The sequence below is a fragment of the Podarcis liolepis genome (assembly GCF_965112155.1).
Source record: "Podarcis liolepis genome assembly, chromosome: 9".
In the NCBI taxonomy this organism is placed as follows: Eukaryota; Metazoa; Chordata; class Lepidosauria; order Squamata; family Lacertidae; genus Podarcis; species Podarcis liolepis.
The window spans coordinates 36,324,582-36,388,750 of NC_139564.1; the positions used below are offsets into that span (position 1 = coordinate 36,324,582).

Consider the following 64,169-nt stretch of genomic DNA (forward strand, 5'->3'; position numbering starts at 1 on the left):
ATGCTGGTTTGAATGCAACTGAAGGAAGACTCATAACAAATCCAAGCAAATCTGGCTCAGAACTTATCCTATCCTGTGGTGATGAGGCTGCAGTGAGACATATCTCGGCCACATACGTATCTCAGTCAGGCACCATTTTCAGTCCGGGGGCCACATTCTATTCTGGGCAACCTTCCAAGGGCCACATTACAGTGGGCAGGGCAGAGCAACAAGTGTGGATGTTGCCTTTGAGCAGTAGGCTAGTCTCTACACACACCTCTCTACCCTCCATCCAGGAGAGCAAGAAGCATCACCAAAGTTCAAGGACATATTTCAGGCACGCAAAGCCACTCATGGTGGGTCCAATACAGAGCCAATGGAGGGTGTGGCCTAGTGGGGAGGGAGACTGGGGGGGGGGTCTGACATGGGGAGAGTTCCATGTGCTAGACAGAGAAGCCTGGAGGGTCAGATCTGGCCCCTGGGCCTCAGCTTCCCTATCTCCATGCTTACCATGTTTGAAACCACAGCGGGGAGAGTGCTGTTGCATTCAGGTCCTACTTGTGGACTTGTTGGACACTTTGAGGAGAAGATGCTGGACCAGATGAGCCACTGGCCTAATCCAGCAAGCTCTTCTTCTCTTCTTAGTACCCAGTCAGTTATCTGCTATTACAGGCATAGATATGGATTGGTGCTTAGATCAGGTGCCTTTCAGCCGAATATTGAACAACGTACTGCTCAGATTCCTTCCTGCTTCATGATTCTGATACAAACAGCCATGAATGTATAGCATTCCCTTTAGCATTGCAGTAATTTTATTTGTTTTAGGGCTTTTAGTTTCAGGATGTCAGTGCACTACATGCATTGGCTTAGTGACCCATGGTCACCCATCCAAAGACAGGCACTTCTCTTACACTCTGGAAGTGTTGGGCTTATACTTCTTTCATCCTACTCAGAGATTATCATTATGCAGGGGAAATGTGTTATATGTGAAGAATCCCTTAGATATGCTTCACTTCAACAGACTTAAATGATTTCAACATTTCTCAGACTCCAGCTGCTAGTGATCAGAGCTAAGCCTCCATCTTTTCTAACCACCCTGGTGGAAAGAGACACAGCCACAAGCTGCATTGGATTTTGATGTTTCTCTGACAAAATATAGCACACCAGTGAAGCCACACAAAATGCAAACATCCCCCTTGTGATTTTATTCAACATATACTTGCAACATCTATTATAAAAATGATTCCATTTTACTCTGCAAATACCTATTTCATGTCTAAATATTGACACTGCTGACCCAGAAATATAGACCACGGTAGTGCATAGGTTCCATTCTGTGACCCTTTAGAGCAGGAGTGGGGAACCTGTGACTCTCCAAATGTTTCTAGACTCCCTCTCCTATCAGCCTCAGCCAGAATGATTCAGTGGTGAGAGATGATGAGAGTCACAATCACTGCTTTGGTTTCTCATCCCTGCTTTATAATAATAATAATAATAATAATAATTTATTATTTGTACCCCGCCCATCTGGCTGGGTTTCCCCAGCCACTCTGGGCGGCTTCCACAGAAACCAAAAAACACTAAAATATCATACATTAAAAGCTTCCCTGAATAGGGCCGCCTTAAGATGTCTTCTGAATGTCAGGTAGTTGTCCATCACCTTGACATCCGATGGGAGGGCATTCCACAGGGCGGGCGCCACCACCGAAAAGGCCCTCTGCCTGGTTCCCTGTAGCTTCGCTTCTCGCAATGAGGGAACCGCCAGAAGGCCCTCGGCGCTGGACCTCAGTGTCCGGGCAGAACGATGGGGGTGGAGACGCTCCTTCAGGTATACAGGGCCGAAGCCGTTTAGGGCTTTAAAGGTCAACACCAGCACTTTGAATTGTGCTCGGAAACGTACTGGGAGCCAATGTAGGTCTTTCAAGACCGGTGTTATGTGGTCTCGGCGGCCGCCCCCAGTCACCAGTCTAGCTGCCGCATTCTGGATTAGCTGTAGTTTCCGAGTCACCTTCAAAGGTAGCCCCACGTAGAGCGCATTGCAGTAGTCCAAGCGGGAGATAACTAGAGCATGCACCACTCTGGCCAGACAGTCAGCGGGCAGGTAGGGTCTCAGCCTGCGCACCAGGTGGAGTTGGTAGACAGCTGCCCTGGATACAGAATTGACCTGCGCCTCCATGGACAGCTGTGAGTCCAAAATGACTCCCAGGCTACGCACCTGGTCCTTCAGGGGCACAGTTACCCTATTCAGGACCAGGGAGTCCTCCACACCAGCCCGCCCCCTGTCCCCCAAAAACAGTACTTCTGTCTTGTCAGGATTCAACTTCAATCCATTAGCCGCCATCCATCCTCCAACCGCCTCCAGGCACTCACACAGGACCTTCACCGCCTTCACTGGTTCTGATTTGAAAGAAAGGTAGAGCTGGGTATCATCTGCATATTGATGAACACCCAGTCCAAACCCCCTGATGATCTCTCCCAGCGGCTTCATATAGATGTTAAAAAGCATGGGGGAGAGCAAATTCGTTTTCCTTTTTTCCTTTGATCACTTGCAAAGTCCCACCTAGAGAGTCACTATACTATATACTGCCCATTGTATATATGAGTCAAATAAAGTTGCTGTAAAGCAGGGGTGCTCAAACTTTTTTCAAAGAGGGCCAGATTTGATGAAGTGAACATGTGTGAGGGTCAACCAAAGTTGCTGAGCTTCTTTTTTTAAGGGTTGATGTTGCTGAGCTTTTTGGGGGTGGGTTTACACCAGGACTTTTACTGACAGGGGGGTGAGATTAAATCGGCGGTGGGCCAAATTAGGACCCCAGGACAGCCAAATTAGGCCCCCAGGACATGCCTGCTCTAAAGCATCATGAACTGAAGCCCAAGCCCCTATCATTGGCACCATCACCAGTGGAAGAAGCTACCCGTTGTTAATATTGGAGACAATTAACACACAGTAACCTCTGGCATGACACGGGTGGCACTGTGGGATAAACCACAGAGCCTAGGACTTGCCAATCAGAAGGTTGGCGGTTCAAATCCCCACGATGGAGTCAGCTCCCGTTGTTCGGTCCCTGCTTCTGCCAACCTAGCAGTTTGAAAGCACATCAAAGTGCAAGTAGATAAATAGGTACCGCTCCGGCAGGAAGGTAAACGGTGTTTCCGTGCACTGCTCTGGTTCGCCAGAAGCGGCTTAGTCATGCTGGCCACATGACCCGGAAGCTGTACGCCGGCTCCCTCGGCCAATAAAGCGATATGAGCGCCGCAACCCCAGAGTCATCCGCGACTAGACCTAATGGTCAGGGGTCCTTTTACCTAACCTCTGGCACGGCTGGCATGGGAGGAGCACTGTGCTTACATAGCACCAAGCAGAAGTCCTCCCCATAGCTGTCTCTTACCAGGCTCTACCTATGTAGTCAATGGAAGCTGGTCCACTAGGGCAAATGATATGCTGCCCCACAAAACTCAGTCTGCCCTCAGCCAGTCCCCACCTGCTTTCTTACATCCAGTCCAGGGGGCAGTACTGGCTGCTTCCTCCTTGTAGAACCTAGCAGAGAGGAGGAGGGGGACAAAATTAAAAGCTATTGGCTCTGCCTGTTGTTGGCTCTGGCTCCATCTACTTACTGCTGGTCTACCTACCTTCTACTAATCCCAATGGGCACCAACCACCATGATATGAAGACCTATTTTTGTTTTTAATTTTTGGTTAAATTTTAAACTATGAGAGAGATGGAGTAAGAGCGTAATGCCCACATACCATTTTAGTCTCACGGAGCTTTACATAGAAATAACATAACTTGATGATGGAAAAATCAGCAGTCCCCCCCCCCCAAAAAAAAGTTCAACAATTAGTGTGTCTTGCTTAGTGTGACTGACGCCATTCATATCATACTGTGTAAATGAAGCATGTTGTGTTTCATTATGAAAAGCAGACAATATTGAGACAAGAATGATCTATGCTTTGTGTACAATTCAGTCATGCTAAATAACCATATCTGTTTCTTAGGAACTGTTCTTGATGCATTTAGTATGGAAAATATTGATTCCTTCTCCACATGGTTTCATGAAAAAATTGTGGCAATTAAAGTTATTAGAGCCGAAATCAGCTTATTTAAATACATACACAGGAGGATTTTGAATGTTAAGTGTTCTTATGAATGTGTGTTTTAGGGGCATAGTAAACATAGAAAAGGGATGCGGGTGGCGCTGTGGGTTAAACCACAGAGCCTAGGACTTGCCAATCAGAAGGTCTGTGGTTTGAATCCCTATGATGGGGTGAGCTCCCGTTGTTCGGTCCCTGCTCCTGCCAACCTAGCAGTTCGAAAGCACGTGCAAGTAGATAAATAGGTACCGCTCCAGCGGGAAGGTAAACGGCATTTCCGTGCGCTGGCCACATGACCCGGAAGCTGCACGCCAGCTGCTTTGGCCAATAAAGCGAGATGAGCGCCGCAACCCCAGAGTTGTCCGTGACTGGACCTAATGGTCAGGGGTCCCTTTACCCCTTTACCTTTAAACATAGAAAGCTTCCTTATCCAGAGACAGATCATTGATCCATCTTGCTTAGTATTGTTGGCACTAACCAGCAGCAGCTCTCCAAGTTTTCAGACCAAAGTCTTCCCTGCCCTTACTTATAAATCCATTGGCGATTAAACCTGAGGCTTTCCACATGCAAAGTATACACTCAGCCACTGAGCAATGGCCCTTCCATAGTTCTAACGCACCACCACATCCTTTCAGCAAAATAAGGTACCAGGGTGCGTTACAGCATTAAAACACAATATTTAAAACAATTTACAACCATAAAAATAAGGAGGGTTCTATAAAATATACACAGTAAGTGTCAACAGGCAGGGTAAAGAGGTGCTCCTAGAGACCGAGACAGCAGCAAGTGGCTTGGTGGGTGAGGTAGAGGCAGCAGCAGACATTGATCTGCCATCTCTCCTGTTCTGCAGCTAAAGAAAAGGGGCTAATGAGTAGACCAGTCCTGAGCCTCCATTTGAAATCTGGATTGCAGGTCCCGTGAGGAAAAACCTGTTATGGGATCATTTTAATCTGATGCAGTTTTTAGTTGGGTGTTGTTGTTTTTAAAAAAAGTTTATCATTTGCTAGTGTTATCAGCATTGAACCATTGCAATGAGGCACACAGGAAGAAAGTAGCATCCCAAGGCTCAGGTTTGGTGTGGTTCTGTAATGCTGCTGACTTCAGCATGAGCATTTTCATTTTCTAATGGTACTAAAGGCATTTTCACCTAGGAAATAATAGCTTCCCTCTTTCAGCAATATGGTTTTTCAGAAAGGTAAACGCAGCCTTGCGAAAGTACAATATAAGCCAGGGGAGTTGTTCACAGGCTGTCTGAAAAGCATCAACACATTATCTAGAGAAACTCCGCGTCCTCCTAGTGTCTAAAATGGAAACATCTTTATGCTCTACTGACTTCTTTAATGCCATGGCTCCTGGAGAGTAGATCCATCAAGATGGCTTGCAGAGAGAGGCTGGAGAGCGGTGTGTGTGTGTGTGTGTGTGTGTGTGTGTGTGTGTGTGTGTGTTGGCAAAATCAGGCGATTGCTAATATGTTACCAGAATTGCTGGATGTGGATTTTTTTATTTCATTGCTCCTTCAACACTTCCACATATTACAGCAGCAGAACCCATATTTATGTCTGCCCTTGTTGCCAAATGTAAGAAGGAAGTAGTGCACAATGCATTTTGGATTTCTGCTCTACTTTTGATATTTATCAGCAGTTCTGAAAAAATAAGAAGGTATGTGTTTGTTTGTTTGTTTGTTTGCTTGTTTGTTTAAAATACTGCCCTTCGTCAAGATTGATTTTCAGGGGAATTTATGAGATCCAAAACAAGACATATACCCCAAACCACAAATAAACAATGGCACCAGCCAATCAAAGAGCGGACAATAAGCGCAATAGTATATTTTACAAGCCTGAGCAAATAGCCATGGATTTTGTGTTTTGCCCAATGCTTAAAAGAAAGCAACATTAGAACTGATTGCTTTCCCATGTTACTATTTTTATTCAGTCATAGTCAGCAGGGGAGGTGGAGCCTACCTGACTTCCCATTACTAGCACTGCTCTAGCTTAGTGGGAGGCAGGAGAGCAAGGTGGCACTGAGGTCAGCGCAGTGCAAATGTACCAGCAGAGCCAATCTGATGCTTCCAATGGTGCATTTTCACCATGGCATCCTCACCACCACTTTGCCCTGTCCCTCTTGGCAAGCCGCAGTGCCACTGGTGACAAGAGACCAAGTAAGTACTGCTTCCCACTACAGTTAGTATCCCCCACCCCCCGCAACTGCCCTTTGTCTGAAGGGAGTCCCACCTCTTGTCGATGGGACCACAAATAGGGCCTTCCTTGTAGTTCTCAGAACTCAGGTCAGCAGATACCTGGGAGGTACTTCCTCAAGTACTTGGGTCCCAAGTCATTTAGGGCTTTATACATTGAAGAACACACTGAATTAGGCCAAGTAGCAAATAGGCAGCCAATGCAGCTCTTTAAGAAGTGGTAAAATGTGATCCCATTATTTCTTTCTTCCATTTCTTATTTCATCTCATTTCTAAATTGCCCTTCCTTCCAGGGGATCCCAGAACAACGTACATTCAAAAGTTAAAAAGGCATCACACAAATAAAAATAGCAATAAACAAATAGAACTGTAAAATATCCATAAAAATCAATGCCATTAAGACTGACAAATACAGCAGTGAGATATTGAAATAAGCTCACTTTGTAAAAACCCAAGAGAACAAAAATGTCAAATTATGTCTGAACATGGGGAGTGGACAGATGGATCTCCAAGGGCAGGGCATTCAGACGTTCGGGTGCTACAACAGAGAAGAAACTACTTTGCATCCCCATACCATGAATCCTCATGGGAACCTTGAGCCGATTCCTACCCACCCAGTGATCTTAAGGTTCGAATACTGGAGGAGGTTCACTTATAGATAATTGGGCCCCAATTCATTTAGGCCTCATAGTCCAGTCTCAGCACCTTGAATTGGACCTAGTAGTGCATGGGCAGCCAATACAGTGCTTTTGCAATCGATATTTCTTATTCCCACCTCGCTGTCCCAATAAATATCTAGGTGGCTAAGTTCTGCACTAGCTGCAGTCTTGCCTCAAGTGCATTACAGCTTTCCAAACATGAGGTCACCGGAGCATGGATAGCTGATGATAGACAAAATTGGTCCAGGAACAGCTGCAGCTGATGGGCCATCTGTAGCTGGGAATGGGCACTTCTTGCTTGGCCTCCAATGACAGCATCATTTAATGGAGTAACCTCAAGTTACACACCTGCTCCTTCAGAAGGAGTGCTACCACATTCGGAATAGGCTGCCCAGGCATGATAACTGCCTGTTCACAGTGACTCCATCTTATTATGATTTGGTCATTGTTTTATTAGCCTTCATGCAACCTGTTGCCATCTCCAGGCACCAGTCTAGCACATATACAGCATCTCCTGATCCAGATGGAATGGCGAGATAGAACTGGGTGTCATCAGCATGCTAGTGACAGCACTACATTACAAATCCTCAGATGACTCTTCCTAGTGGTTTCATAGAGGTATTAAATAGCATGGGAAACAGGATAGAACCTAGTGAGACCAGAGCACAAATGCCATGGGGCCAAACAGAAGTCTCCCAGTGCTATTCTCTGGTACTGAACCTATAGATAGGAGTGGAGTCACAACAACACAGTTGCCGCCAACCAACAGATACAATGGTCTATGACAGGCTTCCTCAACCTCAGACCTCCAAATGTTTTTGGCCTACAACTCCCATGATCCCTAAGCTAGCAGGACCAGTGGTCAAGGATGCTGGGAATTGTAGTCTCAAAACATCTGGAGGGCGGAGGTTGAGGAAGCCTGGTCTATGACTTCAAAAGCAGCCAAGAGTTCACAAAGAATCAATAGGGTAAGACTCATTCTCTGTCTCTCGCAATAAAGGTAGCCCGTCAGAGTGATCAATGCTGTTTCTATGCTGAAAATAGGCCTGAAGCCAGACTGAAACAGGTCTAGATAGTCCACTTCACCCAACTGCATCCGCAGTTGCTCTGCCACTATCCTTTCCATCACTGCTCAAAAGTCTGATGGTTGCATTAGGCACAAGCTGCAGCTTTCACTGGAATAATCTAAGCAGGGGATTATCATAATGTGGAGTACTGTGGCCAGATTATCTCTGTCCAGGAATATCCATCATTGGTGAACCATCTGTAGCTGGCCTCATGTGACAGTACTGGAGCCAGGATCACTCCCAGGCTGTGATATTTAATTGAAATTGTGTTCTCAAGCCTCAAAGTTGTGCAACTTCTCATGTACATTTTTAGTTTATTGCTGCAATGCAGCTTTTCACTTGCATGGTTATTTGGGGGTATGTTGCTTTAAAAAAACAACAACCCATCATTCTGGGCAGAACAACAGAGGGAAGTAGTAGGGATTCCAAACTGCACATGTGAAGGTACCCTTATTCATAGGCAGTATTTGCTATGCTGCTGCTCCTTCAGCAGAAGAAAATGTGGAGTGTGGATACTGAAAGTTTAATGTGAGCTTGTTTGCCAAAGGATCTTGTAAAATAATTAATCTGGGAATAGAGCAGTGTTTGAGCATGTGCCAAATCAAGCAATCATCCAGCACACTAAGCAAGATAGTGTCTCGTATCCAAAAAAACAAGGATGAGTGGAGTTCAGCTCACGCAACAGGGCTTTGCTGCACTCTTCTTCCTGCTTCATTCCCTTACGTATGCTAAAACCCTCCTCAGAGTCGGGGACTCTCTGGAACTGTGTGCAATGTGGTGCAGAGTCTATAGCTGGAGGGGAAGCAGCAGTAGTTAGAGAACCCCTTTGGCATGAGTGCAAGCATCTTCTGCTTCTGCTACAGGAATTTTGGACCTAAGCCATGGACAACTGCATTAGGAAAATAATTGAAACCATCCATCTTTTCACCACACAACAAGAGCAAGGCAGGAAAGGGAAGTGAATGATCATGCAAAAGCACATTAATATAATCTACATCAGCAGAATGCAAAACAGAGGTCTAGCAGATTTACATAGTGTTATGGGTTTGGCATCAGATTAATGTGAACAGGCCTATCACTATGGGTTTGCATTAAGGCAATAATATCTGGCCAGAGTCTTTGGGGTGGGCAAAGGAATACTGACACCCTGGAATATTCAGGTGATGTTTCTTAATGGGCGCCATGTCCAGGCCTGGATTTACTTTACTTTTGTTAGGAGATTGCTGGTGCCTTCTCAATAGATTGGAAATAGCTAGAAGGTCTTGGACTGCTGAATGGAAGAATGCATACCTTTCTTCCACAAATACAGTTAAGAGTAATGTAAGCTAGGTCTCTGTGTACAGAAACAAAGAGAGGGCTGGGTCAAAAGGTATTTGGGGATTTCTGGTTATATGCGGTACAATTTGCTGTTTGTAAAATGTTAAACTCTGCTTCCACGCATGCTCAGCTTGCATATTCATAAATAAAACTCAAAAAGTCTCTAGCCATTTCTCCCTCCAGAGGTCATCAAACACTGGTTAAATGCTGCACTCCTGAAGGCTAAGTTAAACACAAGGCATAATGCTTAGCAAATCCTACTAGAGTAAGAAGCACAGAATTGGTCTCCCCAGGGTGAAATGCCCTGTAGTTCAGAAAGAAGCTACACTCCTAACCATGCCACAAATGATGGAGGATGGAGACAGAGCTACAGCTGAGGCTCGGCTTTGGCAGGGGCAGACTTTGGTTATCTTAGCCCAGTGATTCCATCAACCAATGCATAGCTTAATAACGTGGCACCCTGAGCAAGGGCAAATTTTGTTGCCCCAAAACGGATCTTCGCAATCACGGATCTTCTCAATTTTGCACCTCCTTGGCTTGGCACCCTGTGAGAGTGGGGACTGCCCATACCTCCCTAAATCCGGTGCTGGCTTTGGGTAGCAGTAAGAAGGCAGGAACTGGGGATAAGGGCCAGAGAGAAATCATGGTCAGATGGCAAAGCAGGAGGTAGGATCTGAGAACAAACCAGAGCTCAGGTTGACCTTGTTGCTCAAGCAAAGCACCACTGAGACAGGAGCCCTCTTACACTTCTTCCTGCACATGAAGAGCCAATGCTCAGCCTGGGTAGTTAAAACTAGTCTGGACTTGGAAGATTTTTCCCTACGAGGCTGCAGTTATGTAATTCACCATATGAGGCCACGGTCAGCAATTCCTGGCAGAGAGAAGCTAAAGTTATTTGCAATAACTGGAGAAAAACAGAGCATGATGCCCCTTTCCTCCTCTATTTTTGACTGCTACATAACTGAAACACCTGTATATATTTCCTCCGCACTTCCAGGTGCATTATTCAGCTTCGTTTCAGATCGGTGCCAGCAACTAAATTTTTGAAACAAAGCTTTAATGATCAGCCATAGAAGGACTTTCTGCTTTTCTAACAAGTATCTCTGCATGAACAGAGGCAGCATTGCGGCCCTTAGGCTGCCTTGTAAAGGGATCTGGAAGACTGTGAATTCTGAAGTGGACCCATAACCAGATACAGGTTATGATCCACCTGGATCAAACCAGGTTTGTCCGCTTTGGAATCTAGGTTTGGCAGATTCCATCTCCCATCCCTAGGCTCCATTTAAATTTAAAACATGCATTCATAACCCAGATGATGGAGGCCCAAACTATGAAAGACAGCAGCAAGCAGAGTTAAGATACTAATAAAATAATATGGAATAAATCCATAAGTGAAGCACACAGTATAAATGAATTTGCAACAGCTTCGGAGACAGAATTTTCTGTGTTTGATAGCAACTGAGATGCACTGAAAGAAGCGGGTACTTTGGTTCATGTTTATTTTATTTACAATAAACCATAAACCTACCTATTCAAAGCAAAATAAATGTTGCGACCTCCATTTAAAAACCCAGTCAGAAGGTTTTTGCGGTATAGCAATTCATTCTTGGTTGCAACTTAATTTTCGGCAATATCCATAAATATGCTATAGTATTATTTTCTAATTAATGCATCCCTTCCCTGCCAGGTTTATTCCAAATGTTCACTGTATTGATGTAGATTTCTTATCCCTTACCTACTTTGTAGTTAACTGTGACCTAAATGTTGGCAATATAGTAAGGAATTACTGATTATTTGATTTAGTAATGTGGGAGTTCCAAAGCCTTTCAGTTCTTGTAAAGTGTGACATGAGTTGCATTGCAATTGAGAGTAGTTTATTATGCTGAATCTTATAGTTTTCTTTCTCTGAGCCAACATTCCATCTTTAATGTTCCCCCTGCGCAATAGAACTCTCATTTAGGGGCTCCTAGCACTCAGTGTTTAAAGTGCATGGCCAGGTGTCCTCTGTATCACATAAATTACTCCTGTGGCACTCCTGTTACATTTCTGATTTGTCATTGTTCATGCTGTGGCTTTGCAGCAAGCCCAGAAATTGTTATCATATTTTGTAGCAGTGACTGATTGATATAAAGTGCTTGTTAGGCACTAGATACAAAATGGGTACCAAAATCTAACAGAAAAGGCATGAAAATGACACAGTAATAGAAGTGATGGCACTCTGAACCAGAACTCATGGTTAAGCTCTCTCCACACAAACCATGAGCTGCAGCCAAGAGCAAACCTTGCTAATGGGTAAGGGTGGAAGAGAAAATTGATTCGGGTTATTTAAAGTCAAATCCATCAAATGCACACTTTCTACAACAATATAGGAACCAAAACACAGCAAACCTTTGATATTCTCACTTATCTGAATTTTGTAATGAAGCTCTCCAACCAGTTTACAAAATGCATATATTAGGGGGAAATGTATGTTAAAATGAATATATTAGTGAAAATAACATACATGTCGTTATGCTTACTGTATATTAGTAAATAAAAGCCCAGTGACGACAAGGAGACCAGTAGCGGTTTTATAGGGATCACAGAAAATTGGGGGGGGGGGAGGAGAGAAACTGCAATATCACAATTTTTTCTCAGTAGAAAGAAAGCATTTATTTCAAGGGATCTTCCAAGTAAAACATATTAAAGCCAGCCAAAAAATGAGTTATTACATAAAGACAACACAAGTGAGTGAAATTATGTGGACATGAGAAAAGTGCTGAAACGAACTTACCTCAGTATCTTCCTCCATTCAGCATCAGGCTAGGTGCAAAAAGGAAAATCTCTGTTTCCTCCTCTGGGAGGCTCCACTCCTGAACAGGTTTACTCTGTTAAAAAGAGGATGAAAGCTGGGGCTCCTTGTTGGCTCAGGGTTCAATACATGTGTTTGCCCCCCCAAGTCAGCCCTTGTGCCAGGTAGGAGGCTATAATAATAATATTTTCAGCAGCTCTTAAGGGCAAGATGTCAGTTTATTTTAGACATTTGGGAAAGCAGCGGCTCTGTCACCCACTGGTGTTACCTTATTTCAGGCACCCCAAAACTTGGCCCTTGAGATGTTTTGGGACTACAATTCCTATCATCCCTTACCACTGGTCCTGTTAGCTAGGGATGATGGGAGTTGTAGTCCCAAAACATCTCAAGGGCCAAGTTTAGGAATGCCTGCCTTATTCTTCTCTCTCTCTCTCTCTCTCTCTCTCTCTCTCTATATATATATATATATACACATAAAAGGCTTATGGCAAGCTTCCTCAACCTCGGCCCTCCAGATCTTGTGAGACTACAATTCACATTATCCCTGACCACTGGTCCTGCTAGCTAGGGATCATGGGAGTTGTAGGCCAAAAACATCTGGAGGGCTGAAGTTGTGGAAGCCTGGCTTATGGGTTATGGGAAAGGAAATTAAAGAAAGCTTTCATAAAGACAATTCTGCCACAGCAGCCTTGTTACTGTTGGAAATATGAAAGAAAAGAAAAATACCATGAAAGTAATATCTCCAGAATTGTACTGTTATGGCTAATTGAGCTGACAAGGCCCCCAAGTTTGTTTCAGTTGCTACACGTCCCTACAGAGAGTCAACCTGTTTGCCAGCTGCTCTAGTTGAAGAGATGTTTATCCATTGCTTGAGGTGAATTCTTTTACATTCGGAGGAGTTTATCTGTTGGCTCTCAAGGACAGTTATAAATAAGTTATGAAGTAGATAAAAATAATAATGAACTCTTCTGCTTTTTCTAATAACTTGCCCAAATGGTTAGTCATCAGAAAATAGCTTCATGGGGCCAGAGGTCCCTTGTAGTAGGAATCATTCTGAAGACAATACTTGTTCTCAGAAGGATGCCCTTAGATTTTTATCTTTTTGTTGGCAATGAATAAAACTTTACAAATTGCGTTGAAGAGTTATTTGTACCACAGAGTTAAAATGGCATGGTAGTCATTCCCTCTTTGCAGAATTGGGAGGGGACTAGAGATTTCCAACCAAGAATATTCACTACCGCCAACCAGCTCCAAGTTACAGCTGACAGGATTTGAGGATATGGCCAATGCCCAGGGGCTCCTGCAAGTAATTTTATTCAGTTTTCATCCTGATTTAGCTGTGGGGTGTTTATATATTTTCCCAGTACTGTAATCATTTGTTCATTTCACATTTTCAATGACATTTCTCCATCAAATTCCTAACTGCAAAAGCCCTTGTTTTTTATTTATTTACTGTTTAAAGTGGATTTGTGTACATAGTTCTCTCTTCACACGTTTTATCTTCACAACAAAATTCTAAGGTAGGTTAGCTTGAGAAATTGTGATAACTGGTCCCAGGACAACCAGTGAGCTTTTGGGTTAAGTGGAAATGTAAACCTGGAAATCACTGGTCATAATCTGACACACTATTGGCTTCCAAAATTTCCTTAACATGCTATTTGAACTTCAGTGAATCCTGAATAGCACCTCACAAATATTAGCTTGTTGTGAGGGTTCCTTGCCTTTGCCTGCAAGCCTATTGTTGTGGGCTGCCAATTAAAGGATTTGGCGGTGTTTGTTTCTGTGTGGGAAATTACCTTCAGAGAGGGATACAGAGCAGCAATTAAGGTCTTCCCAAGGCTGCCCTGAGTCAGCTGGCCTTCCGAATTACCATCTGGTAGCCAATATAATCTGCTGGCATCTGCATTTAAAGTAGAAACATGTGTTCATTGAGCTTCACAAATAGGTGTGCGATTAATTCAACAATCCTATCGTTCGGAGTCTTGGAGCCTGCTGCCACTCTTCTGAGCCCTAAGGAGACACTTCTGCTTCTAGATTCTGGTGGCTGATAGACTCAAAGAGAGCCCGAAGGAGAGATGCCCCATAGCTGGAACCCTTATTACTCCAAAGAAGTCCACAGCTGCAGAAGAAGGCAGCCTGGATAGCTCAGTTGGTTAGAGCACGGTGCTGATAATGCCAAGGTTGCAGGTTTGATCCCCGTATGTGACAGCTGCATATTCCTACATTGCAGGGGGTTGGACTAGATCAGAGCTTTCCAAACTGTGTGTCGCAACATGTTAGTGTGTTGTGCATAGGTGTGTCACGCTCCCCATGCTGCTCCTGGAGCTGGAAACGGGTTAGTTTAACTTCTGGTCTGCTAGTGAAACTGAATTACCGTGTTGCAAAATGATGCTTGTCTAAAAAGTGTGTCACCAACATGAAAAGTTTGGAAAGCTCTAGACTAGATGATCCTCAGGGTCCCTTCCAACTCTACAATTCTATAAACTAAGGCACTAGCTCTTTAAGTAGCCAGGAGACAGGAAAGGCATATGACACTTTCTGACCTCTTGCTGTAGAGATGGGGAACCTGTGACCCTCCAGATGTTGTTGGACTCCAAATCCGATCATAGCCAGGATGGCCAATACTTGTAGTTCAACAACATCTCAGGACTCTAGCCACATATTGTTAATGGTTGGAGATATGAACAGTACTTGTTTCCATTTGTGAAAGGAGGACAAACAGTCCTCCTTGCTGTTAAAGCTTGCTGGGTAGTCAATCTGTGTGGATTAGCTGTCTGTCACTGGGCAGAGTGGGAGCCTCTTCCCTCCCCCATTTCTTCCCACCCTGTGTTTATCGCTTGACAAGCTGAGCATGCTGCAAGTGCTTTCGATGAATTTCCTAATTACTCATGGGGCGTGAAGCATTGCTGTATCTTTTCTGAGTTTAATTAATGACTTAACAGATGAGTAGCTGGTTCCAATTCCTCTTCCTGTTCCCGAGGACTGATGATCTCAGACTGATGTCGGTTGCTTCCAGCTTGTCATTGCCTGTGTCAGATACAGATTGGTTGAACTTCAAGGGCAGCTGAACTGTCCCTACTCTCTATCAGACCACTTCTGACTATCCATGGGACAGCACCAGGGAGATTTGCATTGGCTCCAGCTCTGCTTCCATGTTCAATTCAAAGTGCTTCTTTTGACTTTAAGGGACTAAGTGACTTTAAGGGACTACAGTAAGTACCTTGAGATCTTCAGCAGAGGACCTGCAGCAGAGGTTACCCCAGCATCTAAGGTGCCCAGGGGAAAGCCTTTTCTGTTATGGCATCTGAAATGGTGCCTGCCTTGATACCATTGCAGTGCCAGGCAATGGCCTTTTCATTTTTCTAGGCCTTTTAACACAATCAACTTTCACTCTGTTGATTTTCCACTGATACAGAGCTGCCTTTAGAATGGTGTTTCACTTTGTTTTTTAATATAATTTACTTCAGGTCTTTACTGCACTTCTGTTCTTTATAATGAAAGCTATCCTTGGAATTATTTGATGGGAGAAGAAATTTCTATTAAAAATAGAAGGAATAAATTTGGGGAATACTTTTCAGTTTGGTTGTCTCTCTGTTTCTTGTTCCTTCCTATGCTTCTGCCCATATCTCAAGCTGCCACCAATATTACTCTCTTTCCTTGAGAGTACAGTCATGGGTCCATCCAGCTTGGTATTGTTCAAGATGACCAGAAGCAGCTGTCCAGGACTTCAGATAGGGGTCATTCCCAGCCCTACCTGGAAATGCCAGGGATTAAACCTGGGGCTTTCTGCATGGAAAGCATATAATCTACCACTGAGCTTTGGCCCTTCCCTATTGTCACATAGCAGTGTCATGCTTGTGCAAGGCACCTATGGTTGTGAAAGCTCTGTGGCAGACAATAATGCAATGATGGCAGCTCTACCCACCAGAGGGCACAGAGATGAAGGTGCTCTTAATGTACTGATTGCTATGGAGGTCAGAAGAACCAGGCATAAATACAGATGTAGCAACATCTGATTCCCTGTGATACTGTCATAACAAGTGCTGGGCCAGACGTTACTCCCGTTTTAAAAATTAGTAGTAGTAGTAGTAGTAGTAGTAGTATCATTTATATCCCACCCTACTGTCAAGGTAGGTTCTGCACATGGTTCTCCCCCTCCTCAGTTAAGCCCCACAACAACCATGTGAGGTAGGATAGGCTGAGAAGTAGTGACTCGTCCATGGTCACCCACTGAACTTTATGGCTGAGTGGGGATTTGAATCTTGTTCCCTCAGGTCCTAGCCCGACACTCTTAACCACCACACTACATTGCCTCCTGTGTATTATTTTTTTTAAAAAAACAAAACAAAACACCACAATTCCCTACTGATTTATGAGAAAATAACCTTCCTTCAAAATTTATGAAAGGGGAGAGAAAATTATGGTAAGAATCTCATTGGTAAGCTGCAGGCTTTATGTTGTGCATCTGCACATTCATAGTGTACAAAAGGGTGTTTGGGAGTGTCCTTTCTTTCATTCTGCAAATCATTTTGTCAGTGGTTTCCACTCTGCAGCCTTCTTGGGTGCCGGCTTTTCTTGAAAATCCAATGACATCCTCAGGTAGGCTTTTCTAAATGCACAGAAAGGTGGGGAGGCTGCCTGTTGTATACCTGACAGGTATTTTTTTTTAAAGAAGTCTTTTTACTAATACTAAGAAGTATTGTTTGAAATATATTGCTTAAAATATATGCTATGGCAAATAAACTATTTTTAAAAGGGGGGACAAAAAAACTAATACTAAGAAATCTTTTTATTATTAAAGAAACTTGCACAGACAAAAATATTTTAAGGTAAACAGAAGTACTTCCCTTAAAATAAAAACTGGGGCTGGCCACCCCAGTCTCAGGTGCTCAGTATTAGCTTCCCCAGTTTTCTGTGCTTCGAATAAAATGTAGGTGACAACCTCACAAAGTAACTGCTCTCAAGGTTTTTTTTCCCAGATCAGAAGTTTATACATGGCTGGGCAGGGGGCTGCAGTGCAGAGCACTGGAGAAACATTTACTGGAAAGACAAACCACACATGCCACCCTCGGCTACCTTCCAATTCAGCCTTGCACGAACTGAAATTATAAAGAAATTCTAAAATGCTTTGAGAAAGAGGTATACACATAGGCGAAGAACACTTTCAAGAAATTGGAGAATAGGTTTCTGTGCAGCACTTGTCATAACTCTCCCCAAACTGATATTGTTCAATAAAAACTATGACTCTTTCAACTCTGCCTCTGGTCTTACGAAGATTACTGGGTAAGGATCTTTCCTGCCACCCACTCACATATTACTCAGTTCAGGTGTCTTCATGGTGGTGCACACAATGGAAGGCTGGGGTGAATCCCCCCCCCAAACCCCAACACGGTTCCATGTTTGGCGTATCCAACACCCACCACCCAGGACCATCCAGGAGGGAAGTTCTAACAGCCATCCCAGTTATTGCTAGTGTGATAACTAAGCAGTTTCGCTGCTGTGATGCAGAGGGTGGAAGATTGATGAAAAGGTTTGCTGGCAAAATAACCACCAGACACTGGCAATCAATCACATCAGCACAGGGGAAAGGGGGCTTGCATGAGACGAAGGGGGCTGTGAAAAATCCAAAATCTCCTGGGGCATAAACACATCAGGCAATTTCCTGAACGAAGCCCTTGGTCCATGTACTAGTTACTCTGATTGCCCCGCCTCAGGTGTGTTTTTGGCTCCATTCTCCTTGGAAACCATAGCTTCTTTCTGTGCCAAGCCTGGGCAGTCCCACTGAGCTATGGCTTTATCTACAGCTAGGGCCAGCCCTACCATTAGACAGGGTGAGGCAGCCACACAGCCAGCTTATCCTGGGAGTCCTGAAAGGGCAGCAAATTGCTATATTGTTTAATTTATTCCTATGGTACTTTTCCTGCCAGGGAGGGGAGAGGCACTTGTAGGGTTTTAGATTTTATTTTATTAAATGATTTAGTACCTACCTTTCAGAGCACAATTGCCCTCCAGAGGCATTGCACAACATTCCATAAAAATATTATTGCGATAATAATACATAGCATAATTGTTTCTGCCTCGAGTGGTGCCAGCCATAACTTGACCAGCAATAGAGCACTATGCACCTTGACATTAGGCAGCAGGAGGGAGGGGGCAGGGCATTTGCTGCTTTAATTCAAGCCAATCCTGTACACACACTCTTCAGTGCTGGTTTATATGACCATGAGCGCTGCCTATTATTTAAATGGCAATCAATCAGCTCTGCAAGTTCCTACAGCAAAAGTCTACTTCTGGTTTGGTTTTGTTGTTTTTAATTATCAAGGGATCTGAACTCGGGTTGGAGGGAACCCAACCCATTCTGGGTGTAAATTTCTTCCCACATTCCTAAATAATGGCCTATGGAAGCCAGTGCTGGACAAAGCACTAGAACATCACTGTGTGTTCAAGTGTGGATGCCATAAAGAGCTCAATTATGATTGGCGGAGCAGTTATAAGAGTCTCTATGGGTTGGCTGTCATTTAAACTTCCGTTGTGTCTTCCCAATCCCTTCCTCTGTTATGGATTCTTCTCTTCTCTTCGTTTCTTGTTTGGAAAGTTTTATTGAGACTTTTCATAATACATTACAATTAAAAAAACACTAATCTAAACAAACTAATCTGTCTGGCTACTATCAGTCACCATGCAATTATCTTCTGTCAGCCGGAACTAGCAGAAAGGTCTTCAGATCCGTCATGCCTCTCCCTAGCTGTTACGGTGCTCTTGATGTTGCCCCCGTGCGATCATAATACCAAGTAAACAGCTTGGGACCAGGTTTCCTGAAAGATCCACTTCTTCCACAAGTAGTGTCCCATTTCTTGAGGTCTTTTTGGAAGCCTCCCTGCAGGTTCTCCACCCGATAAAGTATGGCAGGTGGTCCCTAAGGAGAGGACCTTTTCCGTGGTGGTGCCCCATGTATAGAGTGCCCTTACCAGAGAGACTCACCAGGCACCTATGTTACAGACATTTAGTTACCAAAAGATATTTTTTTTATTAACTCAGGCCTTTAAACATACAAAAGGCATAGATTTTGTGAACTTTTAACAATATTGCATTAGTTACTATACCCCTTGCTGGTTTTATATTCATTTTTATGCTTTTTGTGTTTCAAGTTATATTGATTTTATTCTGCTTGTGCTTTTAGGTGCTTTTAGGTGCTGTCTGTATTGTAGGTAGCTGCGGGGGGGGGGGGTAATATTTTTAGGATTGTGACTTTATAGCAATGGAACCAATAGCATAAACATAAGCACTGGCATAACACAGCTGTCTTAGAAAATAAAGTTACTGGGCATTAAAACAAAACGTATCCTTAAGGTAAAGACCTTCCTGTTACTGTAAAATGGGGAAGCTGGGTCATATGAGAACAATTCTCAAGTAACATACACATTTAGATCAACACCCCCTAGTAATTCAGAGCTCCAGCTGTCAGGTTAGATGTAGAGTGAACAATAAATGCATGTCCATTGAAGCAGACATGCTAAAAACTTTCAGATATGCAGTCTATTGCAATGAATGTAGTTTTCAGAGTGAGTGAACCAATGTAAATATTCATAATTTGTATAGCTTTGGCACCTAGAAACTTCAATACAAAGCCAAGGTCATAAACACACAAACATAATGCAAGCTTGGCACCAGCCTAAAGTACTTCATAGGCTACAATTATCCCATAACATGAGATGTACAATAATTTTTATTTCTATATCCTAATAATTTCTTGTAGCCAGGCCCCAAGTCATGAGCTCTTAGGGGTAATTGGGGGAGGGTACAATAAAACTGGACAGCAGGCAAAAAGGAAGCCTGGAAAACAACCCTCTCCAGGTGTTCTGCACCTTTAGGTGTGGGAGAAGGTATCCTTAAAAAGATGAAGCCCAAAGCTGAATTCAATTCAGAATGCTCTAGGCTCAAATAAATACTTTTGTGCACCTGGAAGACTCCTCTCCTCTCCTCTCCTTTCCTTCTTTTGCTAAATGCCAAATTATCTAATACTAAACCTCCAATTTTGGCAATTAGTTCTTCAGCAAAGATGCTGTATCTTCAAATTATCCCACTTACCTGTCACATCGAGCATTTTGTACAGAGCGTTTCATCTTCCTAACTAGCTCATATTTTGTCATTCTCGTGTTTTTTTTCCCCTTAGTCATCACACTTACTGTTTTCACATTGTCCTGTTAGAACAAACTTTCAGCTAGCTCTGAGCTCCATCAATCTGTATCTACCTGTAGGTTTATTGAAGTTCAGAGCTGGAGAACTATATAGTATGGCAAGAGCAAAATTAATTGAATTCTGAACAGCCACCTGCCCTGCCCGTTGCTTGCTTGCTTTCTGGGTGTCCTGTGCCTACCATCATTATACACAATGTCAGTTCCTTTTTTAAAATCAGCAAGGTCAATAAGCTGTCCAGCAGCAGGTCACTGACAGAATTTCCAAAGAAGCAGGGAAGATGACTGGACAAGGTATCACACCAAACAAGGAACAGAATGACATGTTGCGACAGCTAGGTGCCAATAGAACACTTTTATTTAGTATCAGTCCCTGCTACCCCAGCATTTCCTGGTACATTAGCAATGCCCTAACCTAAACTCAATGAGAAAAGGCCACATGAGGTTCCTTGTACTGAAGTTCAGCAGGTGGCTGACCCAGGGTCAATCTCTCACAACAGGGTAGACATAACAAAAAGCAGGGAAACTCAAGACAGACACCTATTAAGATCAGTTGTACCCAGTTAGATCCTTGTACACACACACACATTCCTGATCATCCTCTGGGCTGCAAGATACACCTTCTCCCCTTGGGTAAATTCCTCCTGAATTGTCTCCTCAGACAATTTCACAAAGCATTATCTGCAAAACCTTTGGCTTAATATATCTAAATGAAGTGTGTACTGTAATTCTTCCCCTAAGAATCTCTAGGGTATTCTTAATCAGCTGAATTTCACATGGTATAACTATATAATGTGATCCAATTTAGCAAGGAACCAAAGATTAATGATTCAGACAAATAAAACCATTTATCTGTGTTTGGGGAAATTAATGATTTAAGGCAACAAAACACTGCTGCGAGAAATATTTTCTCTGTATTCATTATATATACTGCCAGAGTTATAATAGGTAACGCTAACAATCATAAATGGTCACAACTTCACAAATGGAGTCCCCTAAAATAGCCATAAATTGTGATTATTCCAGGAATAATAGTCCTCTGATCTCTTAAAGCACAGAGCCCTCAGTTGCAATCTTTCCAATCACTCTAACCTTCTACCATTTGTTCTAGTTGCTCTCACCTAAAAGCTTTTATAGAAATAAAGAAGTATTACATGGACTCCTGTGGCCTATTGCTGTCCAAGGGCACTTCTGTCACTCTTTTTAGGTGGAATTCACATACCAGCAGATTCAGGTTGTGCAATTGAAATTCATTTGGAACTCTTGTACAACATACCCACTGTATACTCAGAGGGTTTTCCGTATCTCATGAATTTATTCTGATATTTAAGGGCTTCTCCAGATGACCTTATTGAGCAGTCATTCTGATTTGCTTGCCCAAAATGTATACAGAGGTGAGACTATGTCCAGCTTTTATTAAGTATTTGTTCTGATATACAACAAGGATTTGTCCTGGGTGGAATCTACCCACATATAAAAAACACTGTGAAAATGCTTTTTAGAAAAACATTTTGAAAAATATATTGAATTTGCCATAGCTCACCATCGCCATCTAGTGTCACATTCGTATACTGCACTTTACAACACACTAAAATATTTTGTTTGCAGCTGTATAGCTGAGTCCCTGGTTTCCTTGTGCGGTGTTTATGCATTCTCTTTTAAATCCTTTGTTCATTCCACGCTTTTCAATGCCTTTCACCATCACTTTCCAAACCGTAAAAAGGCAAGTTTCTTTTTTTAAAGTGGATTTGTTGCATAGGGTGACAAGAGAGCTGTAAACCACTTTAATTGTGCAGCTCTATATTTCACAGTATGTGCTTGAATTCTTCCTTCAGAGAGTCTGGAGACACCCTAAAAGATTCTCTACATTTGATTCCTGGTTCTGTCATAGGTTTGCTGTTTAGTTTTGCTCATCTGTAAAGAGACCAGCAACACCTCCATCTCAAGTGGCACATGTGGGCAACCTGCTACCCTCAGAGGCCCTCAGTGTGGCCTATACATTTGCCGCTGAAATATTCTGCCTTTTTGCCAGATTTACACCCCTTCAAGTCTCTGTGCCATAATCCCCATGCAAACTGTGGTCCTTCCAGCCTCTCAAACTGATAGGCTGAGTGAAATGTGATTGTGATGGGGAGGGTGGCAGGCAGGCAGGACCAGCCCTGTATGTTATTTTCCACATGCAAGTCATGCTCCCTCTAGCCTGCAAGGAGGGTTGGGGGGGGCTGTTATGTGACTGTAATTTGTGTCTCTGGCTATGTCCACCAGCACACAAAGGCTCTCAGGTGCAAAAAAGGTTGCTTTCCCATCATAGAAGCCCACGAGAATTATTTCATTCAATACATTGTGTAATCAGATACCATGGCATTCGGAGACACAAACATTCCTTTTATAATGGAATTCACAGCAAGTGTTTTTGCAGTAAAACAATAACATGAAATAGACCCTCAACCAATCATTTCCCTATTTTATCCTGACCCTCTCATGCAGCTCTGAAAAGAAGTCACATTTTCAAAAAATCACATCAGTATGTTTGAATATTTGATTAACAGGAGGAAGACTACATGCAATATCCCACACATCTTATACTAGGTAGCTTTTGTGAATGCCCCATGCAGCTGCTGCAAGATCAAGAAACAATGGCAATTATTTCTTTGAATTGGTCTGAAACACTCTTCTGTGCCCGCTAAGCTCATCTATATTATTGCACTGCTATTTAATACCATACATTTCCTGAATCTACAACAATCTGTCACTTAAAAAACAAACCCTACAATGTAATTTCTCTCTCCTTATTTTAGGGGATTTCATATTTCTTTCTCTCCCCTCCCCCTTATTATTTTTCCATGTTTTAGCAGCTGCATCACAGTGATGATAATTGTTAGTTCCTCTTTCTGGCTTTCTTATTCAAATTCATTTCAAACTGGTTGTTTCATCCTTTCTAGACAAATCCCAAGTTTCCTTAACTGCTCTGTTCACAGAGAGGGTAAAACATGAAGTGTGTAGATGAATTGAACAGCGTTGGGTCTGGATGTCACTGCATGTCTGACTCAGCTGTGTTAGAGTGCTGCTGAATAAATGATAAGTTCCTGCATTCATATTTATTACTTGAACAATATTGATTGCTTCCTTTTTGTTTGTGAAGGAATGCATTTTGATTCATAATGCATTACTCTTTTGTCCTAGAGCAGTGGTGGAGGATCTGGCCCTAAGGAGGCCCAAGAGACCTACCCATCTGGCCTGCAAGGCCATTTCAAACAAACCATAGCCACCTGCCCTGCACCTGACATCATCTATGGAATTGTGTGGGGCAGGTAAAGATGTGGCTCCCTGCCCAAAGCGGAGTTTGCAGGCCCACCCTGCCACACTGGTGGAGCCCTGTACCTTTTCAGGCACCTCCAACCAGCTGATCAGTGGCACAGCAGATCATCTGTGCCTTTACTCACACTGTTTGATTTCAAACCATTGCAGGCAAAGAAAATCTGGTCGCCTGAGGCCATTGTGTATCAAGGTGATTGACAGGTTGGCATGCAGTGGGCACATATGAATCCAGCCTGCCAGCCAGATCCATTCCCACACCGCTGCTCTAAAGCTTGGCCTTTGTAATCACAGTTCACATAAAACTGACAGGAATCATACCAAAGTTCTTTACTACAGTTAATTCTCCCTTGTGCTGCCCTCCATCACCACCACAACTTCTCTGGCCTGATCATGAACTTATGGATCCTACAAATGTAAACACAAGAGGCCGAGATGACTGCCAGGATCCGAGATTTGGGAGAAGAAGCAATGGAGGAGGAATGGAAAAAATTTAAGGACTATTTGCAAAAATTTTATAAGTTATATGAACTATAGGACTTCGCATGATCTGGAAGGTTAGCCCCAGAAATGAGAGTGGAATTTATATGAAATTAGATAATATAAATGAAAGAACCAAGGTTTAAATGTTTAAGAAGGATGATATATGTGTTTATAGAGTAAATGGATAATAAGTAATTTAAACTAAAAATGTAATTGAAAAGCACAAAAGAAACACATGAAACAAGGTTATAATTTGCTGACAAATTTATTAACAAGATTGCATTGTGCGGGAGATGTGGGGAAGTCCGCTGGAGGATAGAAACAAGCTTTGGAAATAATCAATTTTTCTTTCTTTTTCTTTTCTTTCTTGTTTTTCTTGCTTTTTTGTGCTGTGTATTTCTATCTGGAAAAAATGTAATAAAATATTTAAAAAAAACAAACAAATGTAAACACAAGAGTTGGTCTCAGATCAGCAGTAACTCACAAGGTGCCAGTGAAGTGAACTCTTTATTCAAAGAAACAAAACAATTCGGACATGGTGAGCACAGCAACTCTTCCCAGTAAGTCTGGCTGCAATGAGGCAGGTGCAAGGTCCTTGCCTTCCTACAGCTCTGTAAGTCTCCTCCTCACCTGGGTCCTTCCCAAGCAACCTGAGACTTCTTTGCCCTATTTGTCTTTGCTTTGCCCTCTTCATACCTCTGTGGGTTTTAGGAGACCAGCAGGGAGAGGAGGTGGTCACAGCAGGAGGGGGAGACTCCACTTCTGATTCTAGACTGCTCTCCACCACAGCCTCTTTCTGCTCACTAAACCCTGATACCTCTCCATTATCCAGCACCTCTTCCTCCCAGTCTACTCCCTCTTCTCCCCCTGACCACTTATTGTCATCCCACCTCCAATCCCCTGGCTCTGAGCCTTCTTCCCCTGGGAGCTCTCCAGCTGGTGCCTCCTACCACTCCTCTGCATCAAGCCAGTCCATGACACATACACATGAAAGCTAGAACAGTATAGTGGGCTGTAAGTTCAGGTTCTTGTTCTGCTGTGGACAAATCTTTGGGCATATTGATGTCTTTCAGATTAATTTCCCCATCTGTAAAATGAGGGCAATAGTGGCACACCACTTGATGGGCTTTTTAATGTCACTACAATAAGAAAATGATGTTGCACATTAAAAGAGTTGAGCAACTTGTTTAAAATAATGTGCATTGGTCTTTTTCTGATAATGGCTATTTCTAGCGGGTCACTATTCCTAGAGTGCTCAGTGAATGGTATACCAAATAAATCAATTCTATTGATTTGAATGAAATATTAATGTGATGATGGCATGCTTCAGTAACACAAGAACTTGTGTTCCAATTTGACATTCTTTTCCTGCGTCCTCTGCAACTGACTCTCCAGTAAATAGCAGGCTGCCTGGCTCTGTGTTTATTTAAAAGTGGTATTGGGTATCTTCAAAACTGAATGGAAAAGACTACACAGAAAGCTCCATGTGCGCATGGATGTCCTGCAAGCACACTGATAATGATGGAAGGTCAACAACAGGGTGGGAACCTGTGGCTTTCCATGTGTTTTTGGACTCCATCTCCTCCAGCCAACATAGCCAATGGTCAAAGCTGGCGGAAGTTGCTGTCCAGCAACAGGTGTGAAGCTATGCGTTCCCCAACCCTGATCTACAATGTGATTGGTAATACCTCCAGTTGTGGAGGTATTACCTCCGGTTGCGGACAGGATCCATTCCAGAGCTCTGGTCGTATCCCGAGGTTTCTGCAACCGGAGAGACCGCTTCTGTGCATGCGCACAGCACAGTAGAGCGCTTCTGTGCATGCGTGCGCGGCGAAACACTTCTGGGTTAGCCACTTTCGCAACCCGAAGTTTACGTTACCCAAGGGTAACGTAAGCCGAGGTGCTACTGTATTGTTTTAGAAAGGATCCCATTGCTTGCTTTGGCCATGTGGTTTGTTGAAAACTGGGTTGCTTTATTCTAAATAGCTTTATTCTAAATGAGAGTATGATCTAAACCAAAGTGCATAGTTCATCTTGACATATAATTCAGATTCAATAAGCTCTGCTAGCTCAGTATATTTGCCTGGTGACAAATTATTTGAAATGTTCAGCATTTGTTTTATACAGGATCATCACACTATTCACAGGAATTTATCTTCAGTCTATTTCAGCTGATACAGAGAATGAAATACAAAATATTGTGTTCATCTCTGATTAAAAGAAACCAGACACTAGTGCTGCTCATGAATACACCCAACTGTTCCAAATGCACCTCCTTTAGCAATTTAGCATACAAGATGCAACTATATCGTGTATTTCTTCTTTGAATCAAGCAAATATCTCCCCCTGCCCTCAGTTATCACTGTTTTAGTACTATTCATGTGAGAATTCTGTGCATTCTTATCTGCAAATGTACTTTCAGAGACCACATCTCAAGGCAGACAAAAACCTTAACCTGCAGCAAGTGTAGATGTTTCTGCTGCATATCACACATTTGACAAGGATTTAGCTCTCCTGCTACAGTGAGAAAATTGCATCTCTCCTCTAACTCAGAGATAGACCCCTTAGTAGACTACTTTAGGAAATTGCTGTTCAAATACTATCTTCAACACCCATCCTTAGGCTGTGATCTCTAAGCACTCTTGCTTGGTGATAAATTTCACTGAAACCAATGACAAATTTCTTCCTCAGCTTAGATAGTTTGCATGTAAAGGCAAACTTACCTAATTCACACTTTCCAAAACACAGCCATCTTTTAAAATTCACACTTCTGAGAATTTTGCAGTACAGCACTCGAATCAAGTAATTTGTACAGAAATGGATATACTAGCGTAAAGTGACTATAAATGCATACATTAGTGAAAATAGCATATAAAAATGCATTATATTGGAGAAAAGTACTTGCAAAAAATGTGTATATTAGTCAAAAGGGCATGCAAAAATGTTTTTACCAGGAGAAATTTGCACTAAAATGCTGATGAATGTTCATGTGCATGTGGCTTTTTCATGCATACATTGCTAGAGCTGTGTGGGGCTGGCACATATGGAAACAGTTCCAATACCACTGTCCTTATCGAACAATCTCTTCATTGGGCAAAAAAAGATGAAAATAAACTGCCTGCTCAGTTTTACATCATATTTTTGACAAGCTTAGTTGCCTATTATAAAAAGACTTGCTGCTTACTGGACTCTCATGGAAGGGGGAAATCCTTTGCTCTTTGGACAGACTACAAGGTGGTTATTGTAGGCTGCTTTGCAATGACTGATTAAAATCTCTCCATCTGCCAAGTGCGCATGGAGCTGCAAACTTCATGGGCTGCAGATTAGGTTATAACATATATCACAAATATTAAATCACTAAAAAAGCCAACCAACCAAAGAAATTATTGGACTCGATAAAATTATAATGAACAAATAATTCTAGAAAATACATAATATTAATTACAGTCAAACTGTTGTGGACTGCCAGCACTAGGACTGTTATACTAAATTTTGGTATTTGTTTTTTTCATTTTCCATATTACCAGATGAAGAAAAGCATCCAGCCAAGGCCAGTCATATTCCTCTGTGTTTGTAAAATAAAACCAAATTGTGCCACGCACTCAAAAACAAGTCCTATCTATGCCAGCCCAGCATCGCCTTAAACTTGCGTATCAATTTCTCAAGTAATGTTACCTCTCAGATCTGGTACCAGGAACCTATAATCACTCTATGGAGGTCACACCAGGCCTATGCCACCAGTGCTCTGTTTGCTTATAACAAAAGGTTTATCAGCTCCCAAATTAACAGGTCTCTGTCCTGCCCTAAAAAATAAATAGAGCCAGTTGCAGAGAGGGTTGTATTATAGTCTGCCTTGCAATAGCTCTAATTCCATTAAAAACCCATTTCTGTCCCCACCACATGTGAAGGTATGTTCCAATAACCTGATGCCCTCTTCAACATAGTGGAGAGGATCAAGGGCTGATAACAGATTAGGTGATGTTGACCATACCACTACAAACTCTTCTTGATGGCTACTTGCCAGGGCTTGTCAAAAGCTGCCTGATCACATGAGGCGACAAACTCATCAAGTAGTAACAGCTATGGAGCGATTTAAAGCAGCCCTCGTGGTATTTATATTGTGCAAACCAGCCCTTAGTCAATGTGGTGTTTTCTTATATCTACATAAGGATAACGTCTAAAATGTTGGTTGAGAATCTCATCAAGGTTCAGGAAGCTATTTCTCCAAAAAACTACTTTTATAAAAATCACTATGCATAAAAAGAAAAGCCGTAGGCAATCTACTTTAGTTCATTTTCACTTGATGAATGCATTCTTTTAAGAAATTGTGCAATGTTTGATACATCTTTCAGGACAGGTTCAGCAGAGTGTGTGTGCACATAATACTTTCTAGCAGATGCCGCACAGTTAGCTCTTGCAGAGTCCACTATTCCATCTAATTTCTGAGTCACAGATGACTTTGCAGCCAATCTATTTTTACTATTCCCTGACAGAGAGCTATCTATACTGATGTATAACACCATTTATATAAACAGGCTATTTCCACAGCAGGTATCCGAGCAGATTCAAATGGATCATTTTTCAAAAAGTGTTTCTTTATAAATGCCCTGCTTTCCATTGCGTTTAGACCAATACAAAGGCCTGAAAGAGATTGTATCAGCATTACAATTCTTGTTTTGTTAAACGTGTGTCATTAAATAGAGAGCCAAAGGAAGGTACATTCTCAAGAACCAGCATCTATGTTTATCTAGGTGCAAATTAATGCAGGAACAGCGGTATTTATGCAGCAAATACAATGTGAATAGTGGAGTTTAAAATTACAGTAATTTTGTATTTATGCGGACAAAAATGGCTCTGGGTTGTCTCAAAGTAATCTCATGCCACATGTCCTCAGTAAACAAACACATGCCAAAAATACTATCCGTCTGTAGATGGGTGGAAAACTAATGATCTTTCTCATCCACCTACCAGTGGGTCAGCATCTTACATAGTGGGTGTTGGTCACATCTCTGTTGAATAGAGATTAAAACTATTCCAGGATGGCTGGAACTAACACTGCTTGGGCCATGTGGGTGTTAGTTCCTATGAGCTTCTTGTTGCAGTGTTCATTGTTGCATTCTCAGATGGTTCCCTTGCAAAACAAACAAGCAAGCAACTTGTTCTTCTCACACAGACATCAATATAGGCATGTTGGGTGAAGTGCTATTAGCAGTGAGTTAGATGAATATTAAGTTAATTGAATTTAGGTGTCACTGAAATGAATGGGGCAAGTTTGAACCTTGGGAGGTTGTGGACTCTCCTTCATTGGAGGTTTTTAAGCAGGGGTTTGATGGGATTCCTGCATTTCAGGGGGTTGGACTAGATGACCCTTGGGGTCCCGTCCAACCCCTTGATTCTATCATTCTAAGTTAGTTCCCATTGAAATGAATGGGACTTCTAATTTGTAAGTCCAACTAAATCCAGGTCAGTATCTCTTTGGCACCATTGTCCATGCAGCAAGAATTATTTTCCTGAGAGATCTGCCACATGTACAGTTCCTCCCAGCCATCGTCAATTGAACCTGCGGACTACTGTAGCTGGAATGGCAGTCTTTCTTCTCTACATAGCCCTGAGAATTTTCTAAAATGAAAGGGTAGCAGTTTGTAGGCTACTGCTATTTGGGCTGCCAGTGCATTTAAACCCTTATCTACATATGCTCTGCTAGCTGTAGCAGTAGGTTCTCTTGGTCTCTGGGCTATGGCATTAGCTGTTATGCAGGAGGTGCTATAAGCTTCTCTTAGCAATACATTTGTGCTGTGTTTAGCTGAGATCATGAGATAGATTAAATGATGTCACCAGTGGAGGAGGGTCCACTTGGGCTAGTGGGACACAGCCCATCCAAAGAGAATGTCAAGCAGTGTGGTGTAGTGGTTAGAGTGTTGACCTGGGAGACCAGGATTCAAGTCTCCTCTCAGCCATAAAGCTCAGTTGTTGACTTTAAGTCTCTTAGCTTAACCTATGGACCTCACAGGATTATTGTGAGAACAAAAGGGGGAGGAGGAGAAATGTGTGTGCCACCTTGACCTCCTTGGAGGAAAGGGGGGGATATAAGTGTAAAAATGAATGAAGCTATTTTAAAAAACAAATTCCACCCCAAATCTCAAAGCCACATGCTCTTTCGAAACACATTTTATACTTCTTTTTGGACTCAGAGACACTCTGCAAATATTTCTGTCCGAACCCAATAGCTATGGCAGAGAATCTGGGGTGCGAGGATGTGAGACTTGTTCTAGGATAATGTGGATAGAAGTGGCCAAGGGTGTATACCCACAGCATTTGCACAGAATTCAACATGTGCTCACATGCCCCAAATGGTTGGCAACCCCTACACTGATGTCTGGGGATAACAGCAGCCATCTGTAGGATTGTCCTGCCTGTCTTCTTTTTCCATTTATTGTATTACTCAAGGGGTCTTACCCAGTGCTATTTTTCTAGAAAAAGAAGTGTTGGAACTCACCATGAACGCCTCCCTTGTTCTCTTATAATGACAATGGTGCCCACCTGAGAGGTACCAGAACTGAGTACTGGTATGTTCTGGCTGAAAAAAAGCCTTGGTCTAACCACCACCCTGAATCATCCGTGCCTAGTCACAGGAGCAAAATGGCAAATGTCTCCCTTTCTCAAAGACAACAGTTCCAAAACCACTACAATAGTCTCAGCTATTCTGCGCTATCTACACAAGTGGGAAAGAACTAAGCAGTCACACCAGTAATTGACAGTCATTCTTTATGTGTTGCTACCTGGCAAATAATTGTTTAGGGTCAGATCTAAGGGCAGTTGTGTCACTGTGGTGTCACAGTTTGTGGTAATGTGCTGACATCATCATGAGTCAGTCCAAGACACTAGACCAGTGAAGTCATGACGGTGGACACTACTGTATCAGCACTAGTTCCCATTTTGAGATAAGGAACTTTGTTATCTAAATCATTAGTAACACTGAAACAAAGGCACCATCAGCACTATACATTTAAAGCTGTAATGGCTTCCCCCAAAGAATCCTGGGAAATGTAGTTTGCTAAAGGTGTTGAGTGTTGTTAGGAGACCATTATTTGCCTGACAGAGCTGAAGTTCCCCAACTTCCCTGGGAAGAGGGACTGGTTGTTATAGTACTATGGAAATGGTAGGTTTGGGAGGGGAATAGGAGAAGAAAAACTATTATTACTATTATTACTATTATTATTATTATCATCATCATCATAATCAACAACAACATCATCAAAATTTAAATATCCTTTCACCCAAAGATCACAAGACAGTGGCCATCAGCAGGACAGAATGGATTTAGCCACTTGCTATGTGAAAGTTTGGGAACGTGGGTGGCGCTGTGGGTTAAACCACAGAGCATAGGACTTGCCGATCAGAAGGTTGGCGGTTCGAATCCCCGCGACAGGGTGAGCTCCTGTTGCTCGGTCCCTGCTCCTGCCCACCTAGCAGTTTGAAAGCACAAAGTGCAAGTAGATAAATAGGTACCGCTTCGGCGGGAAGGTAAATGGCGTTTCCGTGTGCTGCTCTGGTTCACCAGAAGTGGCTTAGTCATGGTGGCCACATGACCCAGAAGCTGTACGCCGGCTCCCTCGGCCAATAAAGCGAGATGAGCACCGCAACCCCAGAGTTGGTCACGACTGGACCTAATGGTCAGGGGTCCCTTTACCTTTACCTTTATGTGAAAGTTGTTCTTTGGCAACTGACACTTTGCCCATTTGTGCTTAATCACACAGTAATTCTGAGTCCCAATGCTCATCACCAGAAGTATTCTAATGATGAGTTGTCATGAATAATCTTCATAACAAATGCATGCATATTCTTCCCATTATCCACAATCAAAATTATGCCCAGCAGGTTAAACAGATTGTGATTCTATGAGACTGGCCCTAATTAGTGGGGAGGAGCTTAGGCTTTAAAACCTGGGAACCATTAGAACCAAAATTTTGGGAGCTATCAGAGAAGAGTCCTTGGGATTAAAGATTCACACCATGCCTGCTTTTAATTCTGGACAGTCTTTCTTTCCATCATTGCCAAGGATATACAAATGCCCAGCTCATAAACCCAAGGTTGCATGCTGATTATTTTGAGATCATCCAGACAAGAAAATGGAAGATTGGGCCAAAATGGGAATAGGCATGTTTTTACGGTAGGTTTAGATATCATTTCTGTATGGCATACATGTTTGTGACACAGTATAAAGTACCCAAGAAGCTAGCTAGACCTGTTCAGAAAACCAGCAGATTAGATAATCCGGAGGCCCTATGTTAAGTGGACCAAAGGTGAAATAGATGAAGCTTTGGGTGTAGCCTGGTTCACAGGCGTTGGTAATTGCAGCCTATGGATCCAAAGTGTTATATTTAATGCTGTAAATATTACACAAGGGGTAAAACTATGGACAAAGGAGTATTAAGACAAGCTTAGAAAAGACTTGACCTTGGTAAATAGCAATCTTACAAAGGATGAGAAATACTTTGGAAACCTTGTTATGATTTTTACACTACTTATAATTATAAAAATTACCACTCAGAACAGGTGATGGAAAATAAAGCAGTAAATTAAGACAAAATGTACCAGCAGAGATTTCATTATCTAGTGATGATATATCTGTAGCATGAGCCGATGAGACTGACATGTTCATTTTTCATTAAATACTTTGATTTATTATATTTATATCCTACTTTTATTCAAGGAGCTCAAGGTGGCATACATGGTTCTCCCTCTTTCCATTTTATCCTACCAAGCCCAGGTTAGGCTGAGAGCCAAAGGCCTCCCAATGAGCTTCATGGCTGAGTGAGGATTTGGACCTGGTCTCCTGGTTGTGGGGAAGGCACTGTTTTCTCCTTGCTTTTCTTCCCCCAAATTTGAATCTGAACTTGCAAGGGGTACAGTTATGGATCAATATGGGGAAACCTAGGTTCTACCTTCTGTAGGACAAGGAGAAGTATCATAAGAAATGCAAATAGAATTCTATGGGGGCTAAATGCCAATATCTGCATGTGCATGTTCACTCATCCCTTTAGCCACAGGGGCATCCATTCCACAGAAGTTAGAAACATCTCTCAATCAGTATTGGTAGAATGGCAGAAATACAGATTGGAGTAAGGAAGATCAAATAATGTTTCACTAGTGTAGAGAGCTATCTCATCCTTCAATCCTAACAGCGAGTCAATAGTGGGTTTCTAATCCTATATCCTGTGGATAAGAGGAGAGTTAAATAAGATGTGCCTTGTGTTTGGAACTGCAATCCATACGCTTACAAAAAACTGGAGGCTTTAATGTTCACAACTATACTATATTAAAAAGAAGTCTCATGAAGCAAATAATATTTATAAAAACCCCTAAACTGATACAGTACTACAGAAAGCAAGATTCCCCCATTCCAGAATTGATAAGTATTCATTATGTTGTGATGAATATAAGACGTAAACACAATCCTATACAAGTCTACTCAGAAGCAAGGTCCACTGAGTTCAAAGAGTCAAGTGTGTATATATAGGCTTACAGCCCAAGAAGTGTTTTTTTTCCTTTGAAGGGCAATCTGAATAGTTTAATTTTAGAAAAGTCTCCCTAGAACAGACCTAGGAGCACAGAATCTGGTTTGTATTAAAACCAAAGTGAAAGGATTCATTTAGAGGATGCTACTATGAGCTGTGGAACCTCAGCCTATATTCTACTATACAGATAGGATCTGGTGTCAAGACTCCTGTCAAAACTGGCATAAAACGATCTGTATTCTCAGGAACGTCCCTATCCTTTGGCAGAGTGAGTCATCTGCTTCAGGTAGCAGATGCTGGGAAGCAGCGGTGATATTACAAGAGCCGTGTGTGCAAAAAAGTCTGCCTGTACCCCTAAGCTAGCTTCCTGCTCTCATATACAGCTGAGGATACTGTCTTGTTGCACAAGGGTGGAGTTGAGACAAGAAAAATGAAAGGATGAGTTCTGGGCTGACTTTTCCCCTTCCTTTGGACCACCAAAAGTGTACAAAGGATCTAATCTTTCTGAATGGCAAGCAGAATGCTGTAGTCTCTCTCTGCCTCATATCTCACACAGGAACTCTGCTGTAGTGTGAAACCTCTATCTGTGCCACACCAAGGATATGACTCATCCCAGCTGGGTGTCAGGAGAGATACTGTCATTTCTAAGGCTTTGGGCCTGGTGTAGAAAATGTTTTTCAGCCTGAGGGCCGTATCCCTTCATAGGCAACTTTGTGGGTCCCACATATCAGTTGTGGCCAGAGGCAAAAAGTGGGTGGAACAGTAGATGCGACTCTTGCCTTGTACAATAGGCTATATTTGATCTATGCAAAATCCTGAGGTTTCTACATGCATGTCACCATCCATGCATGTAAGATGCATGATCATCGTTCAACAGCACATTCCAGCCAGGCAAATGCACACAAGGAGAAAGTGGAGCAGGCCAGCAAGAGGTGTAGAAGGGAAGAGAGTTCGCAGGGGCATTTGGCTCCTGAACCTGAGGTTCCCTACCCCCGTTTTGGACTGCCAGTTTTTCTCTCTTGGGAGTTCTGAAATATTATCCCAACTAATAGGCAGGATACTGGTTTGTATTTATCTAAAATAGTTCTATTCTGCCTTCCAGCAGAAGCTTTCAAGGTGATTGTGAGGTTTTTACATTTACAGTGCTACCTCGGGTTAAGAACTTAATTTGTTCTGGAGGTCCGTTCTTAACCTGAAACTGTTCTTAACCTGAGGTACCACTTTAGCTAATGGGGCCTCCCGCTGCTGCCACGGCCACACAATTTCTGTTCTCACCCTGAAGCAAAGTTCTTAACCTGAGGTACTATTTCTGGGTTAGCAGAGTCTGTAAACTGAAGTGTCTGTAACTCAAGGTCTGTAACTGTATGTTGCAGTTGCAATCTGGAAATCATTTTCACTAGCCTCAGTTATTAACATAATAAAGTGGATGCATGTAGCCATCCTTCCCTTTGCAGAGATATTTTTTATTATTATTATTATTATTATTATTATTATTATTATTATTATTATTATTATTATTATCCAAGCTGTACTACTGCCAACATTGTGTAGTCTAGAAAGTCACGCTCCTAGCTTGTGAAATGTACTGCCAGCTTGTGGAATGATAAGGAATTATATTATGGAGGAAGGTATGACAGATGCCCTCATTGAAATTGGGTGCTGGGCAACATAACCAATACTTGGTATGCATTCATAGATAAAACACTTTCTGTTATTATACAGTAGCGGTCTCTTATTAAGTATTTGTGGTAGGATTTAAGATTAACCGCTGCAAGGTAATATATTTCTTTGAAGGCTGCCTATGTGGTCCACTCATGCCCCACCCAAAGGTTCAGAGTATGAAGAGCCACTACTGGAACAAAACTGTATGTTTAGTTAATTGCACTCTGTGGGGGTTTAACATATAATGGTTTCACGTGTGAGGAACAAAATATATTTAAAGATGCAAACACTTTATTGAGAAACTTTTGATCAAACGAGGCCTTGAATTGATTTTTCCCACCTAGAATGGCTATTAGTGTTCAAAACAGCAGCATCACCCACTCAGCCCCTTCTAGGATTTAACTTCCCCTCAGAGAATCTAAACCGAGTTACCCTGCCTGATTAATCCCACTCAGATATGGACTGACTGTGGGCAGACAAACAGTCTCTATCTGAAGCCCACTCAGTCACCCACCCAGAAAGAAATTTCCTGTTTGGATATTAAACTGTCAGCATCTCACTGAAACTCCAGTCTCTCTCTCTCTCCTGATTGGCTGATGATCCAACCAGCTCTCACTGGTCGCTCAGTCACCTTGAGGCAGACCAGGGCCTGTCCATCTAAGAGAATGTAACTGCTTTGTGGTAAGAGCTGGGGTCCCCTATATAGTGCTTGTGGGTACTACGGCACCCAGAGACATTTCTTTTAGCACCCACAAAGGCCTCCTGTCACGGCCCCAATTTTTAAAGGTCCCCCCATTGCCTTTTTAAATCTGCATTTTATTTGTTTTGGAGGTTGTAGGTGGTTTGCCTCTTTTGGAAGGGGTTTGTGTCTGGTTTTGGCACAAATTCTTCTGTAAAATTGGTATTTTGTGGTACCATTGGTAGTTTCTTAGATTTCCAAATGTGCCCAATGGCCCAAAGAGCACATGCTTTCCATGCAAAAGTTCCAAGCTCAATCTCTGGCAAATTTCTGTAAGGCTAGAGAAGATTTGGGTCTGAAAGCCTCTGAAGTCACTGTGAAGTCAGTGTAGACTAAGGATGGGCAAATCTTTCAATTTCAGTTTTTGGATTCCCCCCCCCCCCAAAAAAAGTTCAGTTCTCCACATTTCCACATCATTTCAGAAAGTGCAAATTCAATTTGCAAATTCAATGAAAACTGATTTCTTTCACATCTCTAAAGTGGACAGTACTGAAATAGATGAATCAGTGATATAACTTAGTACAGGGGTCAGTAAAGTTTTTGTGGCTTGGGCTGGTTCAAGGTCCCGCAGATGCCGGTGAGCCGGAGTGTGTGCGTGCAGGCGCAAACGCTATTCTGACGCTCCTTCCAGCACGGACAAGGCATGTACAGCTTCCCATTGGCTGCAGGAGCTTCCTGCAGCCAATGGGAAGCCGGCCAGCATTGCGGAAGGCAGTCCCCGCTCTGCTCCGCACCTGTTTAGCATGGCACATGGGAGCCAACCGAGTGGGCGGCAGGGGTCCCCGAGCGGGTGGCGAGGGTCCATGGGCCAGGTAAATGACCCTCATGGGCCACTTGTGGTCCATAGGCCTTAGGTTGCCGACCCCTGACTTAGTATAACACAGCTTCCTATACGTCTATGGTTTAAAATACATAGATTATATTTGGGGTCTGAAAGAGTGGGAAGAATGGTGAAACACTGCAAAAGGTGTGGTGAAGTTATTGTCACTTCCTTTCCATATGAAACCCCCTAAGGAGACTGAAAAATGAGGATCTTCTATACTACTTCTCTATCGTGAATGATAAGTGCTTTTGTCCAATTTAAATAGCTGTCCTCAAACACATGTTTGTGCACAGCAAATACAACGCTAATTCCATTATATTTCACAACTTTAGCAGAGAACAAATCCAAGTGAGCTCACTGCATAGGCAGAGACCGCACACAATTGATTTCCACAATTAGAGCTGTCAAGCCTTTGTTTTCAAGTGGACATATATCAATTTTCATGTGAATCACGGGACTGAAGCCAGTGATTATCAGTGGTGAATAAGAATCATGTGTTTATGAAACCGAGCAAGCAAGTTTTACAGTTTGGACAACTGATAGCATTGTGCTTTGTGAACAAATGTGAGACAATGAAAAGAATAAATTCACTTTGATGTGTGGGGTACGTGGCTGATTTTAAAAAGTACTCCATATGTAACACTTAGAACTAAGAAGCTACATGGACTACCAGTATTTTTAATGACAAGCACAATCAGCACATTAAATGGGAGGGATTTATATGATGGTTGGAATTGAAGCCATGTGCAAATATTAGTCATGCTTTGTTGAGTTGTACTAGTAGTGATGAGCACTAGCCTTCAAAGTACTTTGTATATGATTAACCTCTAAATACCACCTACAAAGTAACTATTATCACATGGCATCCCTACACTAGTTACATGAGAAAAACATATGATACAATTGCTTGAGGCAATGGTGCAACTCTCAAATCATTTTTTTAAGTAACCGAGCAACTGATTTTCTTTGCTGCTGTTCAGAAAACAAGTATTGTGTTGTTCTTTGTCCAGGTCCTGACACTCCTTTTTAGCAGCTTATGCCACATTTGTTCACATCATGAGCTGCTCACTACCTAGCGACCTACCTGCAAAATTCTTTCATCTTTTTCCCCTCACAATTTTCATTTACCGTGTGAGAACTCTGGCTTACATCTAATACAGGGCCTACTGGATGAGGAGTGTGTTCTGTGTGATTTTGCTCCAAGCTGGCTCATAGTTAAAACTTTGAAGTGAAACGCAAGGGAAAGTGTATCTGTCACCATTTCCTGTCAAATGTACTAGATTTTAACCATATAGGCTAACATGGTACAAAATGCAGGACTGAATCAATCTCTTGCACATTTGAATCTTCTGATCAAAATCAGACAGCATGGAGAACAGGGTGCTTTAAGAATGCAGCTTAGCTACAGGGTGAAATTCACCCAAATTCTAGCTCACATCTATAAAGGGAAGTTTTGGAAAAGAAGCTTCCTGCCCCAGAAACAAAGCAGGTCATGTAACAAAAGTACTGCATTACTACAATAAAAGATATTCCTTGCCTGCTCTTTTCAATATTTGAGAAATGGCAGTGGCTGCTATATGACAAATTCCAAGACGAGAGCAAGGCAATACTTTGGGTCTGGAGGGGGTCATAGCTCAGCGATAAGGTTATGTCCTTTGTACATAGAACAGCCCAAGTTCAATCCCTGGCATCTCTAACTAAATAGATCTTTGTGGATCGAGGGAATGAAAGAGCCCAACATAAGACCAAGGTCAGAGTCAGTCAGAACGAACAATACTGTGATAATCATTAGTATTTGTAAGGGGTGGCTTAAATAATAAAATACCTTCTCCTCTCTGTATCCACTCACACTGTCTGAAAGGGTCTCTCAATGCTTTGAAACAGATTATGGGCAGGTATAAGGAGACTTCAAGGGGAGGGCAAACCCCCCCAAACCCCCTTTCTCCTCATTCCACTAAGAAGCCTCCAATGGAGGAAGAAGCCTTTGAGACAAGCTGCCCTTGAGGAATACGAGAGGGAGGGGCTATTGCAACCATCTCTTTCTTATTTGCTGTGGAGAACAGAATGCTTGACTTGACAGGCCTTTGGTCTGATCCAGGGCAGTTTTCATCTTCTTAAGGTAGAAATCCCCATATCCCCTAAGGTAGAAAACCCAACTCTCTCCCTGTTGGGCTAATTTTCCACTTGAGAGGAGTGCTGCACACAGGAGAGCGTTCAAAACAAAACAAACCAGACCAGACCTTTGCTGTCTGAAGTACCATACAGCCCACCAGAGAGCTGTTTCTGAGTCCTGAGCCCCCCTGCTTTAATTCTCCGCGATGAGCTGCTTTAGAGAAGAGGCGCGAAAGCGTTTGACAGACCACCAACCATTTCAAGTGACCAGCAGAGCTCCGCCCCTTCAACTCCTCCTCCTCCTCCTCAGGTTTCGCCCCTCCCTCTTTTATCGCGCGGCCCCGCCTCTCTACCTCCACGAGCTCTGTGATTGGGCCGCAGCGCAAGAGCCGCAGCACGCCCTCCGCGGCGGAATGGGCGCATGCGCGTTGCTAGGGCTTACGGAGAGAAAACGAGCGCTCCGCCGGTTGTTTATGTGCGTTCCGAGTAATTCCACTTCCTGCCTGGCGTGACTGTGCGCCGCTCCGTCGCTTCCGGGTCAGATGCTTCCCGGCGTCCGGGGCCTCTGAGGTACCGGTGTTTCGAAACCTGCCGAGAAAGGCGGGCTGGGGCCGATGTTGAGGCGCCGCTGCCGGCCGGGGGGGTGACGAGGGGGGCGGCGGAAGAGAAGGGCCGGCGGGGCCTGGTCGCCCGATGGTGGGCCGGCGCTCGCCATGGACAAGATCCTGGAGGGCCTGGTGAGCTCCTCGCACCCGCTGCCGCTGAAGCGCGTGATCGTGCGGCGCGTGGTGGAGTCGGCCGAGACGCCTCAGAGCGCGCCCGAGTGCCGGGCCATGTTCTCGCTCAGCACCCGCCTCATCCTCCAGGGCCCCGACCAGTTCCAGCGCCAGGTGGGGCGGCAGGTGCTCGAGGCCTACGCCCGCCACCACCGCGACGACTTCGAGGCCTTCTTCACGCGCGGGCTGGTGCTGGCCTTGCTCCAGGGGGGAGACCCGGCGCTGCCGCCGCCGCCGCCTCTTCCCGTCGTGGCTCCCGGCCTGGGGCCTAGCCTGGACCCGGCCGTGCTGGACTACATCCAGGTGGGGCTGCGCCTGCTCATCAGCTGCCCGGCGGTGCTGGAGCTCTTCGCGCTGCTTCAAGGGGAAGCGCTGCGCCTGGTGAGCGAGAGGCCGCCGGCGCCGCTGTGCGCTCGCCTCTGCCAGCTCCTCAGCGACTTCCCGCAGTGCCTGCCCCGCGGCAGGAAGCCCGCGCTCTCCTTCTGCCAGCAGCTGGTGCGCAGCATCGCCCACTTCCAAACGCAGGGCACCCGCGAGGCCGAGCTGCGCCTCTACGTCTCCCAGGTCACCCAAGTCAGCGGCCTCCTGCGCAGCATCTGGAAGACAGAGCCCGACACGCTGCTGCCCTCCTTGCAGGAGCTCTTCGCCATCATCTCCTCCACCGGTGAGTTGCTGTTTCGCTTGGCTTCAGTGCCCTCTGGGGTTTGCAGAGGTATCACCTTAGGAAGAGCAAAAAGTAGGCTTGTGCTTTCACCCATACAGGCATCGCCAAATGTTCTCCTTGTACAGTGGAACCTCGGGTTAAGAACTTAATTCGTTCTGGAGGTCCGTTCTTAACCTGAAGCTTTAGCTAATGGGGCCTGCCGCGTCGCCGCCACGTGATTTCTGTTCTCATCCTGAAACAAAGTGCTTAACCTGAGGTACTGTTTCTGGGTTAGCGGAGTCTGTAACCTGAAGCATCTCTAACCCGAGGTACTACTGTACAACATGAGCAGCATTCTCCCCAATGTCATCCTAGGCAGCTCTGGCAACATGTGTAAACAAGAACAAAGCTCTGTGCTTGCATTAGTTAAAGGAGTGGTGATGCAAGCAAGTCAGGGCTTTATCTTCAGTTCTCATGTGGTTCTTGTTTGCACATTTTTCTGGAAAAACTCATTGCTCCTGGGTTTCAAAGGTAACATTTGTATTGGGCCAAAGTGTAAGGCAGCAAAGAAGTGTAGATAAAGTACTAAGTAAAGCACTTAAAATTTATGCAACCTTTTTCAAAGTAGGTAAGTTTTAAAAAGCAAAGTTCCCATGACATACTAGCTATTAGATCAGGGAGCCACATCTTCCTTGTAGTCCTTCCCTCTTGGGCCAAAAATCATTGTGCATTTGGTGCTTAATATTTAGCCAAGTTTGGACAGAACTCAGAGAGCAGCTTGAGTCTCTTCCTTGACAACTCTTGCAGAGAGAAAGGCTTTGTCTTTGGTTAGCTGTTTGGTTACTTTTAGATAACTTTGAAACTCGGCTGAAGCCATAGAGTGGCTTGTGCTAACCTTACAGCATGCTGAAGTATAAAAAAATAAGTTATAACTGTAACTGAAACAGATATTGGGGATAACACTATTAACTTAAACATTTCAGTATTAGTTTAATCTGACTAATGTGAAGTTCCTGGAAATTTTCCTAGAGAAATTAGAGTAATTTGCATCACAAATATTTCAGTTTGTACTGCTCTCGAGAGTGAACTAATTTACCATCTTTCTTACATTCTTATAAAACATTACTTCATACAGTGCATAGTTAAACTATGAAGTGTTGCTCCCACAAGTAGTGATGACCTCCAACTTTGAGAGCTTTCAAAGAGGTTTAGACAGATTCAGAGGGGATATTAATGGCTGCTAGCCACAATGGTTTATGTTCTACCTCCCTTGTTGGAGGTGATATGCCTCTGAATGCCACTTCCTGGGAATCTTAAAGGGGGAGAGCGCTGTTGTGCTCAGGTCCTGCTTTCATGCTTCCTGTAGGCATCTGGTTGGCTATTGTGAGAGCAGAATACTGGACTAGATGGACCACTGGCCTAATCCAGCAGAGGCTTTTCATATGTTTCCGCAGTTCCAGAATATTAACTATTTGGCTATTAACTTTCCCACATGTGTTTGTGCTCTGTTCATGAGCAACACATTTCTGGAATTCAAAAAGTTGCTATATATGTGGTACATAAAGATAGACTACTCCCAAAGTGGGGGAATACCCAAGTTTCTGTTGGGATACTGCCAGGGAGATAAAGTCCATCATGGCCCCAAGCCGTCTGCCGGACAATCCATCGATCTCCCGTAGGCACGCAGTATCAGCAATTAGCGACATGAGTTTCTAGAAACAAGCTTGCCACATTCTAGAGCTCATGCACACTCTATCAGCAGATACTTCACAGCAGAAGTTGCACGCAGGAGAGCATTATTTACAAGTTTTATTCAGCGTTGATCAGAACAAAGAAAGACATGACTGCCTGCATCAGTGTCTCCGACACAGAGAAAAATGAAAGCAATAGGAAACATAAACATCCTGTGAACAGGAAATACGCAGACTCTGTGACTCACAGCCTGCTCCCTTTTAAGGTGGAACGGAAATATCCTAACAGTTTCCTTCTTGTTTGATCACTTAACATTCTAGAAAATACTAAGACAGACCAAAGGAAGAAATTCTTCTGCTGGACTTAATTTACAAAAACATATTGGAATGGATTAAGATGTTGCTTAGAACTTGAATAATCTGTTGTAATAGAACTTTAATATATTCTTGAAATGTGTTTCAGAATTCAGTAGGAAAAAGAGTACAAGCAAAGCATAAAACTTCTTTCTTGCGTATTTGTCTATTGTAGATTTTGAACCCTCAGTTGCCTTGGCAAGTCTTGTGCAGCATATCCCATTACAGATGATAACAGTGCTCATCGGAAGCCTTACCACAGATCCAAATGTAAAAGACGCAAGTATGACTCAAGCTTTGTGCAGGTATAGTCCTTGTGTTAGAAAAGAGCATGACAACATTACCCACATTGAAAACCTCATAGCTGTTTGATCATGTGAGTTTTAATGGATAGATTCAATCTGCATAAATTGGTAAATGAACAATACACTTTCTGAAGAGGGGAAAAAAATGTTTTTTGACTATGTTTTAGACACTGTTGTGGCAAGCACAGTCTTAGAAGAGGCGTTCCTTCTTTTGTGAGAGAAGAGGAAAAATGTCTCTACTAAGTTCCGGCATGCCATCCATGTTTTTTGTAAATATTTGTACTAAAAATAAACATGCATTTGTGTTGTGTGTTTTTATTGTCTGATTCATCAGGGATGCAAACCCTGATGCCAGATATTGCAGCCATAAAAACAGTAATGCCATTAACACATTTTGCAACTGAATGAAATCTTTAAAAATTGGAAATTGTGACTCAGGAAAATCTGTAGTGGTACAGTTTAATCATTGACAAAGAACTTATTATGGTATCCTAATACAGCAATCTGCCTTTTAAAGTAAAAACAGTTTCTGCCAAAGAACCTGACCTTGTCTAATAAGTTAGATATTGTTTCTTTTCAGCAGCATAAACTTGTTCTTCTTGGTTAGTAAGTATTTAGTAAGCTTTTGTGAAGCAGGTAGTAATTACTGACCTGTGGATAAAAGTTTATGGGTAAAATTTGCTGCTATTTAAAAATAGGTGATTTTGAACATGGGTTATACTCCAGCAGCATGAAAGCTGCAATCTATGTGCATTTGTTTGGGAGCAAGTCCCATTGACTTCAATGGTATTTACTTCCAATGAAGCATGCATTAGATCATGTACATTCATTGAGATAAAACAATTTTATACATTTTTGTACAACCTAGCTGGACATTTAGAGGACAAAAGTAGCACTATGTGAATCTATCTTGAGTTGCAAAATGCATTGTTTGGGGCATGTGGTGATGCTGAGTATAATCTCAGTATCATTTATACAAAGGTGCTTTCATTCAGGGTTTTCTGGCAATTCTATCCTTTCTGTTTCAGTCCCCTGCACCACATTCAGTCCCATTTTGTAATGTCCCCTGATCTTTAGGAGTTTCTTTTCAGGGGACTCCAATATATAACAGGCAGGCAAGTCTTATTGTTTGAGGAGGTTTATCTCTGGATCCAAGTCATTCTTCTTATAAAGAAGAGCTAACTGCTACTGAAATCTTAAACATCAGATTATCTGTATTTTCCAAATATTGACAATGGTTGTAACATCCAGCATTTAGAAATCTGCAAATGTAATAAATCAAATTCTGGATACCAGTCTAGGATATGAAGTGTTGAAAAAGGGCAATAAATAGAAATGAAGAAGATGGTGCTTAATCACATTGCTAAGAACAAACAAATGGCTGAATTCATTAAGCCTATTAGTAGCCGTTCTGGGGCCTTTGGAGATTATGGTGCTGGCTGCAAGTTTTCGCTACATGCATATGGTTAATAACAACAGTTTCTGACAAACAAACATGTCAATCAACACATATATGGTAGGCTGCTAAGTAAACCTAGGGATCTAACTTGTTCTTTTTCCTTTTTCCTGAAAATGATTTATTTGGTTTTGATTGTTTAAATTCCTATACCTTTGTGGGCCATAGATTTTAAAACTTACATAGCCTTGCAAATAAGTGCTCAATGTTTTCTAGCTAACACACACAGTATTTTACTAGCCCACATACAAATCTTATTTGCCTATCACGTTAAATTTTAGTGCTGACAACTCTTATAGACCATAAGAGACAAGTCCCATGGCTACAGGATAAATACATCATCAGTTAGTGAAATCTTTCTGAGGCAGCCAGCTTCACCTGCCTTTTCTTTCTAGCTGACAACTGCAGTCATTTATATTTGTCAGCTAGATGAAGAGGAGTAAAAAGAGAAGTTGGCTGCTCTTTTACCTCTTGAACTAATATGAGGATAGGTGTAGTATAATATCAACAATAACAAAATACTGCTTCTAGGTGAGCTGGAAGAAACGGTAATTGCTTGGCAGAGCCTGCCATCCTTTATGCATTCACAGTCTCTTGCAGGGTTTTCAGCTAAACATGGGTGAGCTCTCCCTGGCTTGATTTGGTTGGGAGCAACAGTTATGAGCAAAGGTGCAAGATGCTTGGAAAAAGTTATTTTCCCCATCTCTCCCCCAAAAAACTGCTCCCATCCTGGTTAGTTCCAACATCCTTTATCTGGCTCCTGCTACGGTGGTGGGAGAAATATTTCTCCTTCCTCGTCTTCCTCCACCTTGGCACTAGAGAAAGAAATTGTGGTGTCTATTTCTCTCTTCTTCTAGGCACCTAGAATTCTGAGAAATGTCATTTTTGCAAAAACATAGATATCATAAGGTTGGAAAGAAGAAGCTTATTTCTGAGTTGGGGGTTGTATACTCAGTTTGTTTTGAAAGTGAGTACCGTGAGTCACTAAGGTTCATATTTTGAGCCAAGTCATTAGTTACTAAGGACAGCAACATCTCTGCTTTCTATTGCTAAATGCAGGCATCACAGACTCGAAGGAATGCTGGGTCACCTTGTTTGTTGGCTGTTGGTTGTACTAGTGAGGGATATGCGCTTGCTGCTTCTCCACAGAGGTTTTTTTCCTTTCTGAAAGAAAATTAAATGTTACATTAAATGTTTTGGTTTCCTAGCATATCTTAGCATTGTGCAAGGACCAGTCGGAAAAAAAGAAACCATTACATCAAGATCTTGCTTCTTTTAATTCAGATCTCTGCCATGAATGTTTTATTTGAAAACTTTGGACATGAGGATAGTGTTTAATAAAGACCACTGGTTGGCTTTGACATTTATTGGTAAATGTTTACAGAATGGCAGAAAATGGGGGGGGGGGATAAAAGCATTGATCTGCATTCATGGCACTTGTACAACAGTATTCCACACAGCACTCCAAACGAAAAAGCTCCCGTTAGCTTGATGAAATAAATTCTTATTTTGTAAGTGGTGTAGTACTGCAGTTTGAGTACTGAGACTAATGAACTTCCCCCTGCCACAAAACCTTGGAGAAAGTTGTTTGCAAAGGCTAGAGAATTATGCAGTGCCATGACTCTCAGTGTAACTTAATGTGATGGCCATAATATGAAAACCAACACAAACTGTGGGGCAATTAAATAATTAGAACTTCTTTTTGGGCTGAAATACTAACAAGCACCCCATCTTTTTTCAGAATGATTGAATGGCTGTCCTGGCCATTGGCTCAGCATGTGGAGACCTGGGTCATAGCGCTCTTGAAAGGGCTGGCTGCAGTCCAGAAGTTTACTATCCTTATTGATGTTACTTTGCTTAAGATTGAAATGGTAGGTATGGTTGCTTTTGTAGAACAGCTTTTCTGCTTATTCCAGACTGGTGTGAATATTGTGTAATACAGAATGAAAACTGAAGAATATCTCAATTCTGATGTGTTTGGTTTTTTTTGAAGGTTTTTAATCGACTTTGGTTTCCTCTTGTGAGACCTGGTGCTTTGGCTGTCCTTTCTCACATGTTGCTTAGTTTTCAGCATTCTCCAGAGGCTTTTCACTTGGTAAGTTTTCATTTGTCTGAGCTTTAAACATACTGCTTACAAACAACTTTCATAGCTTTCTTTGTAAAACCTAGACTGCAGTCTTGTGTTCATACTGGAGGGTGAATGTCTTGTGGCTTGTTGTAAACCAGCCATAATAACCAACTTCACATCTGTACTGCAGATAATAAGGTCTATCCTTCTAGTTATATCATGTACTGCAACTTCAATTTTATCCTGGTCTGTACCGAAGATGTATTGTACAAAACAAGTTTTAAAACAAACAGAACTAGATATTAAGAATTGTGAGAACTCCTTGTACGCTTACCCGTACACGAGTACTTGGCAAGGGGAGTTAGACAGAGCCACTGCCACACAAGATGCCTCAACGTTCCTGCCAGTTCATGATGTTCAGTTATGTTTTAAACCCCTACAGTCTGTATTGAGGGCCAAATTCACAGTTGGCCTCTGAGCTCTTCATGCCAGCGGCTACTCCACAGTCTTGAATGTGCAGGCTACACACAGGCACACAACCATCTCAGCTAATTTTTCTACATCATCTGAGGGAGGGAGATTATGCACCCATCAGATTAGAGGTAGGGGACATCAGGGTCCTCAACTCCACCCACCCTAGCACTGTGTCTACTTCATCTTTTTTCCTGCTGCCACCAACAAAATCTGTGGGGTCTCAAGAGGGGCCAGAATTGCTGGGGGGGGGCAGATCAGGCCTTCAAACTGGGGGGTTAAACACCTCTTATTTAAATAGTAATATGAAGGCACATAATTCAATAAATATGTTTCTAAAATTCTGTTGGGAGTCAAAGATGCAGCTAGCCTGCTTAAAAAGTTGTTGAATACAGGCTTTTCTAGAGTTTTCTAATTCATACTGTTTTGATTGTGAATTCCTTTTAATTTTGAATTTATGGGCAAGATGGAGGTGAGCCACACTCGATGGAGCTACAAGCTAATACCAAGATAAATCCATAGAATACGGAACAGGTTGTACATTATCAGGGTGACAGTAAACAATGCAGGCCATTCATTCATAATAATTTAGAACAGCCTTCCCCAAATTTGTTCTTCAGCTGTTTGGGGTTTTGTTGTCCAAAATTGTTGAAAGGCAGCAGGTTGGGGAAGGCTGATTTAGAAGAACAATGCATTACTAATGCAATGTTGCTGTCTATCCTGATTTATGTATCTTAATGGAGTTGTGGGTTTTCTGTTACAACTTTTGCCCCTTACTATTAAAATGGTTATCAGTCATTTATTGCATTCAAGTAGATATGAATAGCATAGTTTTTCAGATGAACTTGGGCAAATGCTTTGGTCTTTTTCTCTTAACATTAGATTGTTCCTCATGTGGACAAGCTGGTAAAATCTTTCAAAATCAATGGCCTTGCCTCCAGTGCAACATTCTTGGGACAGCTGAGTGAGCTAATACACTGTATGATGTATCATTACTCTGGATTCCCAGAACTCTATGAACCTATTTTAGAAGCTATCAAGGTAATGCAAATAAATTAAATGCTACAGGTTGAAAACGAGGGGTGGTCTTGATGCTCTGTAGTGAATTTGGGCCATTTTTTGATTGAGGGGAAAAATCGGATTATATTGTAGAACTAGAAAAATCACTGGCTAGGAAGATGTGAAAAAATAAAATAAGATCTCTGGTTGCTTAATCCAGAAAAGCACTAAAAAGCAGAATATGGTAATATGCACCCTTGCTTCATGGGAGCATTTTCATAAGAGTTACTGAAGATTATTGGTGATTATCAAAGGGAAAAGTCACCATGTATTAACTCAGTGATAGTGGAAATGGTTTGAAATGACCGATATATTTCCTGATCAGAAATGTTGTTTCTATTGCCTTTGTGTTGTGCATTGTGGAAGAATGTATACATTGACTTTGATTTGATTTATTGTATTTCTATGCCACTTTTCATTCAGATCAAATCAATATATATATAGTGACACCATTGTCATCAGATGTGGAACAATTCCTTCCATAAAGGCAGAAAACACACAGCAGTATATTTGGCTTTGACTGTTGTATCTTTTGGTTGGGGTATCATTTTTAAAAAAATGCATCTTATGGTGAACAGAGGCTGTCAAGTGTTATTGCTACACTTTACAGCTTAAGAGGCACTCTTTGTGGCAAAGAAATAGCAGGAACAGATCAAAAATTACCTACAAGTCTCTGATTTGACAGTATCTTTAGAGTTGATAAGACGCAGCCGCTAGTAATTTTTCTTGGCTGTGCATTCACAGTGAATCTTTGATGGCTGGCCAAACAACTGTACTGTCAGTTCTCACAAAGACAACTGTGATATTTTTTCAGCATTACCATGAGCAAAGAGCCTGAGTTGTGAGGACAATGTGGGTGACTGTTGTAGATATTGTTGTGAAAACAAGTGCTTAAAGTTGTTGCTGTTCACTGCTCAGTGTTGAATTTTCCCTTCTTGTAGGACCTTCCCAAACCCAGTGAAGAGAAAATTAAAATGATACTGAATCAGAGTGCCTGGACATCTCAATCCAGTTCCTTGCAATCTTGTCTGTCTAGATTTTCTGGAAAATCTGAAACGGGAAAGACTGGTCTGATTAACTTAGGAAATACATGTTATATGAACAGTGTGATTCAGGCATTATTCATGGCTACAGAGTAAGTTTAAACTTGTGAGGAATCCCAGGCATTCGTTTGTACTAAAGAATTTTTTTAAAAAAATAATTCATGGAGCACATCATTATGGTTTTGATATTGCCAGTGAAGAACTAGGTAACCTGGCAAAATTGGTCCAGTGGCCTAAATTAGTTTTCCTTAACCAAACATTGGGCTCAAATATATTGGAGTTCACATTATATCCTGCATGTCATCATGTATTCATGTTAATATTGGTAAAAATTATTCCATTTACATAAGTCATCGTGACAATAAAATATTGTTTACTTTGTTCCCTGATAGATGTTTATGCACTCAAAGAAAACCACCAATTAGGAGTTTTTTGAAAAATGCACACTTTTTTTTAGACTATCACCTTCTATAATTTTTTTAAAAAATCCAGTTTGAATTAAAACAAGGTATGTGTTGTATGAATAATGGTTGATAATCTGACTAAGTCATACTTGGAGTTGACCACTTTAAATCAGTGGAATAAAAAGATTTCACTGATTTCATTGTAACAACTCTAGTAGGACTAGTGTCGGATATTGCCCATAGTGTGCTGGGTCATTCAGACCATTCTGCATTACAAAAGCAAACACTGACCAAAGCTAATGTCAGATAAATCTGTTCTGCGCCATCAGAACACTGTAAATGACGAAACATGAAACCATTGTCATCTCATCTCTTTCTCTTTTGCAGTTTCAGGAGGCACGTATTATCTTTAAATCTAAATGGGTGCAATACATTAATGAGAAAGTTGCAACATCTATTTGCATTTTTGGCTCATACTCAGGTGTGTGTAACTCTTTTAATTTTCTGAATATTGTAGATATAATATCCAAAACTTGCATCTGTCTAAATGTTCTACCAGAATGTACCTAGACAAATATACATTTATATTTCATATAGATTATTTGAATATTCTCATCTTTTCTAAGCCAAAAGAAAAGAATAGCCTTGTTTTCCACGAGTGAAATTTTATAAGTTGCAAAAACCTGTGCAGAACAGTTAAAATCTAGCCAACATAGTTGAGATTTTCAGAGTAGCATTTTTTTATTGTCACCAATTTCAGACATTTTCCCACAGCTTCTCAGACCTTGCTTTGTGAAGTCACAAATGAGCATCCAAGTATGGCTGCTGTGTACAACTAAAAAAAACACTGTACATAAGGCACCGAAAAGATTGTGGAAAAGGGATAAAGTAGTTCATATTCTTGCTACACCCATATAACTTTTCTAGCTTTAAGCCGTTTGTCTACTTGCATATTTTGTAGGAAAAAAGATTTGTTTAAGTTCTAGATTATTTTTATGTAAGAGATAGATTTGAAGGTACAACTATGTGCACTAGACCTGTGTATGTGTTTTATATCTGAGATTTAGTCTGTCATACTTGCAGGCATGCACTTGCAATCTGTTCATTTGAGCGTCCCAATGCAGAAATTAAGGAATGCTTCATAGAGTGGTGTCATTACTTTGCATTTCACTTGATTTTGCTTGCTTCCTGATACAGAGAGAAGCCTATGCTCCTCGGATTTTCTTTGAGGCTTCCAGGCCACCCTGGTTCACCCCTAGGTCCCAGCAGGACTGCTCTGAGTATCTCCGGTTCCTGCTAGATAGGTATGGTGCTCTGAAATCTGCATTGTTGACCAGAGAAAAATAACCAGAGATACCATCACAGATTTCTAAGTTCTTTTGTGCTAGAATTGCAAGGTATAACAGTATTCCCAATCTTCAAGGATTCAGAACTGAGGGAGGAATTCAGTGTCACAGTATTATGATCATTCCTTCAGTGCAAGCATCTCTGCTTGCGAAATGACATGCTCTCCCGTCCAGTGTTAGAAACACAGATATATAAGCTAGGCGCCAAATGGCTCCTTAAACCAGGGTTACAGTCGCCAAAATGGAATGCCTACTTGCCATTTTGGGGCCAAATGGCTCAAACGTATTTTTCAATATGTTATTTGAGTTCTTGAAATTTGTTCTGATTGTGCAGATAAAATATAACAGATAGCATTATACAGGATGTGTTGCTAGTGTGGGAAAACAATCAAGATCCAAGGATCCCCAGGCATGCACCTCCAGATGGTGGAGACGACAGGCACCATCCTGGCACCTGGGCATCTTCACTTGGTAGCAAGTGGTCAATAGCCAGATGCAAAATGCGCCTGGAGAATTTCAAACACTGCTCCTGTCTCCTTCCCCCCCCCCCCATGGATCTGGAGGGTCTCCTGATTAGGAGGAGGAGCAACCCTGTTGCACAAGGGTGACTTGCTTAGTTTAATTGAATTTTGCCCTGAATATCTGTGGTGGAGAACTGCTGCTTTGGGGGGGGGATCTAGGTTCTGTTTGGTCTCTTTAATTAGCATGCAGTTGCAAAGCCAAAATGGCTGACTACCCTTCTTAACTCCAACATGCATGCATGCCATTGGTGTTTACATCTGTAGTCTAACCTTTTTTTTCCAGTAAGACATTCAACTTGGCTTACAATCAGCAGTTATGTCTGTTCTAGAAAACTCTTGAATCCTTGCAAGTGATTTTTTTTTTATGCAGGAAACTTTTTAATGTAATATACTAAATAATTCTCCAGTTTCCTTCCTTAATCAAGTTCCATTAAGGGTAAAAAGTAAATCACAAGGCTGGTACCAACAGTTATTTGTTTGTGAGAGACACATATAAGATAAAGGTAAAAGGACCCCTGACCATTAGGTCCAGTCGTGGCTGACTCTGGGGCTGTGCTGCTCATCTCGCATTATTGGCCGAGGGAGCCGGTGTATAGCTTCTGGGTCATGTGGCCAGCGTGACTAAGCCACTTCTGGCAAACCAGAGCAGTGCATGGAAACGCCGTTTACCTTCCTGCCAGAGCGGTACCAATTTATCTACTTGCACTTAGAGGTGCTTTCGAACTGCTAGGTTGGCAGGAGCAGGGACCGAGCAACGGGAGCTCACTCCATCACGGGGATTCGAACCGCCGACCTTCTGATCGGCAAGCCCTAGGCTCAGTGGTTTAACCCACAGCGCCACCTGCGTCCCTTAGAGACACAAACAAATAAACTGAAACAGTGATGCTTTAATCAGTGAAGAGAAATTGGTATGGAAATAAATAATCTCATTTGATTTCTCCTCCTTAGGCTGCATGAAGAAGAGAGGACCTTGAAAGCCCTTTCTTTGGGAAAGCTTTCAGAAGATATGAATGAAGAGTCTGTCGTCCAGGAGGTGTCCAGCAAAACGCAGCTGATTACCAAACAACCTTGCAGAGAGGAAAGAACATTAATAGAGAAAATGTTTCGGGGGAAACTGCAAACAAGCATATGTTGTTTGAACTGCAAAAGTACTTCTTACAAAGAAGAAGCCTTCACAGATCTTTCACTTGCTTTCTGTCCTCCTATATTCTTAGAAAACGTTGACCCACCAAGTACAGAAAATTCACCTGAAGGAAAAGATGACTGCATGGAACAAGTCAGTACTAGGGCATTCAGTCCTGTGGCAGAAACAGCAGCTGATGGTTTAGCAGTTGGTGATTGCTGTGAAATGGTCACAAATGATGGGACCTCAAAAGACCCTCCCATTGATTCAAACTGTGAAAACACTAAAGATCCTTTTCCATGCAAGGCTGAGAACAGGGATAGTTTGCGGAAACACGTCGGTGAAGCTACTCCCTCAGTTACTGACTTGCTGAATTATTTTCTGGCACCCGAGGTTCTTAAAGGGGATAACAAATATTATTGTGAAAAATGTGCCTCTTTACAGAATGCGGAAAAAACTATGCAAATTGTGGAGGAGCCAGAATACCTCATTCTTACTCTCCTAAGGTTTTCATACGACCCCAAATGTCACATTAGGCGCAAAATCTTAGACAATGTGTCTTTGCCGCTTGTTCTGGAGTTACCTGTCAAAAGAACTGCCTCACCCTTAAGTCCTGTATCGGGCGTGTGGTCTATGGGTGTTGAATTTTCTGACACCGGTGAGAATCTAGCTAAAAAACTCAAGCCTTCTGGTGCTGAAGAAGTGTGTTGCCCTCAACTAGTCCCTTATGTTATAAGTTCTGTAGTTGTGCATTCTGGCATATCATCTGAAAGTGGGCATTATTATTCTTACGCCCGAAACGTTGCCAGTTCAGGGCCTTCATTAGGATCTTGTGATCAAACCCAAAGTCTGGCTTTAGCTTATCCACAAAGCAACTTGATGGCTGGAGAGGCTCCCGTTGCAGCCGCTGAAAAGGAACTGGATGAAAATGAGGTGTCAAAGGAATGGTTTTTATTTAACGATAGCCGAGTGACATTTACCTCATTTCAGTCAGTCCAGAAAATTACGAGCAGATTCCCCAAGGACACTGCTTATGTGCTGGTTTACAAAAAACAGAACAGTACAAGTACACTCAGCGCTAAATCAACCAATGGGCTCTGGGTCAATGGAGATCCCCCTCTGCAGAAAGATCTTATGGATGCCATTACAAAAGACAATAAGCTATATTTGCAGGTAAGGTGTAAACATTGCTAATGTGATCAGCTGGCTTAAGACTGTAATCCTATACCCACTTAACATTGTAGTAACCGTTGAACTCAGTGGGACATACTGCTTCTTAGTGGACATGTATATGATTGTACTATAAAAGCTTAATGCAGGCATCTAGCTATAGTTATAAGTCCAAGACTGTCGCTTGCAGACAAATACAAGAGACTTTGCATGGTTTTGAGCTGCTGGATCCCTTCCATCTACATGGGGCAGCACTTCTGGAGGTAAGAGCACAGTGCTGACATCTCTTCACACAATGGTTTGGCAACTCACTTCAGATTGTTTTTTGGCTTGTCAAGTTTGCAAGCTGGCTTGTCTAGTTCAGACATCTCACCCAACATTATTATGGTTCCTTAGCCATGTTTGAGTGTGATGTGTGAACTGAGCCTTTACCTAGTAGATCTTTCAGTTGTGTAGGCTATTATTATACTTTCCACAAGAATGCTATGTGACATTCAGTGTGAATATTTTGCAGACATGTAGCTCTGATGATACGTTGTACAGAACAATGTAGTTGCAGTACCAGGTGTTTTCTGTGAAGAATTGGGGGGGGGATGGCTTTCACTGAAAATTCAAGGATGAATCTTTGTTCATTAAATAAGGAGGTGTTTAAAAGCTTCCAAACATTATTTTTGTAGAATGCAACTTGAATTTTATTTAGTTGAGAAAAGCTGGAATATCTGGCAGTTCAATTTGCTGTATGACTATCTTAACAACGCGAAGTAACCTCGAGTTGTGATGCAAAAATGAATGTGGTTTAATGTTTTCTAAACAAGCGCAAAGGAAAGGAACAAACACAAATGTGTTTCATTGAAAGAGTCTGCACCACTTCATCCTTCACAAGTTACAGCCATAATTTTTGTTAAACTTTCTGAAGTCTGTATCGTAGGGATGGGGACTCTGTGGCCTTAGATGCTGGTGTACTGCAGCTTCCCTTACCCATGACTATTGACTATGGTGGCTGGGGTGGATAGGAGTTAAGAGTCCAGCAATATCTAAAGAGCCATATTCTCCCCACCCTTGATGTGCCAGCATTAAATAGTTTCTGATCTGTAGACGCCGCTTAGTTAACTCATTTAATTTCATAACCATAGAATTACTCAGTTGATTTGCATAAACATATCGTTCAAAAACCCATTTTGCACAGGTAACATTTTATAGTGGAGCTTAATAGGGAGATTTTTGAACTTTGGAGGGTATTTGAGGGGAATTTATTCCTTTTTAAAATGTATTCCTTAAACGATTGGCTATTTTGTGACACACACCGCAACCTTCTAAAACCTTTTGGGATAAATGCTAGGTCTAATATTAGCGTGCCTTCAACTTTTTATTGGCTAGACATGGTTGCAGGAGCAAGTTTACACTGATAAGGAGTTGGCTTCAGCCTTATCAGATTTTATGATGAAACCTATGGTGTACGTGCAGATTTGGATTCAGCTGCTCGTTTTTCCCTCAAGCAACATCAAAACTCAACATTGCTCAAGTACGATTACTAAAGAACTAGACAGAATTCCTGCAACTCTTGTACTTGATGAACTTAATAGCCCCTAGTAGCTTAATGAACACCATTGGTGTACACCATGAAACAGTCATTGCAATATCATCGCCTGGGAATTGTATTGAGGCTTTAATCACCAGGCCAGTATGTGCAAGAGAACTGAAATTATACAACCTGTATTTTTTGAAGTCATTCTACAGCTTTCATGATCTTGCTAGGATTGTAAGAATTATATCTTTGGGTTCATTTTTAAAGTTTGTAGCGCTTAAATTTGTGGGGCAGTGTTTGAATATGTGATTGAAATAGCTTTGGGTGTCCTCAGGCTGCTTCACAAGAAGCAGCTTTTGTATATACCGAGTAGCAGCCCTCCAGGTAGGTGTGTGTCTTTGTGTCTGTCTGTCTTCCCAGGTCTGCTATCTGCATCCCCTTGGTTGATGGCAGAGATTAATTCTGGCACCTCTAGCATACAAGGCAATGTACTGTGGCCCCAGCTAAATGTCTCTTCTGTTTTTCAAAGCACATGACTGCATAATGTCTGCAAAATCTATTGGCACAATTTTTAAGAAAGTAATTTTGGGGAGGCAAAAGTAACAATTGATTTAGCTTTCATTCCTTTAATGATGCCTGCCACTCAAAGCATTTAAGTTACGGACAATCTTAAATTATTTACATGGTAAACTACCACATGATCTTTGGATGAAGGGCAGTATATAAATTTAATTAATTGATGATGATTATAATCTCTGCTGTATAGTGTTAGCAGGTGCTTCTGTTACTTGCTTCTGCTTTTGAGTTTCTGCTTGAGCATTCTGCAGCACCGCTGAACAAAACTGGTGTAGCTGTGCCAAATGTAAATTTCCGTGCGCCCCCCCCCCCTTTACTCTGAAATTAGCTTAAATGTTCATAACTAGGTTTATTTGTCTGTTTCAGGAGCAGGAGCTTAGCGCTCGAACACAGGCCCTTCAAGCAGCTGCAGCTTCGTGCTCCTTTCGGCCAAATGGATTTGATGACAATGACCCCCCAGGAAGCTGTGGGCCAACTGGCGGAGGTGGTGGAGGCGGATTTAGCACTCTTGGCAGACTAGTGTTCTAGGACGAGAGCATCAAATGCATTGGTTTCCAAACAGCTCCTGATACTGCTTAGGACTGTTCTTACTGAACTGTATTAAATAATGTACTAAGCTTTTTTTTCAAGATGTGATCTTTGTTCTAAAGAGAACTCTCTTTTTTTATTTGAAATAAATAAGTGCATCATGGAGAAATCTACCTCTTAAATTCACTTGTTTTTATGGAAAGATATTCTTCCAAAAGAGGAGTTAGAAGATTTTTATGACACTAGATGAACTAGTAAAAAGCACTTGCAATATGTAATCCCAAATCCCTTGATGGAAGAATAATTATTCTTTGAAAAAGAGATGGTTACTCAACCCCAGCAGTGTTTGCGGTGGGGTTAATTTGTCCATAAATCTATAAATCCTCAAAGGCTCTGGAGTTGGTAACCTGAAAATAAATGAAAATCCAATGTGCTAACAATGTAATCCAGGATAAGAAATACTCAAACTCAATATATTTGCATTACAGGTACATATATTTAAAAGTCACTTTAATGTGCTTGTTAAATCATTTTTCCAAATGTGCATGGTCTTGTAGGGGGTGGGAATTAAGTAAAAGAAATGCAAAGTTTGTAGTATTTTTAATTGCTTTGAGGATTTTAAAATTATTTCAGGGAGTACATCTGCTGTGTTTTGAAGGAAAAGACTTTGTACGTGCCTTGTACTTTAACAAAGTACAAAACCTTTTGAGGCTGCGGAAGAGTGTAGAACATGAGATGTTAATTTCTTGTTTAATATGAACTTAATACGTTTTTGGAAAGTGTTAGCTTCACCAGAAGTAAAGTCTGATGGTTCTAAAAATACATTTGTTGCTCGTGATTTTCAGTTCAAAATGGACTTCCATTTTATTCTGTATATATTGACATCACTGCTTTTGTGGGATACAAAAAAAGATGGTAATGAAACTTTATCCATATTGCTGAGATGAAACATTTTCGGCAACTGACATTTTCATGCTTTTGAACTTTACATATTTGTGGTGTGGCAGGAAACCTCTTTGTTGGGGAAGATTGAGGGCACAAGAAAGATTGAGGGCACAAGATGTTGGGAAAGATTGAGGGCACAAGAAGAAGGGGACGACAGAGGACGAGATGGTTGGACAGTGTTCTCGAAGCTACAAACATGAGTGACCAAACTGTGGGAGGCAGTGGAAGACCCATGGGGTCACGAAGAGTCGGACACGACTAAACAACAACAACAGGAAACCTCTTATTCATCCCTCTTTTCGAAAAGCCAACATAATGGATATAAAACAAAGTTTTAAATGTTTGGCTAAGACCACCACCTCCAGCTAGATTTTCCTTATGCCTTCACTCTGTGCTCCATCAGAACTATCCAATGAGCTTTACATGGAGTGCTCTTTACAAATCTTATTTATATAATCGTACAGGATTAGTTCAAAGGAAATGTTTAGAGCACCTTGGTAAGAGAAATTTTAAAGGTAAATACAGTAGTCTGATTCTAAACATGCTTATTTGTAAAAATACAAAATACTGTATTTTTAATATTGTATTGTTTATAAGCCGCCTAGAGAATATTTACTGATGGGTAGTCGTATCAAATAATAAATTAGAAAAGTGGGTTGTTGAAGGATTGCACTTGCTGCAGTGAGGTCACTGTTGGCAAAAAGCTCCACTTGGGAATGATTTTATATATATATAATGAAGATATGTCCTTCTCTGGCAGAATCATGAGGCTATTTATGGGGGTGCTACATACAGAAGAGTGAGAAGCCAATATAGTGACATATCCTTTTTTAAATAATGTTGGATTTTTCAGAGCCTACAGCAAAACAAGCATGTTGAATTGTTTACTGACATGTCTTGTGCTTTTCCTTGCTTTTATAATTAAAGGCTTCGATCCTAAGTTAAGTAAACTTACGGAAGTTCATAGAGGAAACACTTCCTGTTCTGCAGTCATCTGTGACCCATAAACCTTTCTGGAGGGTTTGGGGGTGAAGGACTTCAGAACAATGTGATGGGGCTGCTGGGAAGGGCAGGGATACGTCAAATCTGGGCTTGATCTAAACTAAATGAAGTTTACAGAATAATTCTCTTCCCCACCCCACCCCCCATCTCCAGCATTTCCCTGTGCCCCCAACCCATGTTCAGAAGAGGCCCCTCAGTCCTCCAGAGAGATGCTTGGGAAGGAAGCACAGTGGCTGCAGGAGGGAAGAAGGAACAGGAAATATTTCATCTATGAGGTTAAATTAAGACCCTGGGATCTAAGCCAAAATACTGTTCTGCTTAAAAGAGGATTGGTGCATCAGTAGTAAATGTGCTACAGTACTGCAGTCAAGAAAGATAAGCAAGAAAGGAAAGCTTTTGGTTAGGCTGAACTGGTGAAGAGTGAGAACTCTTGTGTCTTGTGGTTTGCCATCTGAAAACATGCAGCCTATCGGCTTAGGAGCCCTGACCCTTTCTTTGCAAGTCTGCATTCTCCAGTTGTATTCACCATAGAGAATAAGCAGTGGGAAATAAATGAATAAGGAGCTGCTGGATTAGAACAAAGATCTATCTACTTTTAGCATCCCCTTTGCCACAATGGCTAACGGGGTGCCCTTGGAAAGCTCTCAATCTCGCTGTTGTTCAAGTTAGATAATATACTTTTAGAACCTGAATAAAAGGCTAAAAATGCAGGTGAATTTTTTTAGGTTTCAAGTAAGTGAGGATTAACTTCTGCCATATGGAGCTGGTCATGAAATGCATGCAGATTTATGTTCTGTTTCTACCTTTTGGCAGATTCTGTGGTCAGCTGACGGTATTGGCATCGTGAAAGAGGTTTCAGTGTTCTTCCCTTGGAGTCTTTTCCTCTGCTGGCACTTGTATTATATGCATTTTCCATGGCCAGAAATCTATATCCTGAAAATACAAAAACACCACTGGCAAAAAGAATAGCATCTTTAAAAGTTTCTTGCAGCTCTTAAGCTGACATCACGTTAAAAGAGAGGTCACAAAACTAACTGCAGGTACCAGAAAATAACATTTTAAACTTGCAGTAGTCTTGAACAGGAGTCAGTAAACTTTTTCAGCAGGCGGCCAGTCCACTGTCCCTCAGACCTTGTGGGGGGCCGGACTATATGGGGGGGTGTGAATGAACAAATTCCTATGCCCCACAAATAACCCAGAGATGCATTTTAAATAAAAGCACACATTCTGCTCGTGTAAAAACACCAGGCAGGCCCCACAAATAAGCCAGAGATGTATTTAAAATACAAGGACACATTCTACTCATGTAAAAACATGCTGATTCCCGGACCGTCCGCGGGCTGGATTTAGAAGGTCAGCGAGCCTTAGTTTGCCTACCCATGGTCTTTAATTTAAATGGTGTTGAGCCAGCCTCAATATTATGCTGCAGGAGCTGTTGTATGGAAACAGGCACTACTTTTTAAAAGGAAAGCACTTTTAAGCTTGTCATTTGCCACAGTCCAATTCTACAATGTCCTTAGATGGATGTAGCAAGTGTGTTCTGAGGTGCAAGTCATTAACCCTGAGATTACTATTGACCCCAGTGCATAATATGGGGCCACTTGCAAGTTTTTGTCCTAAAGATACCCTCTGCTTGGTGCCTCTCCTGCTGCCCCCACACTGCCCACTTTGACCCATCTGAATCCTAATTGCTCTCCTTTTGCAACCTACGTAGGCTCAAGCCAGCTTTGGGGACCCACCAGCAGAAGTCCAGTGTCCTAAACTCATAGCATGTCCACCTGATTCTGCAAAGTGTACATTTGCTTCCTTGTGCATTAGTCTCCACTTTTCTGTAATCAGTCCCCAAAATACAGAGGGAGAGAATGCAATGTCATTGCAGCATTTGAGTACAAACGAAACCACCGTATGCAAATTAATAAAAGGGCTGTGCAGCGGTTGATCTCTACATGTAGAAGTGATTTGAAATTATTGCACTAGTTTTGTCAGTAGGCAAAAAAATGTGGGGGGGGCTTAGGATTTTTTCTGTAATTGATTTATAATTTAATTTTTTACTTTTAATTTATTTTTAATTATACAAATTATATTTTTAGTGGATAAAGGGCAGTATATAAATTGAATTAAGAAGAAGAAGAAAGTAGCTTTCCTGTGTGTGTGGCTACTTGTTTTAAGGGCTTGGGGAAGAGCTACCATATTTAGCCTCTCAATATTTGAATATAATGGGATCCTAAGGAGTTTTTCCTGCCAACCTAGCAGTTCGAAAGCACATCAAAGTGCAAGTAGATAAATAGGTACTGCTCCGGTGGGAAGGTAAATGGCGTTTCCGTGCGCTGCTCTGGTTCACCAGAAGCAGCTTAGTCATGCTGGCCACATGACTGTACACCGGCTCCCTCAGCCAATAAAGCAAGATGAGCGCCGCAACCCCAGAGTTGGCCATGACTGGACCTAATGGTCAGGGGTCCCTTTACCTTTAATGAGTTTTTCAACCCTCCCGTTTCCAGTGTAGCTCCTTGTGCCTCCTGAAAAGGCACCCATGTAAAGTAGACTTTGCCCCCCCCCCCCCGTGTGCAATGAAATGTGGCACAAGGCAAGCAGCAGCCCCTTTCCCCATTCACTTCTATACATACTTCAGTATTTATGTAGTGCCCCCTTCCCATGCATGGATGGCCACTGGTCACATCAGAGGGTGGGGCTAGCCTGTACAGCTCTCCTGAAGCATTCCATGAATCCCTCTATAACCTTTGTAGTGAAGCCCTGCTGATCAAATCCAAATCTATTTTTAAACTCTGTTGAGTAAGTTCAAATATTATTTTTTGCAAATCATACCAGCATGTACTTGTGTGCTGAAGTGCTCATGAAGATTGAATGTTGCTTACAATGGGAAAGCAGCTAACTGGAAGATTCTTCTTCCTAGTATAGAGGTACCTCGGGTTAAGAACTTAATTCGTTCTGGTGGTTCTTTCTTAACCTGAAACTGTTCTTAACCTGAGGTACTACTTTAGCTAATGGGGCCTCCCGCTGCCGCACAATTTCTGTTCTCATCCTGAAGCAAAGTTCTTAACCCGCGGTACTATTTCTGGGTTAGCGGAGTCTGTTACCTGAAGCGTCTGTAACCCAAGGTACCACTGTGCAGAAATTTCAAATAAGAATGGAATCCCTTTTTTTCTGTTCATTGAATCTTAGCTTTCAGATCCTCTTAAAGGTGAGTTCCTTTCTGGTAGAAAAGCTGCACAGCTTTACCATAAATATGTAAATAATTAGCCATGGGAGCTGGTAATCAAAGCACCAGGATACCACCCTCCACCCACCAAAAAGCCAAGCTGATACACTAAGGCACAAAATCAAAAGGTTTAATCTGGAGCAGATACATCCAAGCTGCTACAAGTGCTTTTAAGAAACAAGGACATTACCCATATTTTGGTGTGTTTTCACCTTAATGCGCTGTTGCCTCTCACATATGTTCTCCTTAGTTGCTGCCCCTGACTTCTGTGTCTCATTCAGTATCTTCAGTGTGGAATGTTTGATAAAACCTACCCTGTATTCACCAGTGCTAAAGAATAGCAGTGGACAGAAATAATAATATCTTTGTTTACTTTGAACCTCCATTAACTCCTCTTGACTCTTAATGAATACTAAGGTGTGTGTTTTTTAATAAAGGCTCCGCAGTTCGTTAAATCTGCTACAGCTGAAATGGTACCATTTTAATTCCTTGGCACACCTCTCTTCTGAGTTTAAATCAACATAAGGTCCACAAATGTTCATTTTTGCCCAGAACTGGTCAACAAACCTAGGATTGAACATTTCTCTCTAAAAGTGAACATCTAATTTACAAGGGAACATCCTGTTCTAAAATCAAACTTGTTGCTCTTTTCTTTTTGGCACTTGACACCTACGCCTGAGGAAGAGTTCTGTATAATTTGAAAACTTGCTTCCTGTGTTTTATAGTTGGCCTTGTTTTTCATAACAAAATAACCAGGATAGTCTTACATGTTTTATTGTAGGTAAGAAAGGCATTAACCTGATCTAGGGGAAAACACAACCACATAACGGCAGTTCAAGGTGGAAAACTACTAGTGTGAATGGCTCCATACGCAAAGCTCTACTTAAGTTTACCATGCTCTCTCTACCACAAACGTATGGTAAAAAGGAAAAAAAAATGCACATATCCCAATACAATGAGGAACTCACCCTGCTAGATTTTCTGTACTTGTTCTTCCTGTCTGTGTCAACATCAAGCTTCTAGTCCAGGCTTCCTCAAACTGGGCCCTCCAGTTGTTTTTGGCCTACAACTCCCATGATCCCTAGCTAGCAGGACCAGTGGTCAGGGATGATGGGAATTGTAGTCCCAAAACATCTGGAGGGCTGAGTTTGAGGAAGCCTGTTCTAGTCCTTAGAATTTAATGCACCGCACCCCCGATAATCCTTCAGCTTGAATTATTTCCCCAGCACATGCCAACCTTCTTCCTGGGAGTGGTCTAGGGCAGGGGGTATGTTGGGCCAAGCCATTCATCTTTTTGACATATCTAGCATGAAGTGTATGAATAGCTTGGGATGATGAATTTGAGAACTGACCTCTTCCTTTTGAGATGTTTTAATATTTGGAGGGGGGTATATTTATGTGCATCAAAACCAACTAACGATAGTGTTTCAAAGACAGGGTGTTTGTTTTTCAAAAAGAAAAAAACCCCTATTTTTAAAATTCTACAGAGTTTTGAATAAAAGAAAAAACATGCCGCAAAAGCAAAGAAAAACATTCCAGTCTAAATTTGGAGTATTGCTTTAGGGAAGTGATCAAGCAGAATGTTCCACTTTGCCTTGAGATGGATGCCAATTTAAACAGTTCAGCCAATATCTCCTACAATTCAACCAAAATGTACTTCAGGCCAAGAGTTTGTGTTAAATTAGATGGGTAAAAGGGGGGGGGGGGAATCCAGTTCTCACACGCATGGAAACTGCTGCAACCAAAACTGCACCTAAAATAGGCTCACTTAGCCACAGGATGAAAATCAGAATGAAAAGAACAAATGCCTTGAGATTAGGGACGATGAACCCTTGGTCCTCCAGATGTTAGACCAAACAAAACATCCACCCCCACCCCCATTCATGAAGCTGATGGTTGTTATAGGTAAACAATATGTTGAGGATCACAGGTTCACCACCCCTGCTTGAGACTGAAGATCTAAGAGGAAACCATCACTAAAATGTCCAGGTAAATAAATAAGGGAGTCAGGAAGAGTCATATACGTGACAGGAAACAATTGTTTTCTTACATTTAAGAGTTTAATTTCCTATTTTTTAGAACCGAATAGCTTAGAACTGCTGGCACAATGGGATTCTGTTTCCTTTCCTCCTGTGCAATCCCCAAAATCTGCTCCAGATCATCCCTCAGCCTCCAGGAGCTGATTTTGAGGGTGTGCAGCAGACCAGACAGGACAGGAAAGAAGGAGGAAGCCCATTGTGTGTGTCTGTTCGGCCATCAGAGCTGCAAAATTGGATATGGCCCATTGATTGTGACAAATGAAGGCTAGCACATTAAAAAAAATGACTGCAACCTCTTAATTGGTGCATCTAAATAATTTAATGGGGTGCTTTATTTTTGTGTAGTATCACTGGAATTCTATTTAACAGTTGAATTGTTCTATTAACTGGGCTTTGTTTAGCCCTCTATTTTACAGCTGCTTTTGACACTGGTAGTGTCTCTCTGTTATCAGTTACTTTTATAAATAGTCCTGGATTGTCTTTGTAGTTCAGCTGGTGGGCAAAGTCACTGACCAGTCCAGGGATTATTACTTATCATGTAATATTAGGCCAGATCCTGAAAGGGGTTGTGCACTTACAATACTGCAGCAAGTCAGTTATTCAAGGAACAAACTATGATGCATAGTATAAAAATGAATGTCACACTGTATCATCATCATCATTACTGTTATTATTATTATTTGTTTGTTTATATCTACAAGAAATTGACAAGAAATGTATAGCAGGAACCAAACACACCAGATAACCATTATATCATGATCATTTGCCTCTGTTCCTTTGGGAAGAAAATAGATTTTGAGGTGACCACATTAATGCGAAGTTTCAGGCTTGTTTTAAATATATAGCTTGGAGCCAGGTTCTAAAATTTTCCCCTAGATCAAAAGCCCTCCGAGTTTCCAGTAGTCACAGGGTACTTTACTACGAGTTAAGATCCAAATGTTAAAGGCTTTGAAACAAAGT

The 64,169-nt window shown here is 42.0% G+C and overlaps 1 protein-coding gene and 1 long non-coding RNA gene across 4 annotated transcripts; one reads left to right on the forward strand and one right to left on the reverse strand.

The window, feature by feature from the left end:
• Window positions 1-20,631: 20,631 nt before the first annotated feature.
• Window positions 20,632-24,844, reverse strand: LOC310714676. Its single transcript, XR_014529958.1, has 2 exons — window positions 24,531-24,844; window positions 20,632-24,018 (listed from the first exon to the last, which is right to left on the reverse strand). It is a non-coding gene; the product is annotated as an uncharacterized lncRNA (long non-coding RNA).
• A 7,228-nt stretch (window positions 24,845-32,072) lies between these two features.
• On the forward strand, window positions 32,073-56,826 carry USP38 (ubiquitin specific peptidase 38). 3 transcript variants are annotated; one of them, XM_083519909.1, is made up of 10 exons: window positions 39,324-40,387; window positions 42,587-42,716; window positions 45,914-46,043; window positions 46,166-46,267; window positions 47,594-47,752; window positions 48,712-48,905; window positions 49,605-49,698; window positions 50,415-50,521; window positions 52,033-53,380; window positions 55,845-56,826. In XM_083519909.1, exons 1-10 carry the CDS (start codon window positions 39,661-39,663, stop codon window positions 56,004-56,006), a joined length of 3,153 nt encoding a protein of 1,050 aa, XP_083376035.1. In that variant the 5' UTR covers window positions 39,324-39,660; the 3' UTR covers window positions 56,007-56,826. The 3 variants fall into 3 exon arrangements, with proteins under 3 accessions (XP_083376037.1, XP_083376036.1, XP_083376035.1); XM_083519911.1 differs by lacking the exons at window positions 39,324-40,387; window positions 42,587-42,716 and adding an exon at window positions 32,073-32,263; XM_083519910.1 differs by lacking the exon at window positions 46,166-46,267 and having other exon boundaries at window positions 39,322-40,387.
• The last annotated feature ends 7,343 nt before the right edge of the window (window positions 56,827-64,169 follow it).

Bases quoted from the DNA above. Each gene is read 5' to 3' on its own strand.
- USP38 (XM_083519909.1), top strand. From the start codon at position 39,661: ATGGACAAGATCCTGGAGGGCCTGGTGAGCTCCTCGCACCCGCTGCCG. The intron at 42,717-45,913 runs GTATAGTCCTTG...ATCTTTTTTCAG, and splicing joins ATGACTCAAGCTTTGTGCAG to AATGATTGAATGGCTGTCCT. The intron at 53,381-55,844 runs GTAAGGTGTAAA...TGTCTGTTTCAG, and splicing joins ACAATAAGCTATATTTGCAG to GAGCAGGAGCTTAGCGCTCG.